Here is a 72,089-nt window from a genome sequence, read left to right as displayed (position 1 = left end):
TATTTTTTCCCTTCTTCTTTCACTCTACTCTCACCACAACTAGAGAAAACAAATAAGTTATAAGAGTTTCAATCTAGTAAAGCACTTACTGTTAAGTATGTATTTAGGTTTTTGTTAGTCAATAAAGCACTTAAACTGACTTCAAAACATATATAAGCTTAAACCAAAACACATACATATTTGCTTTCATGAAACAAGGCCATGGTGAGAAATACATTTTAAATTAATTTATCCAAGAAAAGCTTCAAGCTGACATCTGATTCCATTAGAATTCATTAAAGATTTTATCCTGCTCAAAATCCCTGAGTATGGCTGGGGAGATTAAGTTGTCAACCTTTGAAACCTTACTAAAGTTAAAACCTTTCTGTCAAAAAACTTTCAATATCAAAGTTGTCACATCATGTTCAGCAAATAACTACTGACAAAAATAATCTATGATGTAATGAGACTAAGATATACAATATTTGTAATATTGCCAAATAAATGCTAGTAATGCTTTTCAAATTAGCTAGTGGTAACCACTTCTCATTGAATCTCACCAATTGTTCTTGCATAGCTTCTCAAATGTGCAAGTCATCTTTGTGTTGTCTTTTTTCCGGCCATCAAAATTATAAATGAAATAATTTTTGTGGAACAGCAGACTACAATGTTGAAGACCTTGAATATTTATAGTGAATGGAATATCTATCAATGGTCAGGTAAAAGTTACTCCATCCCACATAACAGAGTAGAAGAATACTGAATAAACCCAAAGAAAGGTTTGATGTCTCCATCTTCCAATTTAACCATGTTACTCTACTATCTGTACCACCACTATAAAATTATTTTCACATATTCAGCTCTTGATTTCCTAACTTCTGAAAACCTGCCTGCATGTCCCTTTGTTAAGATCCTCACTCATCCTACATGATGTCCACTGGGGACATAGGCGGGTACAGTCAGGTATTACCAACAACAGAAAAATGAGGTGGTCAGCTGTCACAGAACCATAGGATCATAGGATCATAGAATAGTTTGGGTTGGAAGAGACCTTTAAATATCATCTAGCCCAACCCCCCGGCAACAAGCAGGGACATTTCCATCTAGATCAGGTTGCTCAGAGATCCATCCAGTCTGGCCTTGAAGAAACACCTTGTCAGGTGTTCCCCTAGTCGCCTGTACCCTAAAACTTGTACTTCTGCATTCTGAGGGAAGCAGTTCTGTCTCTTTACCACTGTTTCTTTATTAAATCCCTGTATTCTATAACCTAAGTTTCTTTCTGAATTACAGCAATTTTCTTCTTTTCAATACGACCCAAGTTCCAGCTGTTCAGATTCAGATACTGAAAAAACCTGATGAACCCCATTAAGTCATCGCTAAAGAACACCATCCTTCTCCCACTAATTTTAGAATTATATTCATATCTGGAGTCTAAATCAACCAAAGCTTACATAAACTACAGGCAGCACAGATGCTTTGACACACACACACACACAAAAAGTCATGTGCTACCATCTGTGCATTTATTGCCAAATAACAGTATAAATAGTCCTAAAATTACATTTGGCCCTTTGAGGGCAACCGCAAGGCTGATGTGGCCCCTGGTGAAAATGAGTTTGACACCCCTGACCTATGGGATTTGAAATGGACACAGGTGGCCAGGAAAGCCATGTCATGAGCCATGGTATATGTGAATCCAATTTCTCTCTTCAGCCATTTCTGTAGACTAGGCTTCTTAGTCCTCAGTGAAATGTAAATCTGCAGTTCCCCACTAGAGGTTCAGAAAGAAGCTGAAAAAGGAAACTCTGCCAACGCTCTCCTTCGAGAGGCTGTCTTTGGGGCTCAGAGGTCCTCGGCAGCCCTCCTCCTCCTCCTTGGCAGCTCCGCCTGGAAGTGCTGCCCTGATCCCCACTACCCTGCCCGCCCTGCATTTCACCCAGTTTTCAAACAGGAACACTCTTTCTCCTTGGCCTACCTGTCTGCTATTATTTATATTTGTCATTTTTCACATACACAACTTTTCTAGAGTGAATTTAGGTATTTAGGAGAATGTGAAAAAGATGGAGCCATCTGGCACAATTTTCTATTTATTTTTGAGTAGTAACCTTCTCAGCTGTGTGTCACTGGGAGATATGAACTTTGTTCTAAGCAAGGAGACTGCTTGGCTGTCTGATGAAAGGGTGTGTAAAACTAGAAGCAGATAAGAAACCCACAGTATATAAACATGAGGAGAGCAGCTTCTTATAACATGAAAGCAGCATGACTGATAAAGTGGTTAAAGCAGCAAAGTATCTGAAGAATAACAGCCACAAAAAAAGGAGTAACCAAACAAAGATCAAAACCTTATCCCCACGCTACAGGATCTACTAAGTTGTTAAATGCAGCTCAAGTTAAAAATAGAGTTAACAAAAAAGGAAATGTATTTTTATTAAAATAGATATACTCACAGTTTTTTGGTAAAATAGATTATATAAATGTGTGGCTTTCATGACACATAACACAAAGGAAGGAGAAAGAAGGAAAATAGAACAGTTCAGAATGAAAATAATTTGACTAAACTAAAAAAATATTTCAGAAATAAGTGCAGAAAAAGCATTATTATCATAGAATCATACAATCTTTTTGGTTGGAAAAGGCCTTTAAGATCATCAAGTCCAACCGTTAACCTAACACTGTCACTAAATCACGTCCCTAAGAACCTCATCTACATGTCTTTTAAACACCTCCAGGTATGGTGATTCAACCGCTTCCCTGGGCAGCCTGTTCCAGTAATTTACAACCCTTTCTGTGAAGAATTTTTTTCCTGATAACCAATCTGAACCTTCCTTGGTGCAACTTGAGGCCATTTCCTCTCATCCTGTCACTTGTTTCTCGGGAGAAGAGACCAACAACCTCCATGCTACAACCTCCTTTCAGGTAGTTGCAGAGAGTGATAAGGTCTCCCCTCAGCCTCTTTTTCTCTTGTGGTTTTTGTCCTCTCCCAGACTCCAAAATCCTCTTTTTTTTCCCCTTCTATTCCTAGTTAACAGGTTGCAGACACACACAGGCACATCTGAGAGGAGAACAGTAACAAGAACTAAACTCACATGCAGAAAAAAAAAGTGAGCACAGATATATTAGATAAAATAGGTTAGAGATACATTATGTAAAATATATTAAAGAAATTAATACACAACATTAAGGGTGCCAAATAAATGTCATACCTCATATCATACCTAAAAGAAAGGTCATTGCCTTGTTCTTCTGTATCCTTTTACGCCAGCGGAGAATTAGATTGGATATTAGGAAACATTTCTTCACAGAAAGAGTTGTCAAGCACTAGAACAGGCTGCCCAGGGAAGTGGTTGAGCCACCATCTCTGGAAGGGTTTAACATTTAACCATTAACAGATGAGGCCCTTAGGGACATGGTTTAATGCTAGAATTAGGTTAATGGTTGAACTCTATGATCTTGAGGGTCTCTTCTAACCAAAATAATTCTATGATTCTACGCATTGCAGTATCGGACCAAAAGGAACAGGGGCTCTAGGGGATTGCTGTGTCCCCTTCTCAAGTATGGCCAGAAATGGAGAAACAGGATGTCCAGCAGAGGCTGTGAACCCAGGTGTTTGCCTTGTGAAGCCCATCTGAAGCAGCTGGGGACTGCCAAGTGGCAAACCATGGCTGAAAACCAAACCTCACCATACATTCCAACAGAAAACTAAGGAGAGGTCTCCCTTGCTCTGGACTGTGCTGATCAGTGCTCAGCTCCATGCCCCAAATGGTGAGCCCAGGGAAATCAATAGCCAAACTCCTCTTGTTTAGAACATGAGCAGGATTGCCCATCACATTTATAAAGGATAGCAGCAGCTACAAAGGGTTATCTGCAGTTCCAGTACAATCTCCTAGACATCTCTTCTACGTCTAGTTTCCTTTACCTGCAAATATACCAAAACAGGAAAAACGCTACAGGCAGAGCCAGCGAGAGCTTTCTGCACAACAGGAATGCACATATGCATGCAAAAAGGCATCCACAGCATTTCAGACAAATCATTAGAAGAATTGCCTATATTAATGGCAAGAGAAACACTTGGTATGTTCAAATGGTAATGTTTAAAATTGGATTCCAAGTTACAATAATCAAAATAATTTTTAATACAAAAGTTGTCATATTTATGTATATACATATCATAGGAAATATTAATAAGCACATAATACATTTTGAGAAATTCACTTAAATGGAGAGACGGAAACTTGAGAACTAAAGGTCCTTCTCCTGTAAGCTGAGACTCCCCAAAATCTTTTACAAAATCATATTATCTACTAATCTTAGACATTGGTAAGTGCAAGATTCATGTTATTTTCCACTAGGTTTGAATCAGTATCTAAACATCCACCTTTTAATACTTGAAGTGTGTTAGTATTAACTAATCACAGCAAACAAACAAACCAACCAACCCCAAGTGTATGTAGATTATACCTGATACAAAGCCTTTGTCATCATAGAAATATCCCTGTGCTTATGAGAAGTAGATGGATGAAGAAAAATAATCACGGCAAAATGAAGGCTGTTGAGAAACTTTCTGAAACACTGGCTATAAGCTTTGATAAGACAATTTTTTTAATGATGAGAATAACTTCTCTGCCTTGTGACAGACATGACCTGATTCCTAGATATAATAAACTCAAAGCCAGCAAAGAATACTTCCATTTATTTTTAGCTGACTTAAAGCATCTCTTCTTCCTAAATTAATTTTTCCTCTGATTCAAACCACTGTCTTCCTCATTCTTGTCAGACTTGCAGGAAATTGCATTGACGGTGCTTCAGTTGAATGCCGTTAAGTATATCCTGAAATGCTATCAGCTTGAATTCCAGCTGTCAGATTTTACATTTAGTTACATAATCCTAATTTCATCTGTATAAAGTTTGTAACATTACGTCAGTCTGGAACCCAATAACAGAATGGTTCTGCACCAAACCTTGGCTTTCTAAATGTTCTCATCCTTAACAGAACTATGAATGAGTGATCCACTCCCGCTGTCCAGAGAAATGAAGCATGGCTTTCTAACAAACACAAAGACTGGAAACAAGATCAGCTCACAGGCCAGAGATCAGCTGCTAAGCATAGTAGGGGAGTCATGTAATTAGGTATTTTGCAAGGTCAATGAACTATTGTTCTGCTTATATGTTGCTGAACTCATTGACATTCATGTTCTGTGTTGCCCAACATTCACTCTACCATAGATTGTGATTGAACACAAGATGGAAATTTTTCACAATAAGAACAACCAGTCATTGCAATAATCTCCCCAGGCAAGTGGTGGATTCCCCAACATCAGTCACTTTTAATATTCAGCTGGACAGGGTACTGGGCCATCTTCTCTAGGCTGTGCTTTCGCCAAGAAAGGTTGGACCAGATGATCCTAGTGGTCCTTTCCAACCTGGTATTATATGATTCTATGATGTATTTGTTGACTATTTTGCAGATTTTATACCACACAAAAGAAATATACAAGGAAAAAAATGCCTTGTAAATTAGCAAAAAATGTAAGAGCACTAAATGAATCCACTTGTAAAGCCCTTGATGGGAAACTGTGCTTCTTCAGGAGTGAAATTGACAGGCTACGTAGGATATATGCTTGTATGCAACCTATATATATATATATATATGCACAGATCTATAATGATCATATATTGTCTTTTCCAAAAAGCCACAATGCTTTTTTTTTTCTGAAGCTTATAGTTAAACGGGCAAGATGCCTGAGTAAAATGTATTTCGTTTTATATTCGCAAATACATTCATTCTCAGCTTCATTGCTTGAACGGTTTTATGCTTTTTGGTTTACCCTCCTGTCCCTAAAAGCACATAAGTGCATGCCTGACTTTAAGTATGCACGTTAACTCAACCAGAGTCATTGAAACATTGCACCTTGTGACTCATTCATTTGGCTTTAACAGAATCTAGACACTTGCTTAAAACTAACAGAAATTAAGTAGGTGCTTAAATACTTTGCTTAATGAGCCCGCAATGACTCTCATGTACTGAACAGTTCATGAACTGAACTGTAAACAGAAGAATGAATCACAGTTATATCACTTTATTAGGCAAAATATATATTTGATAATCAGGAAAAGAGTTCAAAAATCGTACAAGTACAAAAATTAATTCTCAGAAATCTAAAATCTATTTCTTCACTTTCAATAGTGATAGATTGTAAGAGTATCAGCAGAAATATTTTGAAGGCTTTTCTATCCACTTTAGCTCATGTTTCTACAATGATATTAACTGACAGTGAAAGATAAAAGTACGAATCAGGACAGCTTGGAGCATTGAAGTGTTAAGTGTGCCATTACAGAATGAATGTACAGAACTTATAGTATTTTCATGATATTAAATTAATGAATTATGGAACACTAGAGAGCAGATTACGAAAATAATTTATTAATTCACAGCAGGAGATATCAGCTATGCATAATAAAGACATAATTAATAATGCCGGATTCAACTGATAACATCCTTTCTTTTCACAGTTCCATCCCATTTTTAAAGATGTAGCTATCATGCCTGCAAGCACTGTGCTTTCAAAAAAAAAAAAAGAGTAACAAGATTTGCTTACATTTAGCCATGAATATAAATATTTATAAAACATCTTTGCATAGTATCTGTAAAACTTGGGGGACCGTGGTGTCATCTTAATTTTAGAGATAAACTGCAAAGATTTGTAGAGATTTGCCTAAACTTCGAGTAAGGGTCAGACTTTGCTTAGCTGATTTTAAGTGCTACACAAGTAAGAGAGAGAATGGCAGCCACTTGCCTGGGGCTAACCTGGGTTACATGTAACTACATATTTCCTGATAGGGCTAGGGAGATATCCTCAGAATGAACCAAATCCTGATAATCTAAATGAGCTACCCATTGCTTTCCTCTGTTTTTATGGCCAGCCTCAATGCCACTGTGATTTCTTCATCCAGAACACTGAATGAGTATCTCTTTAAAAACTATTCACGAGAAACACTAACCTCAGCTGCACCCATGTGCATTCATGGACTATTCAAAATGCTGATTTTTTTTTATTTGAAGGGGCAATGGGAGGGACAGCAAATGCACAAGCAGAGGAAAGTGGAGGATAAAGCTGAATCAGCTTTATGGAAGCACAGCCTGCCTCAGAATTCCCCACAGCCACATGATGAGGGCACTGAACACCCTAAAACCTTGTGCATGGCAATGGTTTGGGGAACCAATCTGGCTAAAAACCCTAAAGACTTTATTTTACAAACAAATCCCTGAACTAATTCCTGAACTGGCTTGCCAGGGAGCTACCTAAATGTCAGATGCAAAAGAAAAGGCGTAGGTGGGACTGCTGATGCGAGAGAGGGAGGACGACGACAGAATTGTGGCAGCCTGGATTTGGATCATCTTCAAATGAGCCACACCTCTTCCAGCCTCAAACCCGTATAAATTGTGACATAGGGTAAACCTGACACTAAATCAATGAAGAAGGACTCTTAAGCCTGACATCTTTCTCACTCTGATGCCTGTGACTAGAAGACTTGAGCTGTTTCTTTTTTCTCATGCAAGTCCTTGGTCTTAGATATGAAGATACCAATGTGAAACCAAATAGAATTAAAAAAAAAAAATTGCATTTTTTCTGTTCTGATTTATTCTGTCCATACATTGGATGTGTGTGCCTTAGAAAAGATGTTATATGCAATCTCACTTTAAAAGTCCCCTAACTATTCTAAATATAGGGGGGAAAATGGTTTGGCACAGAAATTTTACATTTATCTAACTAAGGACTCCTTGAGGAGATTACTTAGTTCCCTGAGGCTGGTAGCAGCAGATGGGTTTTATTACTCTGTTTGACTACCATGAATGTTATAAAGTTCATGTAATGCATGTCTTGCTGCAAAAAGAATTGATAAAGCGCATACCAATTTAATCATTTGTGGAATTTATTATTTGACAGTAATCCTTGCAGAACTTCGATAAAATTTGTAAAAACACACAACAGTTACATCACATAAATTACATACATAAATGTGACTTATACTATATTTATTATAATTTATGTAACTTTTGCAATATTCCACAGAGCAGTGACCCAAACACCTCTTCCCATGAGCACAGGAAAAAGAAGAAAAAAAGAAGTGTTTGTGAAGTAGGAATGCACAATACAGAAGAATGTGTTCTGCAGTTGCTTTTGGCAATTCAAAGGAAGGAGGCTGGAATGAGAAAACCTTTCATACAACTAAGATCAAAAATGCTGGATATTCCATTTTCTGAGTGACTGCTATAACCAGCATGCTATCCTGAATATTCAAAATGAGATGTGCTAGTAAGAATATGTATAAACAGTTCTTTGGGGAAAAGGATGAACAAAAAGATGTCCTAGTGCATTGCTACTCTGTTTGGTCTTCCATCTGAAGAAAATATCATCATCTGCCTTTAACAGCTCGTCCAGCACACTGGTATTTCAGTGCCTCCTATTAGATAACGCAGAATTCCTGCAACATTTTTTTTTCTAAAAAGGCAGCCACAGCTTAATTTTGTGAGGGAAGCAGTTTTGCATATATGTGAGATATGCTTTCCGGATGCTTAACAGAACTAGTTCCTCAGCAAATGTAGGCAAAGCAATGTCTTGTTTCCAGATCTCAATCTAGTTTTGGCAGAAGCCAGACAGAAACTTGCTCAGACTGGGCAGAAGTCTAGACACCCTCGTAACAGCATTTCCATATTTGAACCAGCTGAGTCGATGCACTTCCGAAGTGAGGCATCAACTCACCAAGACTTGACAGAATCATGGTTTTGGATGTAGGCATCTATGTCATATTCTTGGTGCTTAAATTCTCAGTTGGATTCAGCCACTATACTCATAATAATTTAAATTCTTTTTAAAAAAAGTCAAACATAACCATATTAAAATGTAAGTGTGATAGTTGCCTTATGAATGTGTAGATACATTCACATGATGTGTGATTGTTCATTATCCAAATGGTCTTATTTCCATACCATGAAGGAACTACTTCAGATGAGTGAAACAGTTTCCCTCTTGCTTTGTCACAGGCAGGGATTTCTTGCACTGAAGGGTGCTCGTTTACTTCATAAGAACTTGCCCGATCCTGAGCTGCTTTAGCAAAACAAAACAAATGGAAAACAGATATCAGTACTAATTATCTTTACAAGTTATTCTTCCTCCTCAGAGCAGTCCCACGTTTTTAGGCCCTGTACGTAATGTGACAAAAGGAGAAGACACAGAGCTATTTGTTAGTAATAACCACCATTGACAGACTTCTCCATTTCTTCTCTACGGGTTTGAACAGATTTTCTAGCAAACTCGTAGTAGTATTACTACGACAGCAATGGTAGATTTGCTTTAACGAGATTTGTAAGGAAAATTATATACAGGCAGGGAAGAAAAAAACACACTTTCAGGTAGACAAACGCAAAACTGCTCAGCCCATGGGAGAGACACTTTTGTCTGCAGTCATGGAGACATTTAAATGACTGATTGCTTTCTCAGAGAAGCAAAAGACCAAGAGTTAGGTGCTTAAATAATTTTCTATTTGCATGATATGTGTATCACACTGTCCCCTTGAAATGACAGAGAAGTTATCTTCTATATCAATTCATAGGTAGTCAGGTAGAAAGTCTGTAAACCTTTCCATTAGTTTAAAATTTTTAACTAAAGATTTTGTGGAGCAAAATAAAAAATGTACAAACAAAAAGGAAGGAACGGGAGGTAGGTTAGTAATTTAGCACCCAAAGAATCATTGAACTACTGGTGTGGCTGTAGGTGTGACAAACTAACATGAAAGGCAACATTGAAAGGCAGTAACCAAATAGATACCTGAGATCCTTTTGGCCCCTCAAAATTCTGAGCTTATAAAGGAATATAAGAACATGAACAGTTTTTGCAGCTGAAATTGAAGAAAAAAGCTCTCGCCTAAAATCATGAGTATTGAGAAAACTACTTAAACTACTGTTGTCTATATTTAAAAACAAAAACAAACAACAAAAACAAACAAAACAACACAACAAACTCTTTTAGTAAGGCATTCACTGTCTTTCGAAAGAATCACCTGTAACATCAGGTACTTGTAAGGGAAAATGAAAATAGAGCTAACCTTTGGTGTAAGCACTTGCAAGGTAAAGGAATGGAAACGTTAAGGCATTAAACCCTGCTTTAAGTGAAGGGAACCTGGCTGTAGACATCTACTGCACACGTGGGGAAAGTTAAAAAGATGAGAACTCTGAATTATCAAGGGGAAGGGAAAGGCTACGATTATTCAAAAAACTACCAGTGATCAAATGTTCAGATATTAAGTTAAAATAGTGGCAAAAATCAAAGACAAAAAGAGAACAGGGCTGCAGACTTTCCTACAAAGTGTGGCCAAACTGAGCAAGAAACTAAGTTTCATATCCACTATTGCAAATCAGTGGCCAGCTCTACTTCCACATGCGATATATGAAGTTATGAGTTCTGATTCTCAGTCTCACATTCAGAAGGAACCACATTTTCTTCCCTCAAAATATTGTGAATAATAATCAGTATCTGCAAGATAAATTCTAAGTAGGCTATACAGAGGTGGTAAAGAACACTAATAATATGTTGACATGCTAAATATAAACACTGCAATTACATTGCTACAGCTACAACTGGTGAATGCTTTGGATGCCAGTCTAGCAAGGCAGGAAGGTAACTTTAATCATAAGACAAGAGACACTGCATTGCATGGAGCTAATCCTGTGCTTACAAACCTTGCTGAAACAAGGTGTGCGGTCACACAGGCCACCAACTGCTGAAGCATGGCAGCAGATGGCTGTTTAAAGAAAGTTTTAAGTTCCTGAATGCAAGTAATTTAATCACTAGGTAAAGTTTGTAGCATAAATAGAAGTATCAGTTGAAAGTAAACAATACATTCTGTAAAGTATTTTATGTCCTTTTTATCATCTGAGCAGTGAATGATTTCTTAGTTTTTATGAAAAAAAAATGGTTTCAGGAAGATCGCATCTTGATCTCGGATACACTGAAGTTACGGTACTCTCTCTTGACAGTGATGATCACAATTAGCTTGTACCTTTCGTCTCAATTTTCAATTATTTGGCTAAACCCCAAAGTTACATTTTTATATACACTGAGATTTCTTCAATGTATGGATGTTTTTATTTTTCAAACTGTTATCTTAAACCCCCTCCCCTGCTATTGTTATGAGAGGTTTGTTGGCTTGGTCATCTTTTGACCAAACAGGAACTAAATTTTAAGTCTGACAGAACACTTACAATTTGCAATTTAAGGAATCTTTAAAATATTCCATTAAAGGTACAAATCACAATATTTTTTGCATACAAAGTACAAAACATAATATAAAAGGAAGTGAAGTAAAATAGTCAAGCAAAATAGAAGTACAAAACTTGCATTCTGAAGAGTCCACAAATGAAATTTAAAATTTTGTAGCAAAAGTGACATCATCCTCCTTGACTGGTGATTCTTTTCACATGCTGACAGGAAGCAGAGATGACCTAGCGTTTTTCCAAATTAGTCATAACATTTCATGTCAACAAGCTAAAAGATAAAAATACATGTCACATTCTCTGATTATTGTGACTATAAGGAACACTGTAAGGATCTCCTAAATTTTGGGAAAGATGTACACAAATTTATAACTCTTATTTTATATATTTACACTTATTTTTAGCATACGCGTATATAATTATTTCTCATTATTATTGAAACTACTCAACACAGAAACTAGTAGGCCTTACACTCCCATGTTTTCACATTTAACAAAAAGGAGATGCAAAATGCTACCTTTTTGACATGATTTACACATCAGCTTTACAGATACTCTGCTCATTGGAGCACATCTGTGAACTGTGTAAAACCGGGCCTGAACAAGGCATGGAAAAAATTAGGATTTCCTTCCGAATTTTGACACAAACGCTTCTCAGTGACTTGGCTCATACACCAATTTTCCCTGTCTTTCAGTATAATCGTCAACAGTCTCTCGATCGCCTTGTAAAGAGCTGTGTTCGGTACTTAAGAGCTGCTACATTCGCTGCCTCCTCAGCTCATCTCGACGCAGCTCAGCGCACCCGCCAGCCATCCCCAGCCACCTCCGTATCCTGCAGGCTTGAACGGGGAACGCGGAGGGGCTGTGGCCATTGCAATACCTACACCTGCTTGAAAACAAAGAGTAACATGACGCGTGAAAAACCCTTTGACATGTGCGGGTGTGGGACACTCGCTAACCCCACGACACCCGAGTTGCTCCAACACGCGCTCCCGTGTTCCCAGAGCTGTCAGTGCGAAACGAGGTGGACCGGGAAGCCGCTGCGCTCAGGCCCCATCAATCATTTTTAACTTTCCGCGGGGAGCGGGCGGGACCTTCCTCTGTCCCCCGGCAGCTGCAGCACGGAGGGAGCGCGGGGGCAGCCGCCAGTGCCCACACGCACACAATCCCCACCCCGCAACAGAGCCGCGCTGCCTCTCCGGCGGGAGGCGGCCCTGGAGAAGGACGAGCAGAGGACACCCGCGTTACCAGACACCCCCGGGCCGTGCCCGCGGCAGAGGGCGAGCTCCGCGCTCCCGCCGTGCGGCGGGGCCGCGCCTCCCCGCCTCCCCGCCCCGCCAGCCGTTCGCGGGACCGTGCCGCAGCGGCAGGAACCAAACCCCGCCCCTCCGCCCCGCGTGTGGCGCGGCTCGGCACGGCACAGCACGGCGCGGCTCAGCTCACCCTCGCCATTGTCTGCGCGGCGGTCCCTGCTGCGAGAGGCGGGCGGCGCGGCGGCTGTCCGCGATGCTGAAGGGCTCCGCGCCCCCTCAGAGGCGGGAACGGGCTCCAGCCCCGGGGCGCAGCCAGCCCGCCTGCTGAAGACCGAAACTTTGCGTCTCCGCCGCTCCCTCTGCTTCCCGTTCCCCTCGCCGGCCCGGCTCGCCTCTCTCCATGTGCTGAGCGGCCGCGGGGCGCCCACTCGGCCCCATGGACGCCTTCAGCGCCGCCAAGGCCAAAATGGGGTCGAAGAGCGGCGGTGAGGCGGTGGCGGCGGCGGGGCTGGCCGCGCCTCAGCCCGCCGCGCCGGTCCCCAGCCCCGCCGGCCCCGGCTCGCCCGCCGCGCCCGAGCCCGCCGCCTACAAGCTGGAGGACCTGGAGACCCTGGCCACTGTGGGTGAGTGCGGGAAGCGCTGAGGCGGCGGGACCGGGCAGGAACAAAGGAGCTGCCCAGGTGCCTGCCTGCGGCCGTGCCCGGCGGGAAGGAGGGCGGGCGGCGTTGGGCGCTCCCCGCCGTCACCCCGCCGGGCGCGGTCTTCGGAGATAGCCCAGCGGCCGGCTGCACCTTTGCCTTCCCGGGCGCCCTCTCTTTTTGGGAACGCCCCTCCTCCGCTCCTTTCTTTCCCCCGGAGCCGCGGCCGCTGGGCGTTGTGGGCCCGTTCCGAGGCAGCGGGCTTGGACCGTCGGCCGTTTAACGGCCGGCAGGTGCCGTTGGGGGCGATCCCCGCCGCCCCGCTCCACACGCACACACACACCGGCGGCGCTGGGTGGGGGCCGCCGGCCGGTGTTACGGCTGCTCGGCGGCGCAGGGCTGCCCGCGGTTGCTGCGCTGCAGCCTCGGCGCAGTTGGGGGGCTGTGTTGGGAGCCCGCGGGAGGCTGTCGGCGTTGTCTGTCCCCGGCGTGGTGGGGGGCGGGAGCACTGACCGGGCCCTGTGCTGCCAGAGGCACCGTCTCTGTCTACGAGGTCATCGTGGTTTTTGGTGTGCAGCTGAACGAGCCCGTCACCAGGTTTGGCCTGTCTGTGGGGCGGGGGCAGTTACTGCTGAAGACCTTTTCGTGTAAAACCTCATTTATCTGGTTTAACTTAATTTACCTGCATCATGATATAAAATTCATCGTATAAATGTAGTTGTCAGGACGGTGAAGAGATGAGACAGGTTAACTGAATACAGCTAAGTGTGTTTCAGAGCCCCACCACACTGTGGCCCTGAATATTCGTGCAAAGATGCTTTGCATGCGTAGAATTTTGGTAGAAGGCAAGGTTACATCTAGCATCTACTACACTTAACTGCTCATAATCAGCAACATTGCGCAGTAAATGCGTGTGTTCAATAAATTGGCATTTCAAACATCAGTGATGATGTTCATTGTGTTCATATCCACTGTATCTATCTGTGCATTGTGTTTGATCCTGTGTATAGTTACATCCATTTTTGCACCTGGTTTGAAGGATTGTATGTTCAACTATATGGAAGTTGTATTCTTTTTTCTTTATAGGACTGTGACATGATTTTGGATAGATTTATTCCAGTAAGTGCTGTGAATCTTGATTTGCCTTAAGCTCTCTTCAGCCAAAAAGATGCAATTTAGACCCTTTCTCAGTGAATTTGATGGTTTTAGTAGGTCTTTAGAAATGGAGTTGAAAAGGCCTGAGAATGTTGTGATCAGTGAAGATCACATTATCTTCTCTTTAAGTGTGTTGTTTTTTGAGATGATTTTTCCAATTTGGAATGCGAACAGGCATTTTATTATGGAATTAATTAAGGTTATTAAGAGACTACTCGGAAGGTTTGTGATGCTTTTTTTTTTTTACCAGAAGTAGTTGGTCTTGTTTGTTACATCATGACTAGTTGCTGTGGATACAATTGTCATCACAGAGGATTATGACTTAAAGTGAAGCATAGGTTGCAGAAAAATAGTAATTTTTAAAGAAAGGATAATAGTCATGGAAATCTTCCTGAGGGCAATGAAGAAATGTGGAAATAATCTTGGTGTCATTTTAAGCAGTGTGGCTTTTTGGAGTGTTCTTTAAGGTGATCCTTAGAAGTTAAGGAAGAGGAGAGTTGTGATGCCACAAGGTATAAAGAGAGACTTAAAAATACTGAGACTTCTTGATATGAAGACACAGAGAAGAGAATAAAATGTTAAAGGAGCAGATAGCTGCCTATCAGGACACAAACAGAATACTTAAAGAACAGTTGCCTTTCCTTTTCTGTCTTCCCCAGCTAGATTTTTTTCTTCTTTTCTCAAATAGCTCTGTGAGAAGATGACCATTCTTTGCATCTCTTATGAACTGTGGCATTGGTTGCTTTGTAGAAAGAAGGGAGACAAAATGTAGAAGTTGAAGGATATAAAAATGTGCACAGATAAATACAGAAGGCCTTACCTTATCAAAGAAGCTGAGCTGGCTTATTGTAAGTTGGTTTTAAAATGGATTTATGACATGTCTATGCACCTCAATAGAAGGCTGTGAGGAAGGAAGGGATCTGTTGCCTGACCAGGAAGCAATACAGCAGCCTCAAAGTGATACTGAAACTGAACACGCACCTGTTCCTGAGTGGCAGAATTTGTAAAAGATGCAGTGCTGTGCTAATGTGTCTGTAGTGCAGCTGAGATCTGAGCCAGTAACTCTGCGTGAGGTTGGGCTGCTCTGTACACACCTATTAACGTGCTGCGTTGCATTCCTGAATTAAGTGGGCTGCAAGTTAAATAAGTGCAGAATACTATGTAGATACTTCAGCTTGAAAAGCTCTTTTTTTTTGTTTGGCTTAAACCTTTTAGAATTAAGTTAGTTAAGTACAGTTTAGGTTTATTTCACATGTACTTAAAGAGCATATATACTTTTTTTTTTGCAGTGGTTTAAGTCTGTATTACCCCATCCTCCATTTTGATCTCCATGCACAGATGACATTAATGTATTGACATCAATTTCACTACAGCAATTTAGAGTCATCTGCAGTTTGATGTGATAATAGCCATTTTCTTTCTGCTGAAGTTCTCAAAAGCTATGTGCTCTGAGATATTTGGAGATGTTTGCGGAGGGGAGTGGGATAGCCAGAAATTACAGGAACAGAAGTTCTGACATCTTCTCTACTAGAACCATTGTTGCTTATAGACATATCCAGGCTTAGAAACAGTGTGGCCTTGGAAACTACCAGCTTGAGAAAGTGGCAAAATAGAAAGGCGAGCTCCATGCTCTTACAACTGTTTATGAGTAATATTTAAGGTAACAAAATGACATTCATGTCTTGTGAGACTCTGCTCATCCCTGACTTTAGGCACCTTCTCTTGGAGGATGGAATAAAGTTTATGTGAAGAAAAAAAAAAAATTGGAAGCAGTACCTGCTTTGAATATAATAGCTGCTGTTTTAAATATTCTTCATAGTCCAAGAGGATTAAAATCTCTCAACCCCACCAGCGTAATGCAGGCTGGACTGGACATGTTCTGTGATTTCTGTTGGACACTGTGCCTCGTTTAGCAAAAAGCTCACTGTGAGGGGAGAAAGAGCATAAGGGGGGAACAGTTTAGCATAATGATTGGGAGGACATTTCTCTCCCCCAACCACCCCAGGCCTCAACGTTTGTTTTGGTGTTTGTGGGCCCTTTGGTAAAAGACATTGGGAACAGAGGCTAGAGTGTCTAGTATGCTTTTGGGGGAAGTACCCTAATATTTAGTCAATAAAGTGAAGTTATGGGATTAGGGAGCGCACAGGAGTGGGGTGCATACTGGTTTCTGGCACTAAGAGAGGTTAAACAGGAAGAATTTTTCTTTGAGGGTACTTCCTGAGAGGTTGAAGATGTGGCTTTTAACCTTTAAAGTGAATGGGTTTTTTTTAACTAATCCTCTTCTATGAAAGGTGAGGACTCTTGCTCTGGAACTATTGAAGGTGCCTGGTTGTCCATTTTTCTTTTTAAGATCATTTTCCTTTTGAAGGAGGTTGAAATATAAGTGTTTTCTCAGCATGCTCAGAAACTGCTGCTCAGACCAGGCTGAAATATTCTGTGAATCTCAGTTGAATTTACATACGTGGCTGTGCTAAAACTGAGGAAGTTCTGTGCTGCACAGAGGCAAAAATGTATATGCCATGACCACCATGTTTGTTGGAATTCAGCTGCTGAAAGTTCATGACCCACCCATGCTTATCTAAACCCATTTCAAAGTTTTGGTAGGTCTTGTTGGTGGAAGACAGGGACTATGAACACTTGTGGCACAGTTTCTGAATTATCCTTACTTTTGATGAGCATTTAAAAAGAGCAGCCTTTCTATTGCAGTAGCCAGATTGGCTGCAGTTGCACACCTGACATATGTCCTGAAGTGAAGATAGTAAATGTTTAATCATGCTATAATGTAATTCAGGTAAACTAGAATAAGTATGAGGAAACCAGAAGGTATTTCTTCACTTTTGGGTAGGTGAAGTTGGGAAAACAAAATTTATGCTCCCAAATGAAATGTATGGTAATAGGGAAGGGGGAAGGAAAAGAATGCTAGGAAAAGAAAGATGACAAACTTCTTGCCCTCTTTACTGTGAGATCTGTTTCTTGCCCATTTTTCAAAGTGAAATGAATTCCATAGCAGGCTTTATAAATGTAAATAGGGTTTTGTAAATCTATTCAATTGATTGAAATATTTTAATAGTATTTTCATGTTAAAAGATTCTTTAAAAGGACTGTTCCCAGGAAGTGTTTTACGCTAAATAAATGCAGAATAAAAAATTGGGCCAACCACTATTTTAATTTTTATGAGCATGGGAAAATTTTAAAAAGTACATGGGAAAAGTGAGGCATAACACATTTTTAAATACTTAATTTCACCGTGTAGACACACAAAATATGCTAGCCAAATATATTTCAAATGGCATTATATCAGCAGGACAGAAACTACAGGACTGTAGTCTGATGCTTTAAGAAGGAAACTGCTCCTGCCTGGGACATTACAGTACTGTTTTCCCTGTGTATAGTCTAAGTAAAAAATTATGCACTGGAATAACTAAGTTCTTCTTTACTAGTTAAGGAACACTGTTGGCTTTTTTTTTTTTTTTTTTAAAGAGGCTCAAATTAGTTCTGTTTCTTACCAAGTGTTATTTTTGGTTACACTACTGAGGTCTTCACCTATTTAAAGTATTATATCCTAAGGGGTGTATGAGCATTTTTTCCTGTTCTGTCACCTTTTCTTGATACTGAAATGATAAATAATAATCCGTTATTTTACTTGGCAGTGTCCTCGAATACCACAAGTTTTGAAAGAAAACATGGTCTGAATGTTGTGACTGTAATGTTGACCTGAATTCACCATTACATTTGTACAACTTTGAGACTTTAGTCATAAAGCTAAATGACTTGCATTTTGTTTTCACTCTGTCTGTGGAATGTCTTTCTTGCCTCATTTTTCCCTCTCACAAGATCATACTTGTCCCAAAATAAATCCCTGGTATTGTTATAGCTGATGATCTAGGGAGAAAATGACCAGGTGTGACTCAGCTTTCTTTTCTTGCTTTTCCTGTTATCCACTGCTGAGGTGAATTTCAGTAGCATAATGTTTATTGTGGAGTAGGCAGCAACAGGTTCTTTCCCATAAGGTTCTTGTTCTCATTACGTTGCAAAAAATGGATTGAAACAAATATTATTTTTTATCATTCAGAAAGGTCAAAAAAGTGAGAGAATGTGGAAGAAGTCTGAACATGTGAAAACTGAAAGTTCACATTTCTGCTTTTCTGTCATCAGTGTTGAGGTAAATGGCTAGTGTTTGCCTGTTACCTGTTTATTTTTCCTTGTTCTTATTTAGGTATCTGATTGTAGAAAGAAATTCAGTATTTTTTCCTCTGATGCTGTGAACTTGATTGTAGGCTATAGAATGGGCTTTGACACTCAAATATGCTTCTTGAAGATAAGTAATTTGTTAGCTTCTGTAAATAGGCCAGAGATGCCCAAGAGTGACTGTTGCAGTGCAAATTAACAAATAATCTGGAATCCAACTAGTGCTAATGTTTCAGAAATAAAAAGCATGCAAAACTTTTCTCCCACAAAATCAAAAGCTCCTAACACTAGACCTCCCCCCTGCCAAGTTTATGCTTAAATAAAACTTATCTTCCAGGTGAAGATACTGTTGAAAAATTCTTCCATCAAGTGTTGTGTGTCAGCCCAAACTGAAAAGATAGGAAACCTGAAGAGAAGTAGAAATTTGAATTAATTTTTTTTCTTTCCCGTTCTTCAAAGGGAGGAATATGAACTTGAAACACTGGTGGTTGACAGCATGTAGGCTCTTAGGGGTTGACTCACCTTTTCTCTGTTGAGGTTCCTGAATTTGCATGTCTGGACTGTTTGTAGTGGACAGGGAGAGCAGCCTTTTGGAGATGGATGTCTTTCTATTTTGGATTTTACATAATGAAAACTTATGCAAACAAATTCCAAGCTAAACTGCATTTAATCCTGGCTTGGTCCACTTTAAGGGTGATATGCAATATATAAATATCAGAAGAATGAAAAGGGTGGTGGAGTTTGTATTACCACTAATAATAAATCCAGTAATACCACTTTTGTTTGTTATGAAAGGCATAGACATGTATACAACAATGAAGAGTGAATTTTTGTGAAGATGGGAACTGTGTGTTTACTTTGAAAGGACTTGTCTGGGCATAACCTGTTCTTAAATTAGTTTAGGTTAAACAATATAATGCTCTTACTGTTGATACTTACCAGTGTAAAACATCTTCAGCAGTAGCTTGTACTACTCGTGACTAGTTTAACACAGTGTCTTTACTTGGGAAATCATCTTCCCATTTCTACAGTGTCGGAGGCTTTTTAGCAGCTTCAAAGATGTTGGCAAGTAAAATTTTGCTGAGTACTGTGTATTAGTTTGCACCTGGGATATTCAAGTGATAGGGAAGAGCAGTTCTCAAAATTAGACCATATTTCTGTTTTCCCACAGGAAGTCTATCTTTCAAATGAACGAAGAAATTGTGGATGTCGTTAACATAATATATTATATTTGGAAAGTGAATGGAATGTTACAGAATGAGAAAATATACAAAACACACATAAGTCTCATTGTCTTTCTGTGGATAATTGTAATTTTGCGTTGTTAATTTTGTTAAAAGAAATGTTTACATTTTTGCCCTTGGTATTACACTTACCATTTTATTTTGGGTAAATAATATATTCAAGGGTATTGAAATAGTTTCAGTTGTGATGATAAGACTGTAAGTTGGCAAATTAAAGACTTCTTTCTTGAGGAGTTTCAGGGGATGATGCTTGACAAGATGTTATCTCTGAAGCAGTGTGTGATGTTTGTTTTCTTCTAAAGGCTTAGAGGGACAGAGTGTGAAATAGATATGGTGTTTCTGTGAGCAATTTTGCCCTGAACCTGCTGATAATTTAAAAAAAAAAAAATCTGAGAATAATAGATTTATCGTTTTGGAAAACTTCTTTGAACTTGAAGAAAATACCTTATTCTACTCTGAAGAGCATTCTGAAAATATTAGAATAGCACTCTCATTATGAGGATTACACAGTTTAAGGGCCACAGTCTTACTGAACTCTAGATACTGTGTTTTTACAATTCAGTATAAGCAACTTAACTGTTCTATGTAATGCCTAAACTCTTTGAAAGGTCAAAGATCACTGGAACAGGGAAAAATAATGTTGAAACTGTGAGCCGTAGCATACTAGAAGTGTTCAGAATGTGCTCTTCTGGACATATCTACATTGTAGAACATACAAGTACAGTTCTTTTTTTTAGACATACCTATATGAGAGAGAAACTGTTTTCACATCATTTCACTACAACTTTAGTTGTATGGCTCAAGTGCTTGTGCTTTTGTGTTAGTAAAATAAGCTTCCTTGAGCTGCTGTGTAGTGCTCATACTGAAAGATTTATATCAGTACCTATACCTATTTGAAGGTAGTTTGAGGATATTTGCGTTTCAGAGTTGCTCTTCAAATGTGTAGACACTCACATTTTCTTTTGGTAAATTTTGACAGCTGCCCTATCTGATCTTAAATTGTGGAGATCTGTGGCATTTGTTCATGAAAATTTTCCACTCTGCTGCCTGCTTTCTTCACTCCCATCTCAACTTGGAGCAGTTGATAGCTGGTCTATTAATTGATTGACAGTAACTTTTGTGTAAATGTGTTGTCATTTTTCTCCAGTGAATCAATTGGTGTGTTTTGATATGCTTCACCTGAGACAAATTGCTAGTGTGTGTTTGTTATTTATTTATTTATAACCGGAACACATTAAAATTAATGAAGGAAGCATTGTTTCCACGTCACTAAACTGCATGGTATAACGTATTTCTGTATAATACCAATGGTGATGGAATCGTAGACTTGTCTCTTGGGTTGATCTGGTCAGTGGAACCGTTCCCAAAGTCTTGCTTTGACCCTCAACGGTCCAGCTCAGTTGGACATAATTATGGTTGAGTAAATCTGAACTGCACCTCTCAGGCAATTTGAATATGTTGTGAGGTGTCTGCATTTCTAATCTTGTGACTCTTTATTTGTTAGGGAGTGTTTATTTAATACCAAAGTAAAAGTAGATTGGCTATGTGGTTTTATTTGGTTTGCAGTGTATTTCATAGTGCTTATGCCAACAGGGTATGGTGTCTAAAACAGACTACTTTTTACATAAAATCTTCTTCGCTCTTGTTTCTCTTCTGGATATTCAGTTTGAATATCAACCTACCACTTTCTCATTTGGATTATAAATTATATATATGCATATATATATATAAATTAATATACATTTATAAAACAAGTTCTACAATTGTACAGCTTGATATAGAAAGAGTGAGAATATGGAAAAGTCTTCTGCTCACTTTCTTTTGCATATATAGGACTTCTTAGTTGGCTATCACATTTAGCAGATCTTTGTTTCTACAGACTATTCATACAGAATCTATGGCATGTAGCAATTTTTTTGGTGTCAAATATTTTTTATTTCCTTAAGGTGCTGATTCTGAGCTAATTTTTCATGAAAGATCACACATCTGATATTTGTTAATTTGTTTCTACCATGCAATTTGCGACAACTCAGGTGTAATTATTTGTATTTTGTATTTATTGGAGTACTTGGGAAAGGCAACTCGAGGCAGAAGAGCTATATAACATAAACTATTATTAACAGTTGTAATCTGTGACTTAGATGCGCATTTGTTTTTATTGCATACCCTTGGCATTGTCTAATGCATACTTTTAAAAAAACACTAAAGCTATCAATGCAATATGTTATTTTCCCTGGAAGATGTGACTGTATAATCTATGACATTGCCTAATACAAGAGGAAAGCATGTGGAGCTGTCAAAGTTTGGGATTTTTCTTTTATTTTTTCACGGTTCTTAACAACGATGTAATGATTTGTTACCGAGCTCATGTAAAGTGACTATTTAAGGTGCCCACTATTGCATTATTTTTTGAATTTTGGTATGGTTCTTCATTAAAATGTAACTTCTTTCACAGCGTTCTTGGCTCTTGCTGAAGTGTTGTTCTGTTTGTATTGGGGAATAAGGGGACTCCCTGAGCAACCTGATATATTTACGGTAATGACACTGCCATTATTGTTGAAGGTGCAGTGAGCTCTGTGGATTAAAGGAAAATGTCTAGTTAGTAGTGCTTCTTATGTCTCTCAGGTATTACTCCAGTCAGTAAATTAAATGCTCTAAAATTGTTTAGGTAGATGTTAAGAGAGGAGCTATCCCTCCATAAACACTTCAAACACAGGCTAAACTGGGTGTAAGATTTTTACTTTGCTGATCTACTAATTAAGATGCACTGTAATAGCTATATGGATGGTGAATATGAAAAAATGAGAGGCTGGGAACTGACCGTGTTTATGTGAAATTTCTGGGAACTATAATAGTTATAATAGCTAACTCCTTTAGCCACTTGCCCCAAAACTGATGACAGACATGTAGCCTCAGACCTCTTCCCTCCAGCTTGGTGTTGGCTTCCTACAGCTCCTTGTGTGCAGGAGATGATAGCCTGTACAGTTTTAATTTGCATGGTCTACCAAAAATAACTTCAGAGTATGCATTGTAAAATTTTAGTTTGTTTTCAGGAAGATTAGTGGGTAACTCCATGTCTGTCCCTGGAAAATGAACAATGAGGACAGCTGCTCGTCAGGCTGTTTCTAAACTGGGATTCTTGTCCCATCTTTCATCAAAATGTTTCAGGTTGCATGTTGGTATGCTGAATTAGTGTTCCGAGGCCATTTAGCTCACTCTGACTTTTGTGACTGTCAAAGACCTGTGAAGACTTCTACAGTATGTCTCTATTTAGCCAAGCCAGTTATTAACACTTGGAAGTGGTAGATACAGAAGTTATACTGACTCAACAACATATTCTTCCTCCTTTTTTCGTGGCCGACATAGTTCAGTCCACTTAAAATAAATTCACATTAGCAACTGTATATGTAGAAATTGCTCATTCATTAATATTTTTTGAAATAATGTCATTTGGGATATAATACATTTAAAACTATTTCTAAAAGTTTCCCAGTACTGCAAGTTAATTCAAATTCTTCTATGTAAAAGCTTTGTTCATGTCTTCTAGTAATTCCAAAGTGAGTAGCAGTAATTCCTTGCATCTGTTAATGGAAAATTTTCCTTGATTAAAGTTGGTTTGGTTACTTGATTGTTGTTTTGTTTGTTTGTTTTTTGTGTTTGTGTGTTTTTTTTTTTTTTCCCTAGAAAAGGCAGCTGGAAAGAAGCAGGGAGAAAGACAGTGTGTCCTAGAAGACAGAACCATTAGAATTAAAACAAAGTAACTGAGAAGAGATTTGGAAGGAATCTGAAAAAAAACCCTAAAAAAACTAACACCAAAGTTAATGCAAAAATTTTAAAAGGCATGAAAATATATTTGGGGGGGGGGGAGAGGGGAGTGGTTTTTGAAGTTAATTTTTAAAATTTCAGTTGTATACATTTCATCCTTCATCAGTTGAGAAGCAGAAACAGATTGAGGCATATCCTTTCCTAATGCTGTAAAACCTATGAAAACCATCCCTTTTCAGTGTTTAATAGACCAAACTTTAGCCTTTGTTCTAAATGTCAAAGTGAAGAGAGTTTCTAGAATTATGTCAATTCTTTATCTGCAATGCTCGAATTATTGTAAGCTGAAATATTTGTTTTGGTGACATTGGAGATAATTTTTTGCCACTTTGTTAGGTAGACCTGAATTTTTCAATGCTCCTACTGCAGCATCGGTTGTGAGGTAGAGTACAGGCTGGTTGGCTTGATTTTGGATAATTCTGGGAAAACAATGCTCTGGAAATCTGTGATAGGACAATTTGAGTGAGTTAGTGCATTTTATAAAATAACAGTATTTGACATCCAAAATATCATTTAGATTTCATAATTATGCCTTTCCCTTCCACCCCCGCCCCCCCCAAAAAAAAAGGAAAAAAAAAAAAGGTGTAACTTGATTTTATTTTGTGAGCAGAAGTTGAGCATAAGATGTGACTAGAATGTAATTCCATAAATATTCAACGAGACTGGCATCAGAGGCAAGTGGAGAAATAGAATCTCAAAATCCTACTTAGCAAGGATTTTTGCTATTCTTTTAACATGAAATATGTATGAATTGTACTATATGCAGGTGATGTTACTGACCAGTGAATTCTTTCTGTTGAGAAGAGCTTGCAATACATGCTAACTGTAAATAGAGAAACAACAGTGTAAAATGGGAAACTCGAAGACAGGTGGCTTTGTGGCTAATTAGCCAAGTCCCTCAGCAATCTATTTTTTTTTTTCTGACAAGTCTGCAGGTAAACTCATTTAATATAAAACTAAAGTAGGATTTGGTTGCATAGTTATTAGTCAGAATGTTGGAATTCCTATTTTAAAATTATTTTGCAAAAAGAGGATAGGATAAGGAGACTTAACACTGTTTTGAGATACTAATTTTGTTTAAGTAGGTTTGTGTTTCCTCGATATTGTTTCTTTTCAGAGCAAAACAAGTAGAACAGAGTCTTAAGTCTAGCAAGGAGCATGATTGGGTGTTAGAAATGGCTGCATGTGAAGAAACAAATGTTACTAGTGCTTGATTTGGTAGGTATATCTGAACCTGTAGTTGTTAGTTATTATTGAGTGTGCGATGTCAGCAACTTTATGTGGAAATAAGCCAGCTGTGGATTCACTGATATCCTGAAGTTGAGCATTCTTGTATGAAATATTGCCAGTTCATCTTCTGTAATAAAACACATTAATTAACCCCTAATCTCCGTGTGTTTTGGCATTTAAAGTATTTGTAGGAAGAAAGAATTCTTCTGCTGGCAATTGGATGTAACAGCTAGGCAGAGATTCAGAACTCAGATACTCTGAGTAGTTGTGATTTCTAGCCTAATTGGCTTTTTGATAGAGTTGTTAGGAGCTGCATTGTTTGAGAGCAAACACAGCTTTGTTGCTTGGCCTCCCTTGGTTATCTGTAATATGATTCTTGAAATAAAATTAAGCAATGATTGTAGTAATAGAAAAAAACCAACCAAACAACAACCAAACAAACAACCCCACCACCTACACACACCCACCACAAAAAAAACCCCAAAACAACAAAAAAACCAACAATAACAACAAAAACCCCCAAAACACCACAAAGAACCCACAAAGGAACACAACAAAACCATACCAAAAAACCCCAAACACAAACAAACAAAACCAAACAAAAACCAAACAAAAAAACGACCTCCAAAACCAACATAGAAATCCTAAGACTCTTGCGGGAACAGGAGAGCAGTGAGAAGGAAAAAAGCTGTACTGTTTAATCAGTTTGCTTTGGAGATCCTTCCATAGCATAGTTGATTTAGTCTTATAAGCAAGTCAAATCCTTTTTTTTTGGGTGCAAACTATTGAATAATTTACCATAAAGTACAATCATCTCTGAAGTTTTGCATGTCATACACGGGCCTCATATTAAAGATTAAGGAACTTGGTAAACTTGACTATAAAAGGCAGTACAGTGAAAACAGGTGCTTAGGGACTCTTTAAACATTGATAGTACCTCTTATTGATAGGACCTCTTATATATGAAATCATAATGATAATAATAATAATAATTTCATCAGTCTCTTTCCTGTCTTCTGAGACTGTTACTTGTTCCTAGGAAACGTGCAAGCATCTGAAATAAACTGCAGTTCACTTCGTAGAGCTGTAAATGCTGAATATATCTAACATATTTCATCTTTCTTCAGGGCAGAAGTATGCCTTTTATCTTCGCTGCTAAAAACTTAACATGCTTCAGTTTCTGTAAAAACTGTTCATGGATGATGAACTAATAACTGTCAGATACAGTAAGTTTCGCTTGCAACTGATTTGGGTTATATATGAACTGATGACCTGGCCAAGATAGATGGATTTCATGTTCTTTTATAACCCTTCTATCTGGCCTGCCTTCTAACTTTAGTGCTTGTGTGCTATTTATTTAAGAGTAAGTCCTGAATTATAATTTATATTTAAGTGCTTATTCTTTAAAATGAATAATTAAAAATCATTTCTGTTGAAGGTTATGCTTTGTCAACTATAATAGTGAGTGAACCTCTTAGTAAACGGTGATGCTATAGTTTTAGAAAACAGAGTCTACAAGGGAGTGTCAAGTATTCTTGGCGTGTGAACTACAGCTCATGAATTCAATTAGCTGTAATTTAATCTATCCTATCAAGGCAGTGTTGGATTTGCTGTTCATTGCTCTCTTTGCCACAGACTGTGATCCTGTTTTTAAATATGTCAGACTAGGTTCAGACAATTAATTCTGAGATTTTATGGGGTGAGAGAATGGGGGAGAGTGGAAGTGAGAAGCAACTATAGCAGTAAACAACAAAATAAATTAACCTGTGGTTGAGTAAATGGACATATGTGTATGTATATATTATATATCTGTATATCCAGGTACATGGGTATGTGTTGCTAAGAAATCTGATGTATGATGAAGACAAACATAGGATAGCAGAGTGAAAACAATGAAAATCTAAAATAAAATATCCTTATGAATAAAGAGAGCTTGGGTTTATTTTCAAGATTTGAGTATTAATGACTAACTGCTTTCTGTGACTGGAAAGTGAGAACACTGCAGACATAAAAAGGGCTCTCTGTGGCTGACTAGCTCATAGCTGTGACTGTGATATGATGGGTCCATCCAGTAGACTTTACTATTACTACTACAGTATAATACACTTGGTAGTCTTTATGAGCATACAGAGTATTATGAGTTAAGATCTGGAAAATAACTACTCGAGGCTTGTGGAATAGAGCACTTGATAAATCTTCAGTGCTGAAAATAGGTTTCCATGCGGTATTCTAAATACACTTTAGGTAAAAGTTAAATTCTTGGGTAGAGGTTTGTGAGAAAGGGTGTGACCAGGTAACATTAATAATGGACTGATCAGTTTTAGATCTTAAGGTTCTGATCTCCTGATGCTTTTGACTGTCATAGATAATGGAGAGTTTTGTTTTGGTGTTTTAAAGCTTTTTTTCTTTCTTTTTAAAGCTTTGTTTTCAGTTTGAGGCATTGTTTAGATTAGCCAGTCCATTTAGGGTAGAGAGCTGTTCATGTGTATTGAGTCAGTGTATTGTCCAAACAATCGTCCTGAAATGCAGTTTTTAACATCTTAATTGACTTCTCTTGTGCACATGTTAAGTGATTTGCCACTTAGTCACCGTCATGTTAGTGAGTGAATCCAATGAATTGTTAGGCTGAGATTCTGCAATTTGAGGTGAGTGGTGAACACTGGGTCATTAGTAAGGACTTTTATCACCCTAAATTTAAGGTGTGAAGAGTTATGTGGTCTTCTCAATGCGTTTAAAAACTAAACTAAATTTTGTTTAACGGTGTTGAAAGTGCTTTCAGATTTGGTGGCAAGCTCTTGGGCCTTATAGAAAGATTTGTGTAGACTATGTGCTCATATACCTGCCTGCTGTTGTCCTTCTGGATTTATACAGATTTTTTGCCCATGGTATTGTTCAAATTCTACAACATGAGGATGAGGTAACTTTTTTAATTTTTATTTTAATGGAGCCAGTCTTTTAATTGACAGTTAATATTTAAGAAAGCGCTACTTGTAAACAATTTAGAAATCATCAATTTGAACAAAATTGCCATCAGAACTGACACTCAATCTGTATTTCGAGATATTATATACAATTTAAAGAAGCATATACTGTGCCATTAGTGGAAGTAATAGTGTTCTGCAGTAAGGGTTTTGATTTTATTAGTTTTAAGCATTCTCACACTACACATGATATTTTATATTGGGTAAGTTGGTCATTATAGAAAACTAGCTATCAAATAATATAAAATACATCTGAACTTACCTGCAATTTGATATAAATATTGCAAGAAGTAATAAGCTTAGCTCTTCTCCATTGTTTGTATTAGCTTGGAAATTTAGGAGTGAATATTGCAGCTTGCTAGGTGTAAATAGAGGCAAGTTAAGTTGTGCTCACGTGTCCAAACAAAGCGTCCTTCAAAGAATCTTAAAAGCCTTGGCCAACATGTGATTGAACCATATGTACTGTAGAATATTTTATTTCCTTGTGTTACTGGTGTTTAATTTTGAACCTTATCCTTCTCTTCGTTCTCCATGTGACTGTATGAAGAATTCTCTGTTTCATATTGTGACTCATGAATAATTTCAAATCCGTAAATTCTTTATTTTTTATATATATATATTTACTCTCTAAATATTTTTGTTCAGGAGCAGCTAATAGTCATTCCAAATGAGACTCATTTCCATAATTTTGTATGTCAGTCTTGGTTTTGGATAGGGAAGAATTTATCGTTTATCAGATTCACCTATATCCTTTCCTGTTCGTGACATACTGCATCTTCCCACTTGTGTTTTCAGATGTAGGAAATTAGCAAACTATATGTATTGCAAGTGGTGTTAAAATGTTGTACCTTAAATGATTTTATACTTTAAAACAAACAAACCCACACAAACCAACAAAAAGGAAATATTGTAGAGCGACAATGTCCAGCACAAATCAGACAAAAAGTCTATTCCTACTGTTGCAAAATTAGTCATATTGTCATGATATATTCCATAGCCTCTGAAACCTACTTTAGTATTGGTGGTAGCAACCCATTCACCTCTTGATTTCCATTTTCTTGTACAGTGTATTTCTTGAGTCACTTTGAAAATCAAGGTAGTTTCATGAAAGGAATTTATTTGCAGGCTATGTGGGTGTACTCTTTCATAAATTCTCAAATGGTCTCATCCTGGTTCATCTTTGTCCATTTAAATAATTGTCAGTTATGTGCAACCTTCTATTTAAAATCTTATTTGTTGGCTTGGATGGGTTTCTTGGGTATGATATTCAGAGGTATAATGCTGGACAGAGACTGGATCTGGTTTGGAGATGGAACGGAAAGGAAAGTGTGTGTATAAAACTAACAAGGGCAGCTGGCTTCAAACTGGAAACTTCGTAGAATGACTTTTCTTTCCTATTAAGAAGCTGCATAGTAAAAACAGAAAAAAATTAATTTATCCATTCTGTGTTTCAGTTAGAAAACAGAACAGAATTTTAATGGAATTTAGATTTATGTTTCTACGTTATAGCGAAAAAAAACAATGTAGTGGTCTAAACAATCCTGAATAGTGTGAAAAATTTAAAGACCACAGTCATTTTCTGCTAGGGTATTTAAATGTTTACACTAAACATAATTGCTAAATTAAAATTGGCATGTCCTCAGTAACATTAGGTATTAACACAAAGAATATTTTCAGTATTTGCTTCTATCAGTAATGTAATTCCTGGGCACTATAGAGATTTTGTTCTGCAATGTTTAATTGATATTTGAGCATGGAATTTGGAGACTGGGAATTTGAAACTTAATATTTGTTAGTGTGTTTGTTCCAGTTCCATATCAGGTATAACTTTATTTAGATATTCTAGAGTTACTTCCTTTTTATCACTTAATAGCTCTTTATGTGGAGAATATTATTATGTCTGTTCTAGTGCCAAAGAATAGTGATTTCACCACCTTTCCTTAAACAGTGTTACACTACTTTTTGGTAGTGTAGTATGAGAGAACTTGGGAAGGTGATAAACATGTGAAGTAAATTCTAGATACATAATGCCTCTTTACTCTGTAGTCTCTCAGGAATATCAGTTGATACTGCCTTATGAATATAAACAAACCCTTCCCTTTGAGGAATACTTTGTTCCACTCATGAATTCTCCATACGTTAACCTTTAACCAGAAATAAATCCATTTGCAGTACTTGGTCTAGATTGAAATAGTGTTTTAGGAGAAGATCCTTACTGTCTTGTATTTTGATTTTGTTTTGTAAAACTTAATTTAAGGAAGATGGAATACAGGGTCTCAGTGGCCCAGCACACTGTTCATACCTTATAGAGGCAAAGAAATTATTTGATTCTTTCAGGAAGGTATTAATTTTGCTGTTATAAAATTAAGTCCTTTGTGAATATTATAATAAAATCTTTAGTGGTCAGTACAACCCATTCCAAACAAAGATCAAACTAAATAAGATTTTCAGAAAAGGGCTTAGTTGCATCAGAAATCTTTTTTTCTGTTTTTGCCTGTGTAACAGCTCAAGTGTAAAGTAAACATAACAGTAGTTTCAAGTATCTTCTAATACTCTTGTGCTGTGTAAACTTGAACAGCATGTGTAAAATTACAGATTATATGGCTAAACGCAAGGTTGCAAATTCAATGTGGCTTGAGCTATAATTATTTGTAAAAAACTGCATCTCTTCTTTCTTGTGTGTAGTATCTGTTTATTAGCTATATCAGTATTTAAAAACAAAAAAGCCAGATGAGTGAGCTGACTTTTTAATAGCACATTTGTGATACTGTGCCACTAAGTTTTACTTGTGTCACAGTGCTGAAGATTATAGAGTTGTCGAGTTATCATTTGGCATGGTTCTGGTGACATGTATGAAGAATTTAGTGAGTTGCTAACAATTCTTTTTCAAACCTCATTGATGTATACTTCCTTATACAAATTAGCATTTTATGTCTCAATAATTTCCATGTCATGAAATCGCACATGCACTTATCGGTCCATGAAACTTCAAGGCTGGTTTCATCTATCTGAATGTAGACCTATGTACTAAATGACTATCAAACCTACATGTGTAAAATCACTTTATAATCAGCAGAGAAAAATAGGTACTTCTGGATTCTTAAAGTGGATGTGTAAAACTGCTCAGTGGAATATAGAAGTGCCTTTTTTTCTCCCCTCTGACTTGGAAAGGATTCCACCTGGCTAGTCTAAAGATAAGCTCTGTAATGCGTGAGGAAGTTCCAACTCAAGGTGTCTGAAGAGAAAGTATTTCAGCTTGTATTTGGGGGTACAGATGAGCTGGTTGGTTACTGCTTGTACAGTGTTAGCCTGTAACTTTACTACTGCTGGTTTTTTGTACTGGAAAAGACTTTTTATAAGTTCTCACCATAAATTGCAACAGGCCAAGAACAATAACAGCCTTTCACAATGTATGTCCATTGTGTCCAGCCATATGTCCAACCATAAAGAGATTAAATGCGGCTACATGGTCCTCTGTGGTAATCTTCTGTCTTTCAAAAAAGAAAGAACTCCAGTTTGTCGTTTTTAAAAAATATCAGTCTTAAGGTTTGAAGGTATAATGTGAAGAACAAACTTTCTGATGCTTCAAGGCCTTTAACTTCTACTCAGTGGACAGACTTTGTCTTCAATGTGAATGTCCAGAGGTTTTTCTTTGTTCTTTTGTTATCCTGAGTTAGCTCAAAGTCAGTGAATTTTAAAAAATGGAAGTCAAAAGTCTGAATGAAAAATAGGTTAAACTTAAAAAAAACCCTGGAAAAGTAGGTATTGGCTGCCACAGAAGTTTAATTTCACTCTTAATTTGGTAGAATTTGCTTTCTGAATATTACTGTGTCTGGATTTCAACCTGGCCTTCATAGCTAGATCTCAGCTTTGCTGGTATACGTGTCCATAAATACATATACGAGTGTGTTTCTGGACTAGGGCCTCCTATGCCTAATTCTGTGGTAACACATGAAATAGTAGGGAATAGGTAATCTTGAACTGTTTTCTCTTAGTTGCCTATGTAGCTATTTCCTGAAACATACGAAAGAACTAAGCGCTGAGTGCATTTAAATTGTCAGTCTTTGATCTGTCTTCATCCAGGAGCTGTTCAACATGATTTACTCTTCAGTCTTATACTTGAAAAGCATTATAGAAATACCATATTAAGCAGTGAATACATAATCTGTTTCAGAAGTTTTTAAAAATACAGGTTTTGTGCACTATGTGAAATGTCCCGCTTGATTTGTTTCTCCTTTAGCACTGCTTTACATGGAAGTGAAATGTAATTGAAAGGAATGTACTGTAAGAGGTATGAGTCCTGCAAAGGCTTCTGTCCAGCACTGGTGAAGGAGGAAATCGGTCAAGTACAAACAATGTAGCTTTTATTGCATTGGTTCAGCAGTAATAAAGCTTTGTACTTTAACAATATTTTTTTGTTTGCTTTTTAAAAGAACACAGTCAAGGATATTAAGCCTGATACTTTGTTTGCATTAATATGAGATGGATTTGCACCAAGTGGTTCTTTCAGAGAAAACAAAGGAAGAAATCTGCAAGAGCCGAGTTTCAGGACAGACAAAAATATGCTGATTATGTAAAAATCGTGAAAGTGTTAGAGGCACACATTTCTGGGTTGGAAAGGAAATTGGCTATCAGGTGTTAGATACCTACGAAGTACCCCTGTTTAGCTTCACATAGTTTAGGGAGGCTGCTGTTTAGATCCATGCTGCGGCATGTATCTCTGATCTTTATCAGACTCCATGAAACTTTAACTTCTATGAAAAAAGTGACTTTTAAAATCCTTCACAGATTATTGCATTCATAAGTGTTTGTTTCTTAGTCATCAAAATGTTATTTATTAGATGAGAACATGAGTTTTGGGCGCAGCCATGTTTTGTAGTTGTTTGGCTGGTCAGCTTTAAGATTTTCTGTTTTCTTTGGCTATAACTTTAAGTTTTGTCTATACAGTATTTACGCAGCATCATATAGGACCTAGTATGTTCAACTGTAGCAACTGACAAGAGCAAAAGCTACTGGAACAGTCTATTATAAAGTACCTGAACTGTGGTGTATCTTCTACAGAGGTGCTGTTTTAAACTTTAAAGACCTTAATGACTGTTGCCTTTAGTTGAAGTTATTTGAAAAGCTTTTGTCTGTCCTTGACTTTGTGACACATCATTGGTTTGTTTATTTATTTGTGTGTGTGTAAAACCAAACTAAATACCTCCATGTTGAATCTGAGTAAAGCAGCTAGCCAAGTCACTTTTGTAAATGCTTCCTGTAAACAGGGAAACTGACAGTGGATATAGAAGTAGTGACAAACAATGAGAGAGAAAACATTGCTGTCCTCTTGGGTACAGATTTGATTGTGGCAATTAAACTTAGAAACAGAGCTGTTTTTCCAATTTAGTATGTCCCTGCATAGGTATTACATCTTCTTACTTTCATTGAGGGGAAAAAAAAAATCACTGGGAAGCACTTCTAGCTCATCATCTAATAGAATAAGTGAAAAATTATGTATTAATGATTTACCAGAATTGAATATTTGTGTACTACCAGAGATAAACTGCAAGATATTCGTCTTCATAGAAAATTAGAGGACCCTTTCAGCTTGGGCTGCTTCTGGGACATCCAGTTGAAAATTAGCAGTAATCCCAACATCAAGAAGCAGGTGCCATATATTCATAACAGCAGACCCGACATCAAACAGTATCTGAAGAGAGATCAGGATTCATCATTTTGGATTATAATATAAAATGTTTCTGTCATAGCATATATGTTGTTTTAACAATCAGAAAGAATCTTATAGCCAAAAATCTGGGATTTGATGATACCTGGAATAATATTGAACTCATCTTTTTGGGTTTCCTTCTCTTTGCCTGATTCTGTTTACATTGTGATGCATTCATGTATTACTTTCTTTGTGGTAGGTGAAACTGTAACACACTTTAATTAAAAATAGTAACCTTTAGCCTAAATATTCATCAGTTAGTTTTAGGTTTCATTTTAAGGAAGCTGTTTCATAGTGGTTTTAAACACTTAAAAAGAAAAACAAGGAAAAATAATTAAAGCAATTGTAAAATATTAACTTTGCATTTAGAAAAAATCTTGAGTAAGTATAAACTTGATGGGAATTTTCAGCACCAGTTAATGGACAGGAGGTGGCTAGATGTTGGGGTTTGTATGTCTGGCTTTTGTTGTTTGAGAGCTTAAAAAAAAAAATAATTGTGTTCCAAGAAACTCTCAGTTACCATGCTTATTTTAATCTCTACCTGAAATAAGCAATTCTGTGAGTAGGATTTGAATGATGTTTTGTAACTTTAAAAAAAAGTCCAAAAGTGGCGTATCTTGGTAGTATACTTCCTAATGTACAGATTCTTTTCCAACTGTTAAAAAAGTGACACTTTTTGATGATGCTTTAATTACCTGAAATTCTTATCAGATGAAATAGATAATTTAATGCTTTCTAGTGTTTTAACTTTGAATGTGTTGCTAGCCAGATAGGTACCCAGTTCTTAGCTTAACTCTGCTTGTCTTTTAAAATGTGATGGACTAAGTTGTTTTAAAAATGGTCAATAAAGATTGATACAGTTTACTTTTAGCAGGGGTTTCGTATAATTTAAAATACGCTGTTTCAACAGGCCTCCTAAATTTAGTTCAGCAAAAGTAGCTTAGTTTCTAGGTGAAAAACCAGTACATCTTTAAGGGTTCCTATTTGAGCTATATTTCTGTTTAAAAAAAACCCCAAACAAACAAAAAAAACAAACCAAAAAAAACCCAAACCCACACCACGAAACAGTTTCACAGTTGAGGCCGCCCAACACTTCATGCGCAATGTTTGAATAGGTAAAAAGGAGTAATAATGACTTTACAATTTCCTGTTTTTCAATACAGAGGAAAAACTTTTCATCCTCTCATCTGTTCATATTCTTTATGTCAACATGTCAGAATTCACAGGTAGTGGAAGGCATGGGAAGAGTTAAAAAATGCCATTGAAGAATCAAGTCGGGAAATACCAGTTTTAGGGGAACTGATGTGAAGATTGTGGATGTTAAAGTTTTGCGAAGGGACATGCATTTAAATTCAGTGTTCTAAGAGCTGATCAGAAACGGAAAGGATTAAAAGTTATCACCAGCAGGCTGATGACTTTCTGGTCTCATTTATTTATTTGTCCCTGGTATTTCAAAATAAGTAAAGGATAAAGAGAGAGCAGAAACTTTAAAAGATTCTGCTTATTTTGTTTAAAGACACTCTGATATTTACAGTATTTTTTGAGAGACCAAATAAGTTGTGATGCTAAAAAAAAAAAAAAAAATTACCTGGAATTAAAGGAACTCCTGTTGTGGGTGTTCTGTTCAGTGGTACTTTTTAGAACTCAGGCTCCTGTCTCTGAACTGTGTGAAAAACAGGAAGCTTGACTGGTGTGTATTAATAAGCCTGGTGATTCCTGTGTTCTTAATTCTTAAGGTTTGTAATTCAGAAATATTTAAATGAGTGACTCACCAAGAAGAGTTATTGACACAGTTGCTTGCTATTCTCTGGTATATCAAATCTTGTGCAAAGATGAAAAGAGACTATACCAAATCCCAGACTGTTAAATTTAGTTTTAATGGTGTGTTGTTATAGGCTCCCTGTATACCAAGTATTAATAAAAAAGAACCTTAAAATATGTTAGATCTTTGGAATCTGGAAGCAGCAAAGAGGTGGAAATACTTTACAGCAGCATCTTTGAGTCAAAACCTAGGCTGTACTTTGAACATGCACTACTGCTTTATTTTCAACTTCAGCTGAGCCGAGATAAAGAATTAATGATACTGAGCTTTCTGGGACAGGTAGTTAGAAAAGTGATGATCTTGCCTGGAATATAGCAGGCTTACTTACTTACTGTGTAGTATCTCATGTTATTGCTGAGTAGAAAGACACTTTATCCACCAAAGGAGCTCCTGGTGTAAACTGAATCATATACCACAATGGATGAATGAACCAAAGTCATAGAAGCAAGCTGCTCTTACAGAGCTGCACATGGTGAACACTGTACAAGGCACCTATGCTTTCTATGCTTTTAAGCTCTTCTACTTAGACTGTCTCCTCAAATATATGATCATTGAAGGATATTTAATAGTGTGAAATATGCTGTTCTAGACCACACACTGAACTGGCTTTGAAACCTCTAAATTTCTTTATTTCTCTAGTGTGTTTTTCACATTTAGATCAGAACCCTAACCCTCTAGAGTGGTACAGAAGTATAGAAGCAGTAACCTAAGTTATGGTGAGCAATCCACGGCTGGTTTGTGGAACAGTGTGAAGACAGTGAATTTGAGAAGGTTGAGTGGTAGTCGGCTAGGCATTTTCTGTTGACACTGGTCTAAGGACTGAAAACTTAAATAAAAGACGTGAACTTGGCTGCTGCGATGTCCAAAATCATCATCCTTATTCTGTGTTACCTTCTTCATGTGCCAGCCATGTCTGTTGTATAATAGAAGCCCATAGTTACTCATGTCATGTGGTTTCCCCGTCTTTCTCCCAAGTGTTAATCTTCTGATTACCAGCCTCTTTGGGTAGACTGGTTTCCTTTGCTGTGTCACTTCTTCCCCTTCTTTGTCAAGAATTATTGATGGCCCCTACTCTCTCTCTCTTAAGACAGGTATTACTAGGCTGTTCAGGTTCCATCCCAAAATGAGATAGAGATTAAATGGCAGACAAATTTGACATTCAATAGTGAGTTTGTAATCTGCTACAGTTCACTTAGTTTATCTCTGATATTCAACAGAATTAAGTCTGTTGTGCTTCTGGCTACCAACAGAGACTAATATGTGGCACAGTAGGAAACATTACATCTGATTTTTTTTTTTTTTTTTTTTTGAGGCATCTGTGGAAGTCAGGACCAATCCCTCTGGGACTCAGAAAGCAGTCCTCAGGGTTGTGGATCTCATGACCTAGTTTATTCTTCATTAAAACAGATGGTATCTATCTGAGCAAGGCAAACTTGGTTTCAAGAAGCTGGAACAGCTGGGCCTAGTTAATGGGAGCAAATAAAGAGGCAAACTGAGCATTAAATTAGTCACCTACATCAATAGCAAAATAGTCACTACATGATTACTGACTCAATTGTTTTAACTGATCAAAAGTTGCAGGATTTGTTTTCCTGGCATCAAAAGTATCTAAAATTGCATCAGAAATATTCCCACATTCTTTATTCTTTTCTACCAGGCTTCAAAGAGAGTAAAATCCTGGAAGCTAGCTATGGTATTTTGGCATGGCGTTAGGGAATCAGCTTGTTTTGTAAGACTGAGAATGTCCTCCTTGTGTTTGATACCTAGCCCAAGCTGATCCTCTGCAGTTTTTGGCCTCCTCCCTTTGTGTGTGTCTAACATCAGAAGGTTACCTAATGGAGAAGATTGCTGGCATTCTTTCAAGTTCTGCAGCCTCACTAAATTTGCCAAGGCATAAAAAATTTTATTGTTTCTGTTGTAAACAGATTGTACTGGATTAGTGGTTAGCATTTTGCATGTTTTATTCTGTTTTCCTGTTTAGTCCTGAAAATCTTGAATTGTGTTACATGTTGCAAATAGTGCAGGCACTCTTCACTTGCTTTTGTTACTGGTGGCTAGAAACCTTCATTTGCTATATGCCGTAGCAGGGAGAAAGGGGACTGTGCAAATAAACTACAAATACTCCTTCAGACCTTCCAATAACTTTTCATGAGGTATAATTTTCTTGCTCTAACACTCTGGCATTATGTGCTGAAATAAAGGGAGGGGTGTGTGTGTGTAGCCATTGCTCTTCTTTCAGCAACATAGTACTTGGTAGATCCCAGGACTCATCCGGAATGGTTCACAGTCCCTGAAATTCTCTTGGTTTGAACTAAAAATTAAATAAATATCAGTAGAATATTGTACAAATCTGTAAACACTCTACTTCCTTTCATTGTTATGTGCAAGATGGGCAACTACAGAATATTTCTATTTTAAGGTAATCCTAAGGAATGTTTACTTATCTGTCACAGGTCAAATTTAGCTTATTCATACAGCTGAGCTCTGAGGTGATCAGGGCAAAAAAATGAACAATTCTTTCATGGGAATTAGCAGAAACTGTTCATGAGCTCAGTGTGTCCTTCTTGGAAGGTAGCAGGCAGCAGTGCTTCGATAGAAGACTAATTAGTAACCCAGCCCTCTTCTGCTTCCAAAAACCTTCCCTCAGATTTATGGAGGCAGGCCTCCATCTTTCATGCTCCCACTTTGTTGCTTCAATTTTTTTGGTTATCTTTCCATGAATGTGAGGGGCAGAATTTCCACCTAGTCAGAACAATAAGACCTGTTTTTATAGAACAGCTAAATTTTTCTTGTCTGTGCTAAACAACCACAACAATACCCAGTTGCAGCTTCCCACCTTGTCTGTCGTGTCCCATCCCATTCCTCTCCCCCCTGCCCCCAAGGAAGAAAATTTTTAAAATCTTTGCAGAAATGGCTAAAAGCATGAGTAGGAGATCCAGACCAAAAGTTTGAAGTGAGATTTTTGAATTGTAGACATCTTTGTATGCAAACTTTATCTGCTTGTCTGAAGACTAGAGTGCCTAAGCATTTGAAAAAAAAAAAAAAGAAAAAAAAAGGCAGCTCAGTGATTAGTCCTGAGTGTGGCTTTGCAAAGGCATAAATTACACCCTATTTGCTTACTTTTAAACAGCTGTTTTTAAGTTTCAGCAAGTTCCCCTGCCCCACTTGTTCATGGCCCACACATAGTTAAAGTTTTTTTTTTTCCTTCATTGAAAAAATACATGGTACTTGCCATGTTTACTCTTTGCTTCTCTTTGCAGTGAGAGGAGTTTAACTGAGCAGCTTAAATGGTGTGAGTAAATTCCAGAACATTGCTGTTATTTTTCTTTAGAGCTTTAAGAGAGCATATTGTTTCTCAAAAGCGCTGGAGAGGTGGTTGGTTGTGTGGGCACTGTCACCACCAACTGATGTAGGCCTAATGGAGTTTCCGAGAAGACTTGAATGGGAGAAAATTCATATTATGAGAAGAGACATCTGAAAACAAATGTTAGATGACTTCTTGGTCTGTATTGTCATCTTGATTTCCGTAGTTGCTTGAAAGCGGGCTAAAGATGTTTGAAAAAAGGCCGCCTGCAATCGGTTAACAATAAAACTGGTTAGGGAGGTTGTATGTTCTTGCCTGTCTGTGTGGTCTTCTGTCTTTCCCGGAGGCTCTCTAGATTAGGTGCCTGCCACTATTCTGGAATAGCCTGCCAGGCTTTGCCGCTCTTGGCAGAGACATTTTTAAAGAGGCCGTGTTTCCAAAGTTAGAACTATTGCTAAATAGATCCCCTACCGGTCCTTCTTTGAAAGTGGATGGAACTTGTGATTTCTATTATTATTATGGTTATTATTTCTGAGCAGCACTGCTTGTAAAGTTAGACCAATAGCATAATGAAAAACTAAAGCATTCTAAAATAAGAATTTGTAGGACAAGTAGAACGAGTCATGAAATGTGAGATCACTAGAGACCTAGGAACAATTAGGTATGTGTTCATTTATGACTTCCCTGTTGAATATGTCTATGGAAGCACTTTGCTCATACAAGTATCGAAGTGCATATAAACCCAGGATTTGCTTATGGGATTGGTTAATTTCTCCGAGTCCACATCTGGAAGTCTTTAAAGTTTAAGTTGATTTTTAGTTTTGGTGTGAATATGAATATAGTTATTTTTAAGTGTTTTCACTCGGAACTTAAATTTCAGTTCCCAATTCTGAAATAACCTAAGTTATTTTTTTGTCTACACATTCAATAAAGATATAAATAATCAGTATTTTAAGTAGCTTGAAAAGATAGCTCTGCTTGGAAGCTTTTGGACTTTTTTTTTTGGTATATTTTTTGGGTTTTTTCTTCACTGCAGAAGGCCATCTCCATGAAAATAAGGTCGTTTACAGGAATAGAGGTATAGTCATGTAATATGACTGCATTGTTAAAGGATTTAATTGCATGATAAATTTTCCAGGGTAACCTGGTGCTTTACTTCACTATAACGGAAAGCTTTATCTGACACCTGTGTTCGGTTTTCATGGTTAAAGTACTGTAACTCAGGACAGGTGGGAACGTAAAACTGCTTTGATAGAATCTTTTGTGCTTGGACAACTGTAATCCTTTGTGGGTTTGTGTAGTGAGAACTTTTATCTCGAAAACTGGTTTTAAAAGCTGTATTAGTAATGGAGCTGCATGTTCCATGAAAGTGGATTGCTGAAGTTGTTAGTTTCTAGTTTGCAATATGGGTACTTCGTTTTGTTTTATTTTTTTTTTTAGTAGATAAAATGTGAATGCTTCAAGTGAGAATACACATACAGGAAACAAACTTCTTTTTTTTTTTTTTTTTTAATAAATTCTCAAGTTTCTTGAACCTACTGGAGGCAAGTAATGTAGTTTTGGAAGTTCATTTTTTGATGTCTCCCCCACCCCCCCAGCTTCTCTCTCAAAAAATCTATTTCCTTTCAGGTACATATTCATCTCCCTACACCCACTACACATCTTGGAAAATTGTCACGTAGCATAGGTTGATCATAACTGGTCAGCACAATCTGAAATTGGATGAACATACTAGTTAATAATAACTGAAACAGGTCTGTGGGCTGCTTTTCTAGGGTATGTGCAAAGAAGAGGATGATCATGAGCTTCAGTATAAGATTTTGATTTTGATGGAAGGCATTTCACAGCAAGAGAGTGACCTTTCACAAGTTAGGCAATTCATTTGAATGCCAAGTGTCCTTTATAGTCGCACATATTTCTGTCAGAGAATAGGATTAAAAATATCTGCTGTACTGTTCTAATGGAGCATACATGGCATTGTTTAATGAGCAAAAAAACAATGAGCGACCACCCCATGAGCTGAAATGTGAGTTTGTCTTCAAATGTGTAACACTGTGCTGCAGCACAAATAAAAGTGTGGCTAAATGTGCTAGATTTAACTTTCATTTCAAACTGAAAGAAGTACAGTTGTGTATAATTGTCTTGAGTGCAATGCACTTAGAAGGAACTTTAAGGATTACTGTATTGAATAGAGAAATGCAGAATACATTATTTAAAAGATGTTTTTATTTTCTTTTTATATTTTTAAGAGTGAATTGGAAGGGGAATACATTAACTAAAAAAATGCATGAAATCTACTGTTTCTGTATAGTACAACGATGCGGCACTCTTAAGCAGATTTTTTTTGTTGTTGCTAGAAGGCTTAGCAATTTTTAAGTATTTTTTCCAAGCACTCCCTTATCCTACTGAATCACTTTGCCTCTCTGTGCACATTAAAGGTAATAATCTCCTCACCTGAATAACTGCAAACGGCTGTTCTTGGTCACAGAACCTTGGTAGATGAGTATTTTGAATTTCATTGTTGTTGTCTTAATCATTCTTGTATATTCTGTACTCTTCGTGTTATGAGTTCCTACCCTGGCCGGTTTTTAGCTACTTTGTTTTAATAAATAATATATGGAAAGTTAAGTAGTTTTTTGTGTTGAGGAATTATCGAATCCATCACAATTGAACACTATATTCTTGGTTAGTGATGATTTTTTTTTTCTTCTATGCCACACATTGTGGATATAATAAACTGGATGCTACTTCTGAGTTTATCCTGCCCCTTCCTGCTTGATCTAAATTAAAACTGATCTCAGAAATTTGAGTGTTTCCCAGCCTTTTGTCTGCACTAGAGGACAGTTTTGCTTATTTCATTTATATTTGCTACATTTGAATCTTACATAATGCATACTTATTATTTTACATCTCCCTTACCCTTTCTCAGGACCACTTCTCTTCTTTGCAAGAAATGCTTCCAATATCTATCCAAAGAGTGGCAGTATCACAATGCTGTTATTTTAATTAAATCATTATCACAAAAAAATTGAGAAATCCTCCCCAAAATTGTATGAAAACAAATACCACCAGCAAAACCACCACCACCACCACCAAAAAGGAATTGATTTCCTGTAGGTTTTAATTTGGTAAATTGTCTTTGTGTGTTGTTTTTGTTTTTTCTTTTTTACAATAAGTTGACATTTCTTCTTTGACATTTCAGGCACAGGTACCTTTGGGCGTGTTCATCTGGTGAAGGAAAAAATGGCCAAACGTTACTTTGCACTGAAAGTAATGAGCATTCCTGATGTCATTCGACTGAAGCAAGAGCAACATGTGCACAATGAAAAATCAGTCTTGAAAGAGGTCAACCACCCCTTTTTGATCAGATTGTAAGTTCTTGTATTTTTAAGTTCATTTATCTATAAAGTGCAGTTAAAATGGTCCAAAGTCTCATTGCAAGTTCTTATGCATTTAACCAACACCGAGCATTTAATTTCTACGATGTAATCTAGACTAAAATAGACTAAAGTATTTATTATAGAAGAGACCAAGAGGCATAATTTAAACATTTAAGCAATAATTTATTATTAGCTTTACTTTTATGCTGTAGCTTTACTCTGTCTGTTATTTTCATACTGCAGAAGAGAAATTTCCTTAAGTGGTGGGAAAACACTAGTGAAGAAATGTTAGGATTGGCTCATCACAATGACTTACTGAATGATTCTTGATGTTAGAATGATGAGAAAACAATATTTGTGCGTATATATTCTTTGTAGATAAATATATAATTAGGTATAAGTATCTTTTGTGAACTTTACTTTTGCAAACTTTATTTTTAAAGAGTTTAAATGTCCGCAGCACTACTTGGATTTTATTATTCCAATATTTCAGGTTAAGTGATGGAAACTATTGAGAAACGTGATTTAAACACAGTTCATGAGGAATATTTTTTTCATGGAATTGTGATGACTCTAGTGATCCCTTTATTAAGGAGAGAAGGCATCGTACTTTTATCTTCACAGCACCTTTTTTGCATCTGAGCCCACATTTATTAATGGGATAACTAAACCTCTGGGTAATTGCACAGTTAATTTCCATTTGCATTTTCTCAGGCATGGATACAGGGCCATTGACTGAGATTTGGTTTGCATTTACCTATCCTAATCAGTTTTACATAAAATTAGAGAAAATTAGCCTTACTTAATTTGTAGCTTCAGGGAGCGCAGCCTCCTCCCTGTGCTAAGAAAATATCAGAGGGAAAATAAGAGGCAAAAGCATGGTAGTCACCTGAAATGTGACAGAGCCCTGCGGGAGGAGGCTTTTTCCCTGGTGTGTCGTTGCTTTTTCCAGCATCATGGTGCTATTAGTTTCCAGCCAGTGTTCAGAAATCCTGTGTGTGGCAGAGTATCAGTAACAGGAGTTCTAGGGTATGTGAAGTTTGAGATGCATGCAGGAAAGCAAGATGGAGAGGCAGAGTACATCTGGTTAAACTGTTTAAAATATAGACAGAACAGGGGAAACAGGGTTTTATATATGTATATGTATATATATGTATTCGATTGGTGCAAAAGTAATTGCAGTTTCAGACTATGAATTTTAAATCATTATAACTAGGCTCAATCACATATTTTTTCATCAAAATAGGAACCATTACAGTCAACACAGTTTTGCCAACAAGAAGTAAGTTTGTTTATTCCTGTAGTGTAAAAATCCTTGCTTCAGGATTCAATGAACTCTTGGAAAACATTTTCTGCATCCTGCGGGTTATGGAAGCATTTTCCCAGCAGAAGTTGTCAAGATGCTTGAAGAAGTGGTAGTCCGTTGGCAAGAGGTCAGGTGAATATGGTGCATGAGGGAAAACTTTGTAGCCCAATTTGTGCAACTTTTGAAGCGTTGGTTGTGCAGTGTGCGGTCGGGCATTGTCATGGAGAAGAATTTGGCTCTTTCTGTTGACTGATGCTAGCTGCAGGTGTTGCAGTTTTCAGTGCATCTCATCAATTTGCTGAGCATACTACTTAGCTGTAATGGTTTTGTCGGGATTCAGAAAGCTGGAGTGGATCAGACCAGCAGCAGACCACCAAACAGTGACTGTGACCTTTTTTTTGTTGCAAGTTTGGCTTTGGGAAGTGCTTTGGAGGTTTTTCTTCATCCAGTCGCTGAGCTGGTCATCGCCGCTTGTTGTATACAATCCAGTTGTTGTTGCATGTCACAAACCGATTGAGAAATGATTCATTGTTGTTGCGTGGAATAAGAGAAGATGACACTTCAAAGTGATGATGGTTTTTTTTATTTTCGGTTAGCTTGTGAGGCACCCACTTACTGGGCTTTTTCACCTTTCCAATTTGCTTCAAATGCCGAACAACTGTAGAATGGTTGGCGTTGAGTTCTTTGGCAACTTTTCGTGTAGTTGTCAGAGGTTCAGCTTTGATGATTGCTCCCAATTGGTCGTTGTCAACTTCCAATGGCCGCTGCTACACTCCTCATCTTCAAGGCTCTTGTCTCCTTTGCAAAACTTCTTGAACCACCACTGCACTGTACGTTCATGAGCGGTTCCTGGGCCAAATGCGTTGCTGATGTTGCGAGTTGTCTCCGCTGCTTTATGAGCCATTTTGAACTTGTATAAGAAAACCACTCGAATTTGCTTTTTGTTTCACATAGTTTCCATGGTCTAAAATAAATGTAAAATAAACAGCAAAGTAATAAGTCAGTAGAAACAAAACATAAAGTGGGAATAGTGCATTAAAATGATGTGTAACATAACAATGTTTATTTCAGAATGTATTCCAATATCAAATGGCAAATTCAACAATGCAAAAACTGCAATTACTTTTGTACCAACCTAATATATATGCAGATTCTTAACACCTTGCAAAAATGACATTTGTGTATTGTAGGTGCAACTTTGCCTAACTCCTTAAAATACATCTCAAGAGTGTTTTTACGTAGTTGATAAAGATACTGTGGACATCATCAATAGCTAATTAATGATGTTCATGACTTTGTGATAGGGAAGTAGTGCCATAAAAGCAAAAGGCAAGCCTAGGCTCTGCTTTATTCATTACTTTGACGGAATGGTAGAGCTGGTGCTCATGTCTGGTCTGTCTCATTTTCTTGGTTGCGCTCAGTGCTGGTATCAGGAAAGAAATCTTACCGAGCAAAAGTCCCTCATGGGTTTGGAAGCTGAATTTGCTCTGCTTGTCTGTCTTGAGACTCTGTGCTTTCATTAGGAACCAGCTAAAGAAGGATGGAAAGAAAAAAAAAAAGGATATTTGATATTTCCATTCTTGTGATACTGCAGAAACAGTTACTAGAAGCTAAATTAACTTTTATTCTTCTATCAATAAAGTAGATAGGGATACAGTTTTCTTTATTAAAGTAATAGGGATAGCTGTTTGTTTTAAAGTAGCAGAATATTCTTCAAGATGTTATCAGATACATATTTTCTTCTTAACTGTTGAGTTACATTTGGGTCTGTGGTATATGAGTTTTTTAACATGGGTAGAAAGAAAAACAACTTGTTTTTGGGGAATGTGGGAAAAATTCCTGTATCTGTGAGGAAGCATTTGGAAGCCATGTGGAGTCATTTTCTTTCTTTCTTAGCTGCTCTTTACTGCACTCTAGTAAAAAATGTACCACAATAATAGTTCTTAAATAAAGGCGATAGTCTAAATTACAGATTTGTCTAAATTAATCTTGTTTTGCTGTCATGTTTGCTTTTCTATTGCTTTTTTTTAAAGATACCATGGAACAGCAAGCATTGTGATCTGATGCTTTTGTAGTAACCTGTCACTTCACTTGGGGTTGTATATTTCTGTGGAGTAAGAGGAAGGAGAACTCTGGTGTCCAGGTTTTGAACATATTTTCATAAACATCTTTACAAAAGCAGGTTCTGCTCACTCTCCATCACTTTAGCAATATTTGATTAAGTAAAATGTAAGAATTGTCTGGTCTTAGCAGACTGATAGTATACTAAGTCACTTTTTAGGTGCTTAGCAGAGGCCTGTTTTGTACAATGCAACGGAATCTATCAGTTAGATTTTTCTCTCTTACTCTGCTGTGCACATCCTGAATTATCTGTTTTTACTTTTCAGGTTAAGTCAGCTACTTGACCATCTGTTACATAATACTGCTACATTCTTGGAGTTTTAATATTTGCACAATAGGAACCATAAATTAACTGTGTACATAGTTGGGGCAACACAGATCGTTTTATGAAATTTATCTCTAAAGCAAATCAGAGAGAGAAATTATTTATCCAATAAAATAATATTTTTATTACAGATTTTGGACCAACCATGATGAACGCTTTTTATATATGTTAATGGAATATGTGCCAGGAGGAGAACTTTTTAGTTACCTGCGCAACATGGGACGGTTCAACAACAGCACAGGACTGTTTTATTCTGCAGAAATTATTTGTGCAATAGAATACCTGCACTCCAAAGAAATAGTTTACAGAGACTTAAAACCTGAAAACATATTACTAGATAAAGAAGGACATATCAAGCTTACTGACTTTGGATTTGCTAAAAAACTGGTGGATAGGTAAGTAGGTTTTTGTTATGGTTTAACATGTGAAATGTAGTTACAGTTGGAAGAATGCAAGTCAGATTTCAGAGCTCAGCATTTCATCTAGTACTGCGTGTACTTCACACATGTAAAATCCCTTAATATAAAGGAAATTATAGTCTTAAAATGGGTGTATGGAAACCAATATTATACCCTAGGTGTAACAAGGAGCAATATCACAGATAAGCTACCATAAAAATATTTTTATACGAGTATGTTTGTTTATTTAAGTTTTCAGTAGTCATCTTGTAAAAAGGGAGTTCACTGAAGTAAAATGAGCAAATATTGAGATGTGTACATCAATATATTATATATAATGGAACATTAATCTTCCGCACAAGTTGAATTGCTAAATGTTTTGTAACTTGTATTTCCTTCTGCTTTCCTTTTAGAGAGATTTTTGAAATGTGGGAATAACATTTTAAAACTGGATATTGTGTTTTCACTAGCCTGTTGCTAAAATGAAACTGGAAAGTCTAGACAAACATTAAGGCCAGCTGCATCAGAAGTATTTATTTAACTTTAAGTTCTACAGTACTGTCAGCCTTATGTCTGTTTTACTAGTGTATGTAAATTTTTTGATAATGCAGAGATTTTTTCCCAGCGATTTCTCTGTTCTCTGTTTGAACTATCTTTCCAAGGCAAGACCCCTCATTTGGATTGAAAAACTAGCCTGTCATATTAGAAAAGCGTTGTTACAAGGTTTGGTATTATGCCTTAGGGCCAGGCCACCCCTTGAGGGAGACCGTATCTCATTGTTCAAGTTGAAGCAGCCAAGTAAGTGAGTGAGGTGTTACATGGGTGCTCATCCTCTCTTTTCCCTCATCTGTTGTACCTGTTTACTGCTGCAACAGTTCAGTGGGGGACAGGGAAACAACGGAATTCTACACGATCAATTTGAAATTAAGGTGGGTCTGAGGGAGCTACTCTTAATGGTCCCTTATGAAGTACAAGTCAGACAGGAGAGATTAAGTTGTGTTATGAAGATCATAAAGGTTCCTTCCCTACTGGTTACATGCTCACGGTGCTGAGCTGCCTCTGCACAAGAATAGTAGGCATCTAATATGTACGCTGGTTCTGTTAATTCTTTAAAAGTCTCTTCTAAAACCACAGTGTTTTAATATCAGCATGTTCAATTGAATTCAGTTTCCACTGGGCAAGCAGATAGGTCTACAAATGTTGGCACTTTTTTTAATATTTTGTTTTTAAATTAAAATAACTTCTTGTAGGAAGAGGTAAAGCTGCTTCCATGTAAGAAAGTAGGATGATCTCTTTATAAGACAGTCATACAAATTGTTATGACTTGCTATTTATGTGCAGATACTGCCACTTAGTGGTTATTCTTAATTTGGATTTCTGTGGGTTAAAGGCACAGCAGAAGTAACCATAAAATAAGGTGATAGTTCATATCAAAGTACATTTTTCAATCTGGAAGATGAATCTGTAAGAGTAAATGTGTTCAAATGCACTGTAGGACATCAAAAACAAGTTATCACTGCTGCTTTTAATTGCTTTTTTTGCATCACATCTTGCTGGTGGCAGAGAGGTACAGAGCAGGGATGAGGCTGATCAATTTGTGTTGAACTGAATCATAGAACCCTATAGTAGTTTTTCATCATACCTGCTTTACCTATTAATGTACAATAGCTAATACAAAATGCAGAATGTGAAGTTGGAAAGAGCACAGTAGTGACCTATTCAACTCTGATTACTTTTTTTACCTACATAGTATTCACCCTGCTAGCTGTAGTCATTTTCACCATGCTATTTTTGTCACTGTAAAGATACAGTCATCAGCGATTTCTCCAATAATGCACTTCAGTAGGTTACTTTGTTTCACAGACTATTTGATCTAAAGTATAGGAGATGTTTTTGTCATTTTTATGCATCGCAAACATCTGTACACATTAACCTTACGTATATATCTGTATATATATATGTGTACATATGTAGTGCATATGAGTTGTGAAAATAAACCACAAACTATGTATGTTTTTCAAACAGCTGTGAGGAAGACTGCCACTTAGGAACAACAAATGTTTTCCTAGAGAAACATGATATGTAAAATAAAGCATGGTCTGCAGAAGACCTTCAGTAAAATTGCACATTTTGTGATACGTATTATTTCCTACGAATGATTCTGTAGTTGCTTAATTGAGACTTCTCTGTACACATTTTCCTTTCTTCCTGCTATTATGTGTGAAAGAGTGAAGCATTCTTACCAGGGCCATCTATTATGAAGCTGCTCTTTAGAGAGAGCCGCTGGCTCGAGCTCATGTTCCTGTTGTGGGAAGCAGCCTGCACACCTGCCTTCTCATTAGTAAATTGTCTGAAGGGCTAGACTCGATTTTTTTTTTTTTTTTTTTTTTTTTTTTTTTCAGAGAAAGAGGAAAGTGAGGAGGTGTTCGTCTCCTTCTATTCCTTATTGATGTCCTTCCATTTATCCTTGTTCCTTCCTTTTCAGACGTAGTGTACTTTTAAAAATTCTATTTTTTTCTCCAAAACAGTATGTCTTTACCTCAGCAGCTATTTATTTCTTTTCTTTTCCACCTTGATGTTCCTTATCTGAAGATTTAATAACCTTTTCCATTTCTTGTAAGTACATTCATATAAAATAGATGTGCTGCTACTTTTGAAAAGAGGCAATGTGGAGAGAAAATGGAGAGGAAGGGGGTTACCTTAGGGATGTAGAAATGATTTGCTTTCAATAGCCATTACATTTTTAGACCTTTCTCTTTTTTGTAAAGCATATACCACTTTTCAGATATAGTATATCCATTAAACAAGTTTCTGATCTTTCCTAATTTTTGTTTCTTTTTGTTGTTGGGTTTTTTTGTTTGTTTGGGTTTTATCTTTTTCTTTTTTTCCTTTTGTGTTCTTTCAGAGAAACTAAACCAAAACTTCATAGAATTTTATGTTCTTTTATGCACAGGCTTCACTCAATTTTATGAAAGTTTCAAGTAAACATATGGGTTTTTTGAGGACTATTACTCACTGTTAATTTTAGTTGATTTTGGGGATACTTCTGCACTGTTGCTTAAACTGCATGTACCTCATGACTGTTCTACGGAGTGGACTTAAAGAATGAAACAAAACAAGATGTAGCAAATCTTGTTTGTAAAGTGTATTGTTTGTCACTGTGGAAGCAAGAATGTCTTGCAGAACAAACTTCTGTGGGCTGGAAACAAATCAGTCTCCTTTGAGTATAATTATGGAGAAACTTCCAGAAGAGAATACCAAAAAGGACATTGTTGCTGATCTCTAGCTCATATGCAAAAAGCTTGTTAGAGACTACAGAGGTGGATGCTGAATGGTGTTGAACACTAAAATATGTTAGCCATCGAGAGTTAACTTCTTCAAATAATACTGTTAACAAGTCCAGCAAATATTATTTTATAGCATATCTTTGTGACCATAGAAGCTTCTTTGTTTCATTTTTATGGTTTAAAATTACATTTTCAACTTTATCAACTATTGCTTACCTGCATTTCAGCTTTTATCTTGAAAACCCAGAGCAGTGGAATTTTGTAGCAGTTTGAAGGAAAGAGTCTCTTCTTATTTTTTGCTTCAAAATTTATCTTCAAAAGGATAATCTGGAATTTCAGATGCATATGCAGCAGTCATGAAATAGTAATAATAAAATAATACTTAAAACAATTCGATCTTTTTATGGAATTTACTTGATGCACTTTCTAGTATATTAAGTAGTTTGTTTCATGACCAAATAAAGAGGAAATACAAGGCGTGATCATATGGCACAAATACACAGCTTGACAAAGAATTTGAGCTTCCTCCATGTTTTTGTGTAGTTAGTAAACATAAATTTGATTGAAATTAACAGAGGTAGATGACCTGCTGGTGGTAGTAGGTTTTATTTCCTAGTCCAACTAGGGAACTCCAAGTTATGTTGGCCTTTCCTTAATTTTTGGCTTTCCTTTTGCTTGAATAAAAAAGATCTTGTTATTAAGCTGTAAGGTAATCAAGGGTCATTTTAGTTACATTGTTACCAGCAAATTATGTGGGTCTTGGAAGTCATGGTCAAGTGTTAAATTGATTTTTTTTTTTTTTTTTCCCATAAATGACCTCGATAAGGGTTGAAGCAACTGAAGGCTGCATCTTTGCTCAATTTGTGCATTCATAGTGTTGGAACTTTTAGGGGAGGAAAGGATGAATGTGGTGGGGCATTGTTCTGCAAACTGGCTTGTCCATTGAAACGCATGTGCCTGCCCTGTCTGCTTTATTTGTACAGCCCTTCTTCCAAATACAATAAAACTGGCAGTTGCTTCATTTGGAGAGCTGGCTAAGTCAGTATGAATAACAATTCATAGGATGGATTGTAATCAAGCTTTTTAAATTCTGAGGAAGAGGGCAACTATTCTGTTTTAAAACACAACAAAACTTTGTTGTTTTTCTTGGTTACCCAGTCCAGATCTAGGCAACTGCTAGATGGCAGTAGTGTGTAAAGCAGTGCTGGAGGTAAGAATTTTCTTGAGTATGCTTGATTTGGAAAATAAGAGTGTATATTTTCTAGCAATAAAAATTAATACCACCCTTTTGTTATAAAAATTAAAGATGTATTCTTTACACTAATGAACATAGTTTCAAAAACCATGGACCATGTGCGTGTACAGTGTGTCTAAAGCATTATGACAGTTTAGCTGGAGTAATTTAGCTTTTGTCATATTAAAATCAAGCCTAAAGAAATTCAATTCTGTGTATCATAAATCTTCATTTAAAGTCTCGACTGGCCGTACAGCTCCTCTTCCTTAATTTTAAGTATTTTTATGAATCAAGGCTAATGCTTAAAAAAACCCAAAAAAACAAACAAACAAACAAACAAAAAAAACCAAAAAAACCCCCCACAACAACCAAAAAACCCCAAAACCAAACCAAACCAAAAAAGCAAACAAACTAAAGGAAACCAAAACAAAAAAACCCACCCAAAAGCTCTGTTTAAGATAAGCATATTATTTAGTCTTTAAAACATAATAAAATAAAATTTAAAACTGTTGAAAGTCTGAAATTCGATGAGATGCATCTTGAATATCCATTTATGGTCAGGAAGAAGATTTGTTAAGTTTAGCAGAATAGTGGTAGGAAAAACTAGATGTTGAAAGGAGTATATATTATATTAGTATATACTATTTCCAAAGTAGATTGCTATTCATCTTAATGCATTTTTTCAGGACCATGTTACCAGTTTGATTCATGCTTTGGAGAAGATTCTTCCTGCACTCACAAATTAAAAAAAAAAAGAGTTTCTGTTGTTGCAAGTTAAAAGTCATGTGCAGTTACCTTTAATTTTGTAACTGCTTTATTTGCCACTTGTTTTACTAGAACTCTTCTTAAAATGCAATATACGTTTTTTTTCTTATTCTCTTTTGTTATTTCATCTTTTCTTGAATTTATGAACACTTTTTCAAAGTTTCATCTTGTAACTTGCTATCATGGACGTGTATTTTACTCAGAATGAAAGCACGCTTTTTTCTGAAACGTGTATTTAAACACAAGTGAAGGTAGTGAAGCCAAGGAAATTCTGCATGGGTATTTTTACGAAGATGATTTCACATTTTTGAAATAATTTATTTCAGAATTTTCTGTGTTTCAAATTGTAATTTGGTCTTTGTAAACATTAACCTCTTAACTTCAATTTGTTTCATGAATTTATATAACTTGAAATATACATTTCAATCAGGTAGCAATATAACAGGTATATCTTGAGTTTATCACTAAAAATGACATTAAAATAGACCAAAATCAGCGTTACTTACATGTCTCAATGTGCTTTATTACACCTTGTAAGTACTTTAAATAATTAAAACCACAAAATGTTTTCCTTTCAATGGATATTGTGAGAGTGATGACAAGTTACACTTCAATACTATTTGAAAAACATTACTTACGTTGTAAAAGGAATCTTACTGACGTCTGCAGCTATTTACTGAGATAAGCTACTATTTTTTTTTATCTCCCCCTCTTCCCTTTATATTTTCTAAACAAAAATTTTTCCTTTTTGCTGGAAAAAGCCAATAAGGTTGCTCTTTGCTGGGCCTGTCAGAAGTAGTCCATGAATTCGTAGGATGTGCAGCTTACAGTGTGAGAACCACTGTTAATAATTTCAAAACAACATATAGCCTAAATGGATACCACCAGCAGCTGAGAAACTCAGTGCATGGTTGTTTCCTGCAGCCAAGAAATTTTGTAACTTATATAGATCGTCGTTAGAGGAGAATTGTAGAGCAGCATCAAAGCAGTCCTTTTAGATCTTGTAGAGCTTTTTTTTTTCCCTTGTTCCTATATACAATAAGTATACACAGGCATATGTTTGGTACTTCCTATCTGTGTGTTTGAATTTTTTTTTTTTTATGTTACTGTTATTTCAGCTTCACTTCGGTCTGATTTTATTGTTTGTTTTGTGTGTTTTTCTTTTTTTTTTTTCTTTTTCTTTTCCTCCCAGGACATGGACACTCTGTGGCACTCCTGAGTACCTTGCACCAGAAGTTATACAAAGCAAAGGCCATGGAAGAGCTGTAGATTGGTGGGCCCTGGGAATCCTTATATTTGAGATGTTGTCAGGGTAAGTGATAGTGATTCTTATATCACAGCAAGATGATGTAATACAGGTTTATTTACTAGTTCTGTTCACGATATTTGGTATATGAAATTCGGGCTAAATTTATTCTTGATATACCAGTTTCACTTCTACCTCTGAAGAAATTAATTGGGAAACTGTACAAAAGAACACACTTCACTCTTGTTACCAAGATTTACTTTTTGGAGTTTGCTGGTTTGGTTAGTTTTTACTTAAGACTTTTTTAACAGCTGCTCTTTTCCTTATCTGTTTTGGAAATTTCAGGTTTTGTTGAAACTTAGATTTTTGTACATAAAATCCTCTATATTTAAAGGGTAAAGAAAAGGACTACCTGTTTTCTTTGAAACTTCTGTAATTAATTTCTAGCAGAGTAAAATAATACTTGCAGTGGGAGCTTTAGTCTGAAAAAATGTGTAGTTGCAAGTAGGAAGACTTTTATTAGTACAGCTTGTATTGTTACTGAGCACTTGTTTTCTTTAAACCAAGTTAAAAATAACAGGGAGAAGCTTAAAAGGTCTATTTAGAAATCAATTTGCTCTAACATGACTTTTGATGTTTTGGAATTTTCTTGATAAGCAATGTTTCTGAATGATACAAATTCAAACTGAAGAGAGACTTTCTGGCATTAATATAATTAACTGTCTTAATTTGCTCTGATTCCAAAAAAGAAATACTGTTTTCAGTAAAATAACTGGTTTAGGGAGACCATGAAATTATATATTGAATAAGACATCCATATGTTTTTCCGTGGTGTTTGTTTTGTTGTGTGTTTTTTTTTTTTTTTTGTCTTGGCTGTATCTGTTGAAGGTACTTGCTAAAAAAGAAATGGAATTTTCAAATAAATCAGTTCTGCTGTGGTCGGTGCAGTAGAAAAAATGCAGGTGAAAGCAAGACTTTCATAGCTTTGGAAGAAACGTGGTGTATTTCATCAGTTTTGGTTTCATAGTCGTTAGAACTTCTTTTCGGTGCCAAGCCCAGCACACTCTGTGCCTTCTTGTGCCCTGCATGTGCATCAGGATGCTTTACAGCCCTTCATTCCAGATCAGCAGCCCCATAGAGTGAAGTCAGAACAAAAACATCCTTGCATGGATTTGTTCTTCCTCTTCTGTGTACAGCACTGTCAGTTCAGGTTAATTTCGGTGACTCTTCTGGTGTTTGGACAAGCTCCTCAGATTGCCTGAGCAGACAGTTCCCCTGATGGACCATCATTGCAGAGCTCCAGTCCGTCGTGTGTGTTGGCTGTGAAGAAATTCACCCAATGGCATCAAAACTTTATCCCAGGATAGCGAATGTACTAATAGTTCCTGGCTGACCCAGGCATGCTTGGCTGACTGGTCTAATATTATAAAAAGTCGTCATTTATATAGGCTGATCTGTGCAGAGGCCAGGCTTCACCTTTCTTCCATGCTCCCTCTAAGGGTGAGCGGCCCAAATTGATCAAAGGAGTCCTTCTTGGAGGGCTGAAAGGAGCAAGAGGTTCCCAGCAGCCTTCTTGCCACTAATTTTAGTCCTAGATAGCATGAAGACGGCAGATAAAAGTGTCTGGTGTTGCAATGTGAGCACAGGTGCTGCGGTCTCCCAGCTCTAGTCTGAGTGATTTACCTTCCTGCCACTGGTTTTGGTGGGATCGCTGTCTCATCTGTCTGGTCTCAGTGTTAAGTGCATATTGGGCGTTTTTCCCTTCCGTGCCTTGCACAGAGGTGTTGATAGGATTCTCTTTCCTAAAGCAGCAATAGAAACATGGTTTCCAAAGTTAACATACTGACTACAGGTAAAGCAAAATTTCATCTCTAGAGTGAGACCTCAAGACTACAGGGCACTGAAGTATGAGTAGTATATGTTCTTCATAAAAGAAGGGAGCAGCTGCACTCATTACTATATAAGATCATCTGTGTCCTGAAACTGTCTGGCTCAGATTATGAGATCTGGATTCCCCCAGGCTTAATAGAAACCCTTTGGCTATAGAAACTCTTAACCAATAGAGATAAATAACACTTTTCTAAAAGGCAACTGTTAGGGAAGTCTGATTGACACAGCAGCTGTCTGCTGCAAGTGATTTTGTAACTGGTTTTGCTACGGTATTTGTCTAGATACTCTTTTAATAATGATTGGATGCTGCTTTTTTTTATTTTGAGTGTTTGGGTGGAATCCCTCCCCAAAGCTGGGATGGGGACTCCACCCAAGCTTGTTTGGTTGGTTGAAGTATTTTTGGTTGTTTGAAGGTTTTGGAGGGGTTTGTGGTTTGGTTTTGGTTTTTTTGGTTGGTGGTGGGGTGGTGGTGGTTGTTGTTGTTTGTTTTGCTTTTTTTAGGGGGAGGGAGCATTGGTACTAATTTCTTAGAGTGTTTAAGATTCTGGGGTTTGAGGGGTTGAGGGAGCTGAGGATTGTGGGGTGTTTGTGTGTTTTCTTTCAGATGACAGGTTGTCACATTGGGCATATGCTTCTAGCATTTTATCAGCTTTTCGCTGTTGTTGGCAACAGTGTTTTAAAACGCTTTTCCTCACCAGCTCAAGATGTGGCTTGATATTTATTATTAAAGCTGTTAATGCCAAAACAGTCTTAAGTAACTTTATCCCTTGAAATTCAAAGGGGATTTAAGAAACGTAAAAATTATTAGAAGGTGAACAAAACTTAACTTGAAGACTAAGTTATTGTCTGGCAAGTAAATTACTTAAGACATTTGGTAGTTATTTCCTGAAGTTACTCTCTCTGAACGCCAAAAGCAATTGAAAAGAATTGGTAGATGTGTGCATAAGGAAATGGTCTCTTTAAAAACAAACAAAAAACCCCACATTTTCTTGTTCTGTAGTGCCTTATTTCTGCAACTTAATCTCTAGAGGCCCATGGAATTCTAGTTCTGCACATACTAGATTTAAGGCAAGGACCCATTTTAGGTTTAAGACAGTAAAATACAGGAAGGGGAAAGAACAAGGAGAACCAGGGGTGAAAAGAAATCTTTACAGAGCAGATCAGTAATATTGAGATCATCGAATTAGTCTAAACAGGCTAAACAAATCATCAATAGAAAGAGTTGAAAGATCTGTTCCTTTTGAGTAAATGTGTTCTGTTACAATCTACCATAGAGGAAAATATACTTGTCATTTTATGTTAGATATGGTAGCTTGTAATTGTACTGTCATTAGATGTGTAGCTAAATGAATTTTCTCATTTAGTGAGGGCTTTGTTTTTTGGTTTTGCTGTGGTGGTCATATGTGATGTGCTGGTCTATCGTTTTAGGTAGCTAGTGGTTGCTGTTTTCATATTCTCAGACCTATGTGTTTTCCCTTGAGTTTTTAAAACTTCTCTTCAGTGCTAAAACTATCTGTTATCTTTGAGGCCAATGTCAGTGCCATTGTTATGCATCAGTTAGCAAAAGGAATGGTTTGCAGCTGCTGTAGCATATACTTTTTTTTTAGCTTCTTTTCAATTAGTGGAAAAAAGGCAGCTGTTTGCATTTGTGTTATGGTGTGAAGACAGTCTGAAACTCAAAGGGGGTTTTGTTGATTTATTAGGCAGATTCCAGCACAATACTGGTCTTGTTTTGTCTAAAATCTGTGCTGTGTTGCAGATTGACATTTGCAAGCAGTATCCAAAGTCAAGCTATTTAGTTTGTTTGTAAGAAAACTATGTAATCTTTAGAAGCTATTCTAATTTTGCATACAATTCAAATACACTTTAAGCAGTATTGCCATTAGATTATTATATAGCCAAGTGTGATTTAAATTTCTCTCAAGAATTCTAGACATAGTAATTTCAGATTTTAAAAGTGTGAAGGCAAAGAGCAATTTAAACATGTAAGTAGGTAGAAACATATACCTACTTCTTGATTTCACACCTCAGTAGTGTACAGAATGTTTGGAGATGGAGGAAAAAACCCTACATTTCATATCGATTTGCTTACTGCAGCTGGCACCTTCATAATACGTAGTTGCAAAGTTTCATTCTAATTGCTTTGTGCAATTGGTTGGACTCAATGATCTTAAAGGTCTTTTCCAACCTACATGATTCTATGATTCTGTGATTTATAGGTGCTCGCACTGAGCTGCTTGCAGTAATCAGGGTATGTGCTAAAGGAAGCACAACAGAAAACTCTCAGTTCCTACTGTAGCTGTAAGACAAGAATTAGTCTCACTGTTAGCTCCTAACTTCATTAAGAACTTCTTAGCCAATAGTAAGTGTAGAATGTTAATTGCATCTTGATTTACTGATCATCTTGGGAAGATTTTGAAATGAGTCCTTTATCTGTCCAACATGGAAAGACAGTCGTGCTTTGTGAGAATGTCAGGTTCTGAACAGTCTGTCTCCTTCAAACTTTCTCTAACAAAACATACACTAGAATTCAAGAAGTCCAACAAATAACTGAACTGGACAATCTATTTGTATGAGGGTCCTTTTGACACTTAGATACACACTAGTCAAGAAAGGTGTGCCTGCAGTTATAGGACGATCAAAAATGGCAATACCGTTTTGGAAAGTGTAGCCTTGGGCTTTACAGACAAAGGCAAAGCATTTGTTTACTTCAACACTGAGACTTTGTTTCATAATTGATATTTTTACTGGTTTAATGTAACAAATATCTTTCTTGTAATACTTCAGTTTTAATTCCGTGTTTGGTGTGTTGCATACAAAAATGTTTTTTGTTTTGCAGTAGAAGCTTCAAGTTACTCGTCAAGGTAGTATTTGATGATGCCTTACCAAAAAGAACTATATAATCAATTTCTGATGGGAATTACTATGAAGTAATACTGTTTTATGAGATTTTCAGAAATTCTTTTTCTAACCTCTATAAATTTGCTGTATTAAAATAGGTTCCCTCCATTTTTTGATGACAATCCCTTTGGTATATATCAGAAGATTCTTGCTGGCAAAATAGATTTCCCGAGACATTTGGATTTATATGTAAAGTAAGTCTATGACTCCTAACACTGCCTTTTATATTCTGAACACCTCCTGAGCATTGTTTCTAAAGGATCTTCACAGAGAACTAGATACCAGATTCTGATTTTCTAAAATACCATGTTGGAAAATACTTTAGATTACGTTTGCTCTTGCAGTCCCAGTAAAATTATGTGTTTGATAGACTTCAAGATTGTAAGATAGTATCTGCCTCTCTTTTCTGCATATTTTGGCATATTAAATGCTTTTCCACCTTGTACTAAGCTCATTAGTGTCATGTTGGTGCCTGGAAGAAACAAGAGGAGAAATATGAGGAGATAATTTTAAATGAGTAAAAATTAGGAGAGCAGAAAGCAGACACTAAACTGTTTCTTTGTATAAATACGTACCAGTTAAATCACTATCAGTGTAAATATTTGAATTAACTCCAATACTTCAGAAGTTCCAGTTTAAATCAGCTTCTGCTTCTGATAGCAGCGCCCCAGTTCAGTACGTGGTCTTATATATGCGTCTGTGGATTTATTCATAGTATTTTGCAACCATTACAGGTATATTGCAGATGAAATGCTTTCTACTATTTAAAAGTTCCATGATTGAAGTAATTGTCAGTAAACATTAGAACAGGGGAAGTGCAGTTTTAAACATGAAGTTTCTCCTCAGAAGCAGAGACGATTGAGTGAGTGAGAACAAGAAGTTGTTCTTAAATTCCCAGATTAATCATTCAGGGTGTTTTGGAGAAGTGACCTTAGAGATGGCAATTGCTTGCTGTCACCACTAGGAAAATAGCTAAAATGTTATATGGCAAATCTAATGAAATCTGTCCAGCTTTCTCTGAATTCTTATGAATCCTCTTGCAAAAATAATCATTTGGGAGGATTTTTTTAAGCCTCCATTGAATGATCAAATGCACTGAATCAAGCATGTCTATATCACCATACGCTGATCAATGTCTCATATTTGTGTTTCTTATTAAAAGAGTTTTCCCTTACTATCTTGATTATGTTTCCAATGTAGTGTAGTCTTGTTGTCTTGTCTTCCTAACTCTGTCTTAGCAAAAAAACTGAGTATCTCATGTAATATTGTGTGCACTAAAGTATGAGAGCATGACCAGAAGATGAACAGCTTAAATTAGGTTATTATCACTAACAACCTGTCTAACATGGTGAAAGCATTTAAAAGTAGAGATGCTGTTAGTTTCTGTTTGTGCTCAGCATTCATCGACTGACACTGATTTCTATTATGCAGAAGATGCTGTGAAGTTTCCTAGTTATGGTAGTAAGCATGCATATGCAGGCTTTTCAGTCTAGATGTGATTGTCAATAAATTGTAGGATACATTAATTAATGCAGTTGTTGATACACCTCTTTCCCAGCTTTTCTTATTTGTATGTACTTTCAGTATGTGCTTGGCAACTCGTTCCCATTACACTCCTGCTTTAAGAGGTCTCATGGAATTCTAGCTTGGGCTTTCCTCCTTTCATACCTTGGATTTGGGTGATCTCCTTCATTTGTGCGGCTTCACCTGCTTTCTGCAGTGAGTTGTTGGCATAATCCACCTCTCTTGTTCCATCAACCCCTCTTCCTTTTTTTAAACCACAGTACGTGGAACTCGATAGTCTTTAATCTCTGCACCATTAGCCTAAAGCAAGTGCCAAGATTGTTTTGTCCTAAGATGACAGTCTGCTTCTTACCTTAGTTGTATGGCACTTGCCTTCTCTCTTTTCTTCCTGTCAGTATCTCAGCAAGGATGAAGACTATTTTGTGTCCTGTCACATCCAGGCTATGTATGAAATATTAGTGCTATGCAGTATTTATAACAATGGAACTTCAACTTTCTGTTCTTAGGCAGCAAAACGTTTTTCCTTTTTGAACTCTGAGAAAACTTTTCTACCTAGATATACTAAATAAACTTACTAGTTGACACTTTTTTCTACCCGCCTATTCCCCATCATCCTCCTGCACTTCTTACGTTTTGAATTTGTACCACTTTTGCTTTTCCTCCTGCTGCACGGTGATCACTGTCTCTCACTGTGCTGTAAAACTGCTGTTTGTCTTGTATCGGTGCTGTTCCTGCCAGCCTGATCCAGCATCTCTTCATGCTGCTCTGTGCTGTGTCCCTTTTGTGAACCACCTTGCAATTTGATCTGATGTTTTTTCCAAGTCCTTTGTCCTGTATACATGGAAGTCCTTGACACATTTGACTGTAAGTTCAGATCTCTTCTGAAGAGCAGCTTCTGCCATGATGGTGTTAATAAATTAACCAACTAGAAATTCGAAAATATGGCTGTCAGTAGTTTTGTTTTACTTCATTTCGGATAAAACATAAGTATTAATTATGCTCCTCCTATTTCTTTGGCCATTAATGAGTTTATAAGTTATTTTTTAATATTTTTCTTTTTCTTTGCTTTTATAAACTTTGCTAAGACAGTTTTGGAAAATACCGAATGAAGCATCAGTGCTATAGCAGTTTAATTATTGGTCTGGAAAGACCTTGATGTAGAGTTTCATTCCTCAAATACAGATAGTAACATATCTATTGCATTGACTTTAACGTGATCATTTCTAAATGATTCTTTAGAAATTGTAGTAAAGAAGCACTAAACTATCTATTACTTGATTCAATTTAATGGCTTTTTGTTCAATTGAATGCCTTCCTCTTTAATGCCAACACAGTACCACTGAGCAAGCTCATCCCTTAACTGTGCTTTTCTAAGATTAATTTTTGAAGCAAACCAAGAATGATCCATTGAATGATTTCTGGTTATATAGGAACAGGAAACTCCATGATTTATCTTTGGCTGTATTGCCTGTGAATTGAGTTCTGGGTTTCTGGTTTTCTTTTCAGTCATACGTCTCCTTTAAAGTCTGGTTATAACCATTCTTGTGGCCTTCTCCAAAAGGGATAGTCTTCTCTGTGAAGACCTAGAAGAAATTATTTCAGTGAAGGTGACTATAAAAAGAGTCAGTCACATGATTTAATCTAATCCAAACATTGATTGTCTGGAATGATCATGAGGGTTTTAAAAATTGGTTTCTACCTTGACTTTTTTATTGTCCTTTTATCTGGCAGCTGAATGTTTTTCCAGTTGAATTTTAGAGCTATATTCCTGCCAAATACAACAGCTTTTCAAACATTCTACCACTTTCTCAGTTCATATTTTCTTTATGCATATGCTTTTGTGATTTCAGGGATAAGTGACAGAATACTGGTTTTGTTTTGGGATAGTAGGTATTGTGCTTAGGGATGGAGAGAGGCAGGTGTGTCATTGGTATGTTTGCATTATTTTCTGTAAGTAAAGCTGTTGGTTTTTTTTTTCTAAAACCTTCCGCAAAGTTAAAAATTGGAATTAGCTATACTCTGTGAATCCCTAGCATTATATACAGTATTGCATTTCTCAGTTCTATTCAAGGCTGTAGGAAGAAGGATGGCTAAACTTTTGTTCTTTCCTGTCTTTGGTACTTTAGATGAGACCAGAATGCTATTATTCTAAAAATAAATAGCAAAATAATTTTTAGGATAAATAGCAAAATAATTTTTAGGATAAATAGCAAAATAATCTTTAAGATAAAAAGCAACTGCCAGATTTTTTTTTCAACTCGTAAGTAATCAAGCTACCTCAATAAATTGTGATACTATGATTCTTTTGTTGGAGTTTTTTGATGCTTAATATTTAAAGTAATTTCCTATTAAAGTAGAAGTCCTTTATGTCTCTAAACTTATGTTCGTCTTTTGAAATGTTGATTTAGCTTTATGTAGAACTGTTCAATGAACTATGATCTCGGGGGAAGCTTTTCATTTTCAGTGAAATTAAAGCTTGTAGATACTACTAGTTTTAAGCAGATGACTAGCTGTTGCATGGTTTCTGTGAATATATAGCTGCCACAGAATTTAAATGTCAGTGTATGAAGTTGAGGGTGCAGCTTTATCTGTATTTTTAAAATATATTAGAGTTATGTTCTGCCAAAGAGGTTTGAGGTCCATTTTGAGATTTGGAATGCCCAGCAAAATACAAAGACAAACAAAAATCAAAGCAAAACAAAACCAACCAAACAAAACGATACAATTTTGCAGGGGAGGACAGAGAAAGTTTTTCTCCTTTGTTTCTTGAAGGAGTCTAAAAGGAACGTGCAAGAATTCTGCAAGTTCCTTTCAGAACAGGTTGTTACTTTTTTAACTTTTATTCTTGTGTCCTAAAATATGAAGGAAATGAACGGATAAATTATGCATAGTATTAGCTAGTCAAAGGGAAATACGCTCATTCTGTAACATTTGTATGACAGTCAAACATAAGTGACTTTTGTTTAACAGAGAACATGCTTTCTTTACTGCAGAGACCTTATTAAGAAGCTGCTTGTGGTTGACAGGACAAGACGATTAGGAAATATGAAGGTCAGTATAAAATGTTAGAGGTAACACACAACGTGGCACAAGGTTGAAAGAATTCTGTAGGAGAGATGTAGAAGACCTCTTCTATGACTTGTTTTTATAAGCATGAAATTGAGATACATCTCATACATTACTTCAGTTGTGCAATCCTAAATGCAAAGTTTAACTGTGTATTTCTGGAAATCATACTCCTATTTGTCTGGATTAATACTGTCTTTCATGACAGTTTCCCTCTTGCCTCACTCCACTGCCCCATCCCCCTAAAAAAAAACCAAAACCAAAAACCAAAAAACAACAACCACAACAACAACAAAACCAAAAACCAACCAACCAAACAAAACCAAAAAAACCCACCAATGAGCACATACCTGTTTACTGATTAATTTGAAGAGTTACATTAGACCAGAAATATGGTGCTGATTCCTGTAGGACAGGGCACTGGGTGGTTTGGCTCTTTCTTTAGAGTTGTTTAAGCCCAGAAGGAGCACTAGTCAAATTTGAAGCCTAAAAATTATTTTTTAAGAATATGAGGGTGGTTGTACTGCCATGTAGTGCAGTTTGGTCATTGTCTTGCCAGTCTGGTGGTGGGGCTGATTAAGTACAGTCAAATAGTCTTCCACCAAGAAGAATTATTCATCCTATTCTGAACAGACTTCTGAAGGCAATAGCTTACTAGTCAAAAATATGCTCACGTGTCTCAGGTATCTTTCCAGCCTACCTCAGAAACACACCTGTATGGGTGATACGTCAACCCTGTGAATTCTGGGAGTTGCGCAGATGTGGTACCACTTGTAATGCCAAGAAGATGACAGCAGCATTACAAGCTGATGTGATTCTGCAGCTGTGTACCAGCTGTGGTTGGCAGCGCAGGGAGAAATCAGCTGCATGTGAATTAACTCTGTACTGTATCAGGCTCGCCAAAGCACCACGCAAAACTCAGCGTAGGATAATTTACCCTTCTGGCAGAGTATGTTAATCCTGTGTTCATTGACTTGTTACTATTGTTACAGTGTTGCAGATACCTAAACTAGCTTGTGTAATCTCTTAGTTTTTAAGAGAAAGCTAAAATTTCCATTTCCGAGGTTTGCTTTTTTGCTTCAAGCACAATTTATGTTGCACAGAGGTAAAGGAAGTAAAAGATGCAGAGTCATCCAGGTTCCTTGAACATGTTGATGTAAGTACAGATGCTGGAACCTGCTGTCCAGAGTTCCTTTTCAGAGCCTTTTATGGCACAAACTTAAACTGGTAAGAAAAGCCAGGAAATAAATGTTTTCCTTATCCTTTGGAATTCTTCGATGCTTTGCAATGTTGTGGCGGGGGGGGGAGGGGCAGCAGTAGCAGGATTAAAGCCAAATTTTCATAAACTGAAAATTTAGAAAGTTATTGACCAGTGCAAACTTTTATATCTTTTGACAGTTTTGAGCGAAAACAAAAACAATCCTTGTTTTATTCAAATGTTGGCTTTGGGAAATGAGTTTGGCTTGCTTTATTTATTTATTTTTTTTAAGTCTGTGGTGGTTTTGGTTTGTTTGAGGGTTTTTCCCTGCAATTGACTAAAATGCCAAAATCAAAAATAGTTCTAATTTGAAGTGGGATTTGGTGCGGGGGTGTTAGCTCAGTCTTAAGTCTGATCCTTTCCCATAATTATAGTTCATTTAAAAAGATTTAAATCCCATTGGGCATTTTCTGGTGAAGTGTTCAATCAGATCTGCTTTCGAGGGAACTAGGTGATAAATTACTCTCCCTGTTGCCTCTTTGGATCTGAGCAGAGGTAGTCTCACTCCATATAAGTCTGAATAAAACAAATGTGTGGTGTGCTCCGTTCCATGGAGCTGCCTGTGGTATGAGTTTTAGTGCTGTGCATTAAAGCTGTGCTGTGATCAGGCCTGAGACAGAAACAGCTGGTTTTCTCCAGTGCTTAATGCCTTGAGAATGAGTCTGTGCTTGAACCGAGCTTCATCCTGGGGGGGAAAAAAAAAAAAAAAAAGAAAAAAGAGAGAGGGGAAAAAAAGACATTTTCATTCTTTATGTACATAATCAAAATAGTCAGCCTAGAGAGAATAATCATTGCAAGACAAATACGATATGTCTAAAATGAAAACAAATGGTTTTATTACATATACTTTTGGAACAGTACTGAGAACTTCTTGTTGTCAGCACTAAATGTCTGTAGTATTTGGTAGAACTACATGCTTCCCAGGCATCATTTTCATTTGAGACAATGTCAACCCTCAGTTATTTTTTTTTTCTAAGTTTAAGAATTAGAGAGTATGTCTGAATAAGAGACATTCTCTAAAATGTTGAAGAAAACAGAAGGGAGTAGTGCTGCAGTGAATTGGTTTGTGGGTATTTTAAAGCCTATTCTTGATCTTCTTTGTATCAGAAGAATGCTGATTTTTTTAAAAAAAAAAAAAAAAAAGAAAAGAAGGGAATGGGGGATATCTTATTGCTGGAACTTCTGGACTGGTAGGGAAATAACACTGAATTTATCCTGTAGAATCTTTTGAGTAATTATCACCTGAGAAAAGGTTAGGTGGACCATTAGTCTGCCTTGATACCACAGTTCTTATGATTAAATACATGGTTTGGCATACATATAACTTACTAAATATTTATTTTGATCTTTTTTCTTAAAAGAATGGAGCAGATGATGTGAAGAGACATCGATGGTTCAGGTCTATAGATTGGGACGCTGTACCGCAAAAGAGACTAAAGGTATATTCTGCAAAATACTGTATAAGACCACAACAAGAAATCATTGTTCATTTAAGATGATCTGTTGAGATTTGCTTGCCTGTTGTATCTGTGTTCATGTGTGTGTATAAGCTTGTGTGTGTATATGCACACATCAATGATTACATGTATTTTTTCCCGTATACACTGCAGAATTTATATGACTGTCTACTTGCATTTTTGTGTATATACAAGATGTCTAAAACAAAAAAATCCCCGCTTTGTTTTGCTGAAGTTCATTAGTAAATACAACATTTAATTTTCAGGTTTAGGGTTTTATAAGTAACTACTTGTTGTAGGTGGTTTTATGTTGGGGGGATGAAAGAGGATTGGTGGTTTGGTTAGAATATTTTTTTTCTTGCCCTTATATCTGTGGAATTTTCTTACTTTGGGCTTTAAATTTTTGTGCCAAGTTCAATTCAGGTAAATGGTTTAATAAAATGTAAAGCATATAGGAGTAGGAGGAATAGGGAAGGTGAGAGGGAAAGATTTATGAATGTAGTTCTAACATACTTTTTAACAGCACTGAATTCTATGAGGGCAGACGTTTGCAAAAGCTATCAACACTGCAAAATGCTTTTTAAAGTCCTTTGGAAGTAAAACTGCCTTCCTCCTTTCCTTTTTCAAGTTCTAACTAGTACGATTTCTTAGAGCAATGATTTTCAGTAACACAGGTTGCTGTATGCAGTCAGTCAAGTACTGATTAAATGTTTGCTGTTCCTTTTCTTTGCATTAGTTCCTTATAAAGAATTTCTGGCTAGATACCTTAAATTGTTGCAGAATAAATAAGAGATAAAAATGTGTTTGTGTTCTTGTAGACAACATCCTAATACAAAGCGGTAGGTGATTTTTTTCTTTTTTCTTAAAAAAAAAAAAAAACCAAAAAAAAAAAACCACCAAAAACAAAAAAAACAAAAACAAAAAAACCAAAAAAAAACCCACCAAACCCACAAACACTGTTTTACATTGGTTTGAGTGTGTGAGTTTTGAGGTTTTTTTAATGATTACTACACCCAGTTGATGTTTTTCAAATAATTTACTGAAAATCCTGGTCACACAAATAGGCAAAAACACAAACTGGATGCTAACATGTTTTATAAATATTTCAACCCTGAAGTTTATTACAACCTACTAGATTACTAAATAAACAAATAGTATTAAGAACTGAATGCTAGAGGCACAAATCAAAAGTCTTGGGTCCAAACATCCTTTGTATTGCATTTTTATTATTAAAAAACCACAAAAAAATAAAAATAAAAAAAATTTTAAAACCCTTCACTCTGGCACTCAGGTTATTATGAATTTTCCTTTCTCTCCCCCCCACTTTTTTTTTTTTAAATATTTTTCTCGTTTTGTGTCACTTCACGAAATTGATTTTCTTGCCCAAATGCTTACAGGGAGATGGGGATCCCTAGGTGTTGCGCACAGTGGAGCAGGTAGTTCTCTGGAGCAGAGTAGAATCTGTACATTTTCTCAGGCATCTGGGCAGTGTGCTGTGGCTGACACATGGCGAAAGCAGGACTTTGCTTTGGGCTGAAGCTCAGCAGTGACATCCCTCAGGACCCTTTCTTTCCCACTGAGAATCTGCTGATGGCACTGTTACAAACTGAGAAGCCAAAACAATCAGAGATCTCAGAGCTAGTGGAAGCCAGACATTTCTCTTTTTGAGGAAACGCAGAATAGCAGTTTGCTGCACTGTATAGTTCTGTCTGTGGTATGACTTTTATTAGCCAGTTTGGTGATTGTCTGTAAAGTTTTGTCATCCTCAGTGTTTTGTTGAACTCATGACGATAGTTAAGTTCTCTGTTACTGAGAAGGGGATAAAAAGATGAATGTCCTTTGAGAGAAGAAACTGGTTTTGCCTTATATTAACCCCTACATTAATGAAATGTTCCAGAAAGGCGCTTTGTCTCATAGCCTGTGGCCAGAACGGCAGAGTAATCTCGATGCTAGATGTCAGACGAGGAAAAACAACAGGAACTGTGAACCTGTTGGGCAATACTAAAAATTCAAAGAAATAGAAAGCAGATATTTCTCTTGGCACCTCCAAGTTTCCTTAAAAAGATGCATTTGAATTAAGATGCTTTTACGGACATCTTTGTGAAGTGATTTTCTTTTTTTTTTTCTTTACAGTGTGGCAGTTTCCTTGCCTGCATAAATTTATGGCTAGGCTAGGAAAAAGCATAGTAAGTAGTGTGAGAAAGACACAAGTTAGTCATTTCAACCTCCTTAAAAGCAATCAATCTATTTGAAAGCAAGGAAGAGGAGGCTTTTTTCCTTCAGTGAGAAAGCAGTTACCCATGCTGCTGTCAAGACTCATTTATAGTTGGGAGGAACCTAATGTGATTCCACTCCTTTTTGCTCACAGGGCCACAGAAGTGGGGAGGAGTGAGGAAGGAGAGTGGCAGATGATGCTGTAACAGCACGTGCCTGGAAGTGCAGTTGTAGTCATCTTTGGCAGTAGTTGCCTTCAGTCTGCAAAGCAGTTAGAACCTCAGTGCTAAATAAAATAGATATCTGTATTATAAGTGTATTTTAACCACAATATTTAGCTGCAGCTAAGACATGGCGTTGGAATGTAGTCTGTGTTGCTGCAAGCTTCTCTCTCTCTTGTGCCATTCATTATTGGTGAAAAAGTGAACTTTCATAAATATGTACCCCTTTTGTTTAATCAGTCTTTTACAGAACTCTTGCTTTAATATGATGGAGGGGAGCTCATTGAGGAATCTGTACTAATATTTTTGTTGTGCTTGTTCTGACTAGCCTCCCATAGTACCAAAAGTGTCCAACGATGGGGATACTTCCAATTTTGAAGCTTATCCTGAAGATGACTGGAACAAGATGCCTCCAGTACCCCCTAAAGATCTAGAAATTTTCAAGAACTTCTGAAAGCGACATCTGTACTGGACAAGGTATGTCCAAATGTCAGGAGTCCTCTTCAAAACATTGGTCTGTGAGTGAGAGCCATCTACAGAAATTACATCTTCTGATTCATAACAGTATTTAATACTTCCTTACAGCTCGTCAAACGAACATGAATCACAGTAATCAATAGTATAATTAAATTGTTGAAATAAAATTTTGTAAAGCAGGCTTATGGAATGATAAAGGTAATTTATCTCACAGGCTTTCATTTTCTGAAGTGATGAGTTATTCACATACAGATATGAAGTCCTTCTCTTCTTAAACCTTTTAAAATAGTATGTTAAAGGCAAATATCTAGACCGATTTGACAGATGAGGAAACGTGATTGTTCTTGATTGCAAGAGTTTTATATTAAGAATGAAGATGTTAGTTAGAGGAGTAAGATTATCAGGTTAATTCTGTACCCTGAATTCTGTCTTATCAGTGTGATAAGTTGATACTTGTTATTTAATTCACATGCTCCACATTGTATTTAGTGTTCCTTTCTCATTGTTTTTTCTTAGAAACTGGAAGGGAATTGAAGTGCTGAGACAAAGTCTGAAGAAGAATGGAGTTCATATGTAAATGGAGACTTTCTTTGTGAATAAGAATGATACTGCATTCAGATACGCATATTAGTATAGAGTAAATACCTAAAGAGTTGGAGGCAGACAAGAATAATTTTTTGCTGTAAACATTTGACATTAGTAAATTGTAATATTGATAGTCTACTCTGAAGTAGACTCAATAAAATGGTATATTTTAGGATTATTTTTTTTAACTTATGGTTTAGTTAAGTTTCCTGCTATTTTGCATAGTTAACTCATAGACTTAATTTTATAAGTTTATACTAAACTTGTGTAATTAAAAGCACAAATTAGTATATATGTATATAATGAATACAATACAACTAAAGCACAGGAACTGTGCAAAGATGTAAATTTTTGTATTTTGCAGAGTCTATGATTTTTATTTTTCAGATGATGTTTTTCAAGAAGTTCTCTAGGAATAAAAATCTTAAAAAGGATAAATGAGTTTTTCATCATCTTATATACATTTTATAATTCTTTGTAAAAAGTAAAAGTAATTACGTTTTAAAAAAGATTTGTACCTAAAATTTCCAATGCCTCACACTTGCAACCATAGTACTTGAAAGCAGAAAGACAAGGGCATGTTTTATTGTTGATTAAGATGCATCTTAGTGGCTAATTTATGAAGTTCTGTTACAGTGATGTCTCTTTACAAACCAGGATACTGAGTGATGATTCACTGTCTGAAATGAGATTCCTCACATGAAGACTCTGTAAGCATTCAGTTCAGTGCACACCGATAAAAGGGCTCTAACAGGCTCTTACAAGAGATGTTCTCTCTCAGGCTTGCTGTCGTCTCCAAATGTGAAGCACAAGCCATAACAGACTTTTTTCATTGTTGAAATAGTTGTGGTTGAATGCTTGGCACTTCGGAATATCAAAGGGAAGACTGAATATATGTTAGAGCCTGATTTTTCTGCTCCTGTTTTTGGAAATGTCCTGAAGTCTCTGCTGCCAGGAATTCGATATATACAGAGTTTGAACCTTAGATGTAAGGAGTCTCTTTTTTCATCCTGTACTTAATATCTTTCTAGCAGCTTGAGTACACTTCATTTAGGAAGTATTTACAATACTGTTTCATTTTAAGTAGCACCAAATATCAGTATGTGCACATGTGTGATGTATCTATGTATATGAATACACATAAACATGAAGGTAGATTGTATACAAGTCAGGACCTTTTTTTTAGGGTTTTTTCACGTTACATATTGATACTTGTGTTAATGTAAGGGAATTGATTTTGAAGTGCTTTGATTTCAAAAAGTAATTACATTCTTTCAGATGTTGTGGTTTTAGATAACTTTCAGTGAAATTATAATATTTAGACTAAAAATATATTTTTAAAAGCACATCAGATCACTGGAGCTCTGCTACTATGACTGATAGCTCCATGTAAAACTGTTTAAGTAGATCATACAGACAGTTTCTTCCACAAACTGGTCTCCACATTTTTGATCTGCAATGCCGTAAGAAATGTAGTTCAAAGATTTATTTTTCTGAACTAAATCCTGAATCCTTATGAAGTAGACATTCAATTAATCGGTAATTGAATTAAACTGTGCCACAAGTTGATGGCCCCAGCTGACACTCAGTAAATACTGTGTAGGAATGTATAATAGAATGCAGGAAAATCCACAGAAAATGATCATTTTAACCTGGTAAAAATACCTTATTCTCTTAAAAAAGTGAATTTGTTCCATTGTATTTGTATCTGTGAAATTAGTTATTCCAAATCAATTGGAAAAACTGAAGCACACAGCTGACTTTGTCTAAGGGGAGCAAGCACAGTTTTTAATGTGTAAGCTTACAGTATTTTGTGGAATCTGAGTACTACAAAACCAGTTTCTCATTTTAAAATGTACATACTGCAACAAGCAAGTGTGCAAAATATAGTTTTTTTCAGTTTTAAAAACTGCACTGTGTTTAAGTCTTCAAAGCTAAGGAAATGAAGTTGCATTTGACTAATGTGCCACAATGGTGGTTAGAAGTTTGGAATGCTTGAACAACAGGAGGCAGTGGATTTTCTTTTTATTTATCTTATCCATTGCTGGCAGTGGATACACTGACACTCATTATGATAGAAACTAAAAAAAAAAAAACAAATACAATCTTCTTAATAATGCTAATCCATTGACTTTACATTGTTTCCAGAGCCATGTGTACAGATGCTTTACTACTGACCTCGTCAAGATGCTTCCTAGTACAAAACTGCTTTCAAATTTTTAAATTAAAATCCTTTAATTAAAAAAACACCCCAAACTTTTTTCAATCATTATTTTGATGATTGAGTTTTTTTCTTTTTCTGAGTATTCATTTGATGATGAGTTATTTTCTGTACACTCTTGAAGTTAATGAGCTGTTATTACCTGCCCATTTTATTTATTTGCACAAGTGAGTCTGGTTTAAGTATTTACTGGGACTTCATGGCCCACTAACATAGTTCTGTCTGCGTGCTCATGCAGAAGTCCCTGGATACACACTGCCCTAAGGACTGTGGATTTTTGGGGTTTTTTAAGCAGACTAGAACACTTTTTAATTTTATATTCACGTATGGTATCCTCTGAAGTTCATTTTATTATGGTTACTTCTGTTAACAAGTGTTTTTGTGTATAGACTGTTGCATAAGGACTGTTTCCTTGTAAGAGCCCATAGGCCTTTGGTATTTTGCTTCAGTGAACAAGAATGTCAAACATTAAGAAACAACCTTTATTTTTGAGTTTTATATACCTATATTTTTAATTGCCCAATTTGAGGTTTTAAGTGATAAACATGCATTGTAAACTCAATTGCCTTGTAACCAAATGATATAAATGTTTCATTATATCAATGGAGAACATGCTGTAGATTTTCCTGTAAATTAGCTTGATCAATGAATATGTGTGCTACTGAGCTTTAACTAATGTGATCTTCCACTGTAGAAAGTCATTGTTAACAGATCAAATATAGGTACTAAACTATGTTTAAATGGATGAACAGGGATTTTTGCAGTTTTGAAAGCAATTAAGATATGGCTGTTCCTCAGCCCGTCTGCTTGCCTTTCAGAAGAGTTGTAATGCAGTGCTTCCTGTGCTATAGAATTATTTTTCGGCTTTCAATGACTGTAGCATGATTCCTTTTGGTACTGTACTGTGTACAGGCTTTCCATGTTTTGCACTTTTCTATGGCAAACCTTGACTGCTTTATAAATACTCTGTTGTGTAGTAAGTAGTGATAGCAGTAGTAGGTATTTATGTACTGCATAATCAGTTTGAACTGCTAGACTTGAGAGGTTAACTTGGACTAATGTCGTATGTTGCTGGTTGCTTGTGGTAGCTCACATGTGTAAGTACTGTTCAAAGTTACAAAGTCAGCCCTCATTGCACAATGAAAATCACTGTGATCTGTACATAAAACCTAGTAAAATTTTATTGCTGTTTAATTTATGTAATATCTGTCAAATCTGGATTCATTAAATAAACCTTTATATCTTTTTAAATGTTTAAACCTAGTTTGCTTCCATTTATGTTGGGAGGAAGTAGAGGTTCTTCATCCAAAAAATGATGAAAGAGAGAGGAGTAGAAAAACAACCGTTCGTTCTTCTCAGAAGTTGACTCTTTCCAGAACAAGACACAAGTGGTGGAACATATTTCAACTGGTGTGGAAGAAGCACCAAAAAGTATATTTTAAAATTCATTTCAGGTAGTGCACCAATAATGAAAAGTGTTAACTCAGACTTCTCATTAAACTTTGATTATATGACTGTAATTCCTTCAACATATTCACAACTTAATGACCTGAACACTGTCCAGAACACTCATTCCAGTCTGTTTCTTTAAGCATCAAAAAATATTCTTAGGATGT

The 72,089-nt window shown here is 36.7% G+C and overlaps 1 protein-coding gene across 1 annotated transcript; it reads left to right on the top strand.

Moving 5' to 3' along the window:
- Positions 1 to 12,654: 12,654 nt before the first annotated feature.
- Positions 12,655 to 68,356, top strand: PRKX (protein kinase cAMP-dependent X-linked catalytic subunit). The gene is made up of 9 exons (XM_065638166.1): positions 12,655 to 13,126; positions 41,800 to 41,968; positions 45,861 to 46,124; positions 52,606 to 52,725; positions 57,549 to 57,644; positions 61,968 to 62,025; positions 64,660 to 64,737; positions 67,519 to 67,667; positions 68,184 to 68,356. Exons 1-8 carry the CDS (start codon positions 12,940 to 12,942, stop codon positions 67,642 to 67,644), a joined length of 1,098 nt encoding a protein of 365 aa, XP_065494238.1. The 5' UTR covers positions 12,655 to 12,939; the 3' UTR covers positions 67,645 to 67,667; positions 68,184 to 68,356.
- Positions 68,357 to 72,089: the final 3,733 nt, after the last annotated feature.

Source organism: Caloenas nicobarica, chromosome 1 (assembly GCF_036013445.1).
Source record: "Caloenas nicobarica isolate bCalNic1 chromosome 1, bCalNic1.hap1, whole genome shotgun sequence".
Lineage (NCBI taxonomy): Eukaryota > Metazoa > Chordata > Aves > Columbiformes > Columbidae > Caloenas > Caloenas nicobarica.
The sequence above is the reverse complement of the archived record's forward strand: the minus strand, read 5'-3'. Positions and strand labels throughout refer to the sequence as shown.

Bases quoted from the DNA above. Each gene is read 5' to 3' on its own strand.
- PRKX (XM_065638166.1), top strand. From the start codon at position 12,940: ATGGACGCCTTCAGCGCCGCCAAGGCCAAAATGGGGTCGAAGAGCGGC. The intron at 57,645-61,967 runs GTAAGTCTATGA...TCTTTACTGCAG, and splicing joins CATTTGGATTTATATGTAAA to AGACCTTATTAAGAAGCTGC. The intron at 62,026-64,659 runs GTCAGTATAAAA...TTTTCTTAAAAG, and splicing joins GACGATTAGGAAATATGAAG to AATGGAGCAGATGATGTGAA.